Here is a 72,089-nt window from a genome sequence, read left to right on the forward strand (position 1 = left end):
AAGAATTATTTTGTTTATTTATGTATCGAAAAAGTAAACGATTAGTTATAAAATTGAAGACTTTAATACGTCTTTTAAGGCGGTAAGAATAAAATAGGAATAATGGAATTTTAAAACCGGACCGACTAACTGTTCTCCTCAACATTTTTTCCCCAAAGTAGGAACATTAACAACTGCTAAGATATGCAGGTGACCCAGTAGCATAAAGGAAGATATCTGAATGCCATCAAGCTGGTAGCCTATATATTCCAAATGACAGGATAATATACGATGCTAAAGCTGAAATTGTATTAAAAAATTATCACTCACTTACTGTATATTTTACAAGACCAAAATTGTCATCAAGGGGGTCACTTCAACCCTCCAATAAAGCAAAGCTTTTCGTCAATAGCATAGATCACGGAAAGTAAACAATAATTTAGAAGTGGTATAGTACTAGAAAAATCAATCAAAAACTTCGACTGTTCATCAGCTGCAGTTTTCAAATAGGGGACCAATAGGGAAAAGGGTAGCTATCAAACCCCATTTCGGAGCTAAGCCAATGAAAAGACAAGGGTTTGGACATAATCTTGGTTGGCATGAACAAGATTGAACATGAAAATTATGGGGGATGCAAAAGGACCACTATCTCCATAAGCTTTCCCCAACATCTGTTTCAGTAAAGATATAAAAAGATCTTGAAGTTCTACATGTGTTCTTAAAAGGGTGCATTGCTCCTAGTCATGAAAAATGAAGCTATCTTTGGCCCGCTTCTAACTTAAGCTAACCATATCAATCCCTAGTGGCTAAAAATTGAAGCAACCATACGTTTCTTTATGGAATTTTCTCTTACAACCATTCTGACTCCATCTGGGTTCAGCCATGCAATACTGATGTTTATATAAACTATAAAACTAAATCAAATCACAAACAGATTTCTTTTTCTGTTTTAGAAGTAAAATCCAAATGTGAGAGATTTAGCAGTTTGTAGCAAATCTTAAGTCTAAATCTTTTGATTACCATGGAATTTAACGTATTCCAGCTCATACCAGAAACAACATGATGTAAACAAGCAAGCAAATCATGGAAACTGACTTGTGAACCAGAAGGGATAAACTTAATTATAAAAGGGAGTAATGGGTTTTTGATTCGAGTTTTCATCTAAAGAGTGTGTGATAGGCCCCTCATCAATCATTCAACAAACACTTACAAGACACTTAAAATGCACTCCAATAAACAAGACATAATCAATCTGAAACATGTCGATTATGATAGATTAATAGTGGTAACATACATGATAGCCAGAACACACTTCCATATTGTGAAATATTACAATCTGCCATCTTACTACTATGTACAGAAACTACACTAACAACTATATTTGTCATTTGGCATTCCAAAATGCATATGATAAGTAGTAGTCTCAATAGCGTACTTAAATATATTCAGATTTATATAAACTGTATGCTTGTGCTTTTAATATGCTGGAGACTTCAGCATTATCATGGTCATTGCAAAGCATCATCCACAATAGTTAAATTTTATCTATCTTGATTTGATTAGAACGTTATAAAAATTCTTATGAGATACTAGTTTGACACAAAATCAAACCGTATTATCTCATCCCTATTTTTAGTATTGTATAAAAAAATTAAATTTTATTTAAAGGTCGGTGATCCTAAAAAGGTTAATGTTATAAGTGAAATTAATAAATTATCGTATATTCATATCATATTAATTTTAAAGTATTTTACGTTTAAGAATTTTATCACATCAAAATTTGACTCAACAGATATAATCTTTTATCATTAATCTTATTGATAAGTGGATTTAATTATTAATTATTAACTAAGTCATAAGTGTAATAAATAATAAATAAAAGTAAGTAAATTAAGTTTAAAATTAATCAATAAAAAATTTAAAAAAACTAAATTTGATTTTACCAATTTATCGAATTTTTATATTTTATAATCACTTAAACTAGTATCTATACTATTATTTAAGCTTTTGATTGGGTTGATATCATAAGTCAAGCGGACACCAACTCGGTTAAGGAAATTACAAAATATCCTTTCCTATTTAAAATAAATTATAATATTGAGAGTATTTTAGTATTTTTTTTGAAAAAATGATAATAAATAAATATGCATATTATGGGATTTTAACTCTTGCTAATTGCATTGGTAAAACTTTAAATTTACAATTTAGCCAAAGCTTTATACATATTTTATTACCTTCATCAATTTTATATCTACACTTTCATGCTTACTATATATAAAGATTCTTGGTGTAACCCATAACCAAGTCCCAACTCAGTTATTAATTTACCAACTTGCCATTATTTTAACAAGGTAATAAATATTAATTTAAAGATATTTTTTTATCTTTTTATATAGAATTTAGAAAAAAAAAATCATGCTTACAATAGGATTTGAGCCCAAAACACCAAACATACACTCCCCAACTTTGGCATTTCAACTAAAGTAACATTTAGTTTTTTCGTGAATTTTTAATAAATATATTACACAATTATTTTCACCCACATTGCGTATGCCATAATTTTATTGATAATGTCGTCGATTGAGTTAGTGTCACAAATTGACTTAATCCAACTCAAAAAATATGGCAATACTATGATAAAGAATTAGAGTGCATGTAAATATATAACTATTCAAACCAAACCAGCTTTTGAAATTGGCTTTTCAAGCCAAACCAAAAAGCTAACGATTTTAGCTTTTCAAAAGCCAGTTTGGATGATAAATTATAAATTTGCCCTTCATCTATATTAACTATAAAATATAAATATGATTTACATATCCAAACTGAATTTTACTAATAATTTAAATTATTTAGGCATAACGTCAAATTGAGCTCTCAATATTTACATGATTTGTCAATTCAAAAAAAATTAGCTAAATGTAGCCATTAAGCTTTTAAAAGAGTCAAATCTCTTTTTTTTAATAAAATGCTAACTAAATTATTAATTTTTACCGATGTTATTGTGGTAATCCATGTGTATTTCATGTTGGAATGACACTATTTGTCTTATATGCCACATCAACATATAATTTAAAAATTATAAAAATATTCAAAGAAATAAAAAATATAAAAATAAAAATTTCATAAATATTCAAAAATATTAACATGAAGTATACGTGAACTGCTATGCGAACTATCATGTTTAAAATTAATTTTTAGTTAATATTTTCATTAAAAGGATCAATAATTCAACTCTTTTTAAAAAGTAGGGTCAAATTTAACTATAAATAAAAAGGGTCAAATTGACCAAAGATATAAACGTTGAGGGTTAAATTCGGTATTATATTTTTAAAATTATAGTATTTATATTAAGAAATACCTTGGAATATATCTATTAAATAATAGAAAATCATAAGATCAATTTTCTAATATCTTAATGTTTGAGAATGTTGTTGGGAAAAGATAGGGACTTAGCACATTTTCTTTTCTTTCAACGAGGCATTCCTATGTAACGTTCACGCAAATTTCTACAAAAATAGATAAAATAATTAATGGGTTGCAAGAAATAATTTATAAGTTGGCCGACACATCGAAATTATTAAAACATTATTTCATCTAACTTATTAGCTTTTCTAGAAAAAATGATGACTTATATTAGCTATTCGTTCATCTAACTTAATTGCTTCTACACAAATTCAACAAAAGGAAATGATGATCTAATATCTATTCATTTCAAGCAATTGCTATTCATTCTATTTGTACAATCTGCACTATGAAAAATATTCTATAAATCCATCGTTATAACAAAATATTTATTAAAATAAAATAAATATTTTATTATCACACCATTTGTTGATGCAATGTACAATAGGGAGGAGAAAAAGGAGAGTATGATGGTGTTAAGGAGGTCAATTCACCTTAAGAGGTGGAGAGCTGGGAAGGACAAGAGGACAAGGAGAAGGTTAGGGAGGAGACTAAGGAGGATAGGTGCTTAAGGGTTGCTAAAAGGCTCTAAAGATCTCTTTCTCATTGTTTAGAAGGGTATTTATAGGAGAAGTCTTCTTGTCTACTAGTGTAACGTGGTAGACTGTTGCAGAGAAGTTGTCATCAGAGAGTATGTGAAGGATGTGCACAACGGGACCCATTCTATTATGGCATTATGAGATTGTTATGCTCCAGTGAGGTCCAAAGATCTTCAGGGGTGTGTTCACACTTGAGGAGTGTTCACACCTACAAAGTAGGTGCCTGTCAAGGATGCTTGGCGAGAGGTCCATGTCTTTCAAAAGGAAGTACATGGTTTAGGTCCCCTACTAAGATCGGAGGTCGGATAAAGAGCAAAGATTCGGGATGGCTAGCCTCCAAGTAGACCTAATCATAGGTCGGGTCACCCGGCCCGACTAAAAACTGGGAGGGTTTGGGCAAAAATATTGGCCAAAAAAATGGATTTGGGAAAAAAACCGAGACCCATTTTCTAAATGGGCTAGGCCACGAGTAAAATTTTTTTGCCCGAGCCCTGCCCGAATTTGCAAAAAAAAAAACTTGTTGCTCTTTGTTGTTGTTTTCATTTTTGCAATTGTTTATCACTGTTTTGGTGTCGTTTCGCTATTATATTACTACTATTTTATTTTTATTGTTTGGATATTGTATAACCCTTGTTTTATTGTTAATTTTGCTACTATTTTAGATGTATTTGCTTGCTAAGTTGCACCTATCTTAGTGTTAGTATAAATATTTTTTTAATTTATTTTCAATTTGTTGGGAATATTTATTTTAATGTTTTTAGTGTATTTGATTTATTATATTTTTTAAATTTGTTTTTATATAATAATATAAAAAAACTAATACAGGAGGGCCAGGCTCGGGCTTTAGCATTTTTATTTGGGCCAGACTTGGGTAAAATTTTAGGCCTATTTTTCGGGCCAGGCCTAGAAAACAGGCCTAAAATTCTATTGAGGCCTAACCCGAACCCAGCCCGACCCATGATCACCTTTACCTCTAAGGCATTCGGGTGGAAGGGATCGGGTAATGTAAACTCAAAGAGTTGATTACGGACGTCTCTTAGGTAGCTTGTCATGCTAACACGTGTCTAAGTCTGGAGGAGGTATAACAATAATAAAAACAAGAGAACTACAAAAATTACTGGTCGAGGCTTGGTCGTGGACAAGTGTAGTAGTAACTAATGGAAAATGAAATCTAATTGGGAAAAAACATTAGCATGAGGAAAATACATAATGACTTATTTGACTCTCCAACTTCAAAAATAAAAAATAGAATGGTTACAAATGAGAGGGTAGGCCTCTATTTATAGTTTAAATTACATTGACGGTCGAGTCTACCTACAAGATGAGAGTCCTAAGGGATACAATCTTATCCCTTAGGGTTACAAATATTCATCATGGTAACTCTAGTTTTACTGGAGTGTTTCACTAGGACACCAAAGCTTTAAGTAGATGGTCTTCTCCATGTGTTCCAAGAATTAGGCCAGTTCATGTGGTTAAATGAGCCCCATTTGATCAATTAACCTCCATAAGCGATTCTATGCTAATGAGCTTTGAACCATGTCTGTTACATTCTTCCTATCCATTCTCATAACTCCCTTATCATTTCCTTAGAATGACATTGATCTAACTCATCTCAAAACTATCTCAATGCCTCGGCCGATTCCCAACTAGTCTCTCTGCTAAGTAGTTTCTCCCTTCAAAACGTTTGCCTCGGCTTATGCCTCCACCACTGTCTAACTCAAATTGTATTTTCCCTTAGACATCTTGATCGTAAGAGCCACCGCTCTTACTTGCCCCATTGTGACTTGCCTTGGTCGGGATCCCTTTGATTCACACAAAAAGGCTTAGGTATGCACACATTGAACACTATGTTAACATTGATTATCATCAGTAACTCCGATTTTGTAAGCCCTTGACTTACCCACTTTAGAACTCTGAAAGGGACCCTATGTCTTTGTCAAGTCAATGGTAAGTCATAATGAAAAAGACTAGAAAAGTGTTTGAGATGTACCTCACTCATAACATTTATTCTGTTTAACTGCCCAGTTTGCATCACTATTTTTCTCATAAAGTTTAAAGCACAACGCACATCTCTCATAGGTGGTAACCTTATTGATAACTCGTCATGTTTCATATCAGTTTGTCACCCCTCTAGCATTTCCAAAGGGGGTCTCCTTAGCACTTCGACTTATCGAGCCAATATTCTCACCATAAGGAATATCCTCGGCTAGTTGAATTGTCAACAATATCTTGTTCCACCCCTCATGTATCAACTCACTGGTAGTACGCATTATTGTTTTCAAGTATCCAAAATACATATGTAATTGACAAAATAAACCAAAAGAGCATTAATCTTGTCAAGGAAATTCAAGCCAAGAAAAAATACATAATCATATAATGAATTACCTCAAAGTCTTCTTTTCCTTTGTTAGCTCAAAAGATCAACAAAATTGCAAAGAGGGGGTGAATTATCTTTTAAAAATTTTGTGAAAGCTAAAGAGAAAGGATAGAAAAGTGAACACAAGAATTTAGAGCAGTTCTAGCCCAATTTCCTAGTTCACTACCTTAGCTTTCCACAACTAAGGATTTTCCTAAATTCACTAATTTGATCAACCTTTGAGGATAAGGTTTAACCTTACAACTCCCTTAAGATTTCTACCAAAATCTTAAGACACAAACCCTCTTAAAGAGATATAAAGAAGAAAATAAAGAAATAATCCTTACAAGATTTGGGTGTTTGCAAATTAAGCTCAATTACAATGAAAAACACTTGAGCAAATAGAATAGAATTAAAGCTCGCAAGTGTATAAAAGAAAAGTATGGAAATATTTGGCACAAAGGTTGTTTGATTGATGATTTTGCTTGAATGTTCTTTCTTATTGTTGTAGGACCTTTAGAAGTCGGCATTTATACCTCTAATTCATTTCCAACCGTTGTGGTTGTTGGAAACATGAATAAAGCCATTGGGGATGAAAATATAAAATAATTAAATTCACCTACAACAAAAGGTATCGATACTTTTTCACGAGTGTCGATACTATTAGCATTTAATGCTTGATTTAGTGATCATTAAATTCTATAAATCCATCGTTATAACAAAATATTTATTAAAATAAAATAAATATTTTATTATCACACCATTTGTTGATGCAATGTACAATAGGGAGGAGAAAAGGAGAGTATGATGGTGTTAAGGAGGTCAATTCACCTTAAGAGGTGGAGAGCTGGGAAGGACAAGAGGACAAGGAGAAGGTTAGGGAGGAGACTAAGGAGGATAGGTGCTTAAGGGTTGCTAAAAGGCTCTAAAGATCTCTTTCTCATTGTTTAGAAGGGTATTTATAGGAGAAGTCTTCTTGTCTACTAGTGTAACGTGGTAGGCATTGCGAAGAAGTTGTCATCGAGAGTATGTGAAGGATGTGCACTGGGACCCATTCTATTATGGCATTATGAGATTGTTATGCTCCAGTGAGGTCCAAAGATCTTGAGGGTGTGTTCACACTGAGAGTGTTCACACCTACAAAGTAGGTGCCTGTCAAGGATGCTTGGCAGAGGTCCATGTCTTTCAAAAGGAAGTACATGGTTTAGGTCCCTACTAAGATCGGAGGTCGGATAAAGAGCAAAGATTCGGGATGGCTAGCCTCCAAGTAGACCTAATCATAGGTCGGGTCACCCGGCCCGACTAAAAACTGGGAGGGTTTGGGCAAAAATATTGGCCAAAAAAATGGATTTGGGAAAAAAACCGAGACCCATTTTCTAAATGGGCTAGGCCACGAGTAAAATTTTTTTGCCCGAGCCCTGCCCGAATTTGCAAAAAAAAAAACTTGTTGCTCTTTGTTGTTGTTTTCATTTTTGCAATTGTTTATCACTTGTTTTGGTGTCGTTTAGCTATTATATTACTACTATTTTATTTTTATTGTTTGGATATTGTATAACCCTTGTTTTATTGTTAATTTTGCTACTATTTTAGATGTATTTGCTTGCTAAGTTGCACCTATCTTAGTGTTAGTATAAATATTTTTTAATTTATTTTCAATTTGTTGGGAATATTTATTTTAATGTTTTTAGTGTATTTGATTTATTATATTTTTAAATTTGTTTTATATAATAATATAAAAAACTAATACAGAGGGCAGCTCAGCTTTAGCATTTTATTTGGGCAGGACTTGGGTAAAATTTTAGGCCTATTTTTGGGCAGCCTGAAACAGGCCTAAAATTCTATTGAGGCCTAACTTGAACCCAGCCACCCATGATCACCTTTACCTCTAAGGCATTGGTGGAAGGATCGGGTAATGTAAACTCAAAGAGTTGATTACGGACGTCTCTTAGGTAGCTTGTCATGCTAACACGTGTCTAAGTCCGGAGGAGGTATAACAATAATAAAACAAGAGAACTACAAAAATTACTGGTCGAGGCTTGGTGGTGGACAAGTGTAGTAGTAACTAATGGAAAATGAAATCTAATTGGGAAAAACATTAGCATGAGGAAAATACATAATGACTTATTTGACTCTCCAACTTCAAAAATAAAAAATAGAATGGTTACAAATGAGAGGGTAGGCCTCTATTTATAGTTTAAATTACATTGACGGTCGAGTCTACCTACAAGATGAGAGTCCTAAGGGATACAATCTTATCCCTTAGGGTTACAAATATTCATCATGGTAACTCTAGTTTTACTGGAGTGTTTCACTAGGACACCAAAGCTTTAAGTAGATGGTCTTCTCCATGTGTTCCAAGAATTAGGCGTTCATGTGGTTAAATGAGCCCCATTTGATCAATTAACCTCCATAAGCGATTCTATGCGCAATGAGCTTTGAACCATGCCCGTTACATTCTTCCTATCCATTCTCATAACTCCCTTATCATTTCCTTAGAATGACATTGATCTAACTCATCTCAAAACTATCTCAATGCCTCGTACCGATTCCCAACTAGTCTCTCTGCTAAGTAGTTTCTCCCTTCAAACGTTTGCCTCGACTTATGCCTCCACCATGTCTAACTCAAATTGTATTTTCCTTAGACATCTTGATCGTAAGAGCCTACCGCTCTTACTTGCCCCATTGTGACTTGCCTTGGTCGGGATCCCTTTGATTCACACAAAAGGCTTAGGTATGCACACATTGAACACTATGTTAACATTGATTATCATCAAGAACTCGATTTTGTAAGCCCTTGACTTACCCACTTTAGAACTCTGAAAGGGACCCTATGTCTTTGTCAAGTCAATGGTAAGTCATAATGAAAAGACTAGAAAAGTGTTTGAGATGTACCTCACTCATAACATTTATTCATTTAACGCCTTGATTTGCATCACTATTTTTCTCATAAAGTTTAAAGCACAACGCACATCTCTCATAGGTGGTAACCTTATTGATAACTCGTCATGTTTCATATCGTTTGTCACCCTCTAGCATTTCCAAAGGGGTCTCCTTAGCACTTCGACTTATCGAGCCAATATTCTCACCATAAGGAATATCCTCGGCTAGTTGAATTGTCAACAATATCTTGTTCCACCCTCATGTATCAACTCACCGGTAGTACGCATTATTGTTTTCAAGTATCCAAAATACATATGTAATTGACAAAATAAACCAAAAGAGCATTAATCTTGTCAAGGAAATTCAAGCCAAGAAAAATACATAATCATATAATGAATTACCTCAAAGTCTTCTTTTCCTTTGTTAGCTCAAAAGATCAACAAAATTGCAAAGAGGGGTGAATTATCTTTTAAAAATTTTGTGAAAGCTAAAGAGAAAGGATAGAAAAGTGAACACAAGAATTTAGAGCGTTCTAGCCCAATTTCCTAGTTCACTACCTTAGCTTTCCACAACTAAGGATTTTCCTAAATTCACTAATTTGATCAACCTTTGAGGATAAGGTTTAACCTTACAACTCCTTAAGATTTCTACCAAAATCTTAAGACACAAACCCTCTTAAAGAGATATAAAGAAGAAAATAAAGAAATAATCCTTACAAGATTTGGGTGTTTGCAAATTAAGCTCAATTACAATGAAAACACTTGAGCAAATAGAATAGAATTAAAGCTCGAAGTGTATAAAAGAAAAGTATGGAAATATTTGGCACAAAGGTTGTTTGATTGATGATTTTGCTTGAATGTTCTTTCTTATTGTTGTAGGACCTTTAGAAGCTGGCATTTATACCCTCTAATTCATTTCCAACCGTTGTGGTTGTTGGAAACATGAATAAAGCCATTGGGGATGAAAATATAAAATAATTAAATTCACCTACAACAAAAGGTATCGATACTTTTCTACAGTGTCGATACTATTAGCATTTAATGCTTGATTTAGTGATCATTAAAGTTAGTTTACAACGATACCAAATATAATTTATCGATATTTGGTAAAAGGTATCGATACTTTTTGTAATTGACTGAAAACATAATGTCAATTTAGTATCGATTTTAGAATGGGTATCGATATTTTAAAACTATCGATACTTGGCCAAAAAGCATCGATACTTTTTAGCCTGAACAACGACTTGTTTTAAAATAGTTTTAACTTGATTAAAATGTTTAACTCAATTGTAACCATTTTAACTTGATATTATCATTTTGCTAATTTTGTTCAACTTTAACTTTTATTCAAAACAATTTAATTTGTTATATCAAAATATATTATCAAAAATATAGGTATAACAATCTCCCCTTTTGATGTAATAAAACATTTTGCTAAATTTGTTTTGAATTTTAATTTGTTACTCCCTTTAAAGTTCAATTTGAATAAATAAATTAATTTTATGAAATATGGAAACAAGGATTTGAAAACAAAATTAATCACTTGATTTTGGAATTAAAAGATTAGTCATAGAAATAATCAACCAAATACCAATAATTTACCTCTCTCTCTTCTCCCCTTTTGTTATATCAAAAGTTAACAAATAAAGCTTAAGAGAGATGTTGTTAGTCCAAGAAAAGAAATTTAGTTCTCCTATCATGCTCATCTCAAATTCACCTTGCATTAGCTTGGAAAATTCTTGACTAAGAATATCATTAGTAGCTCCAAAATTATATCATCAACAAATATTTGAACTACTAATAAATCATTGTCTTTTCTTTTGATAAAAGTGTGGAACTCTAGTTTTCTTGGAGTGTTTCACTAGGACACCAAAGCTTTAAGTAGATGGTCTTCTCCATGTGTTCCAAGAATTAGGCCAGTTCATGTGGTTAAATGAGCCCCATTTGATCAATTAACCTCCATAAGCGATTCTATGCGCAATGAGCTTTGAACCGCGGCCCGTTACATTCTTCCCTATCCATTCTCATAACTCCCTTATCATTTCCTTAGAATGACATTGATCTAACTCATCTCAAAACTATCTCAATGCCTCGGCCGATTCCCAACTAGTCTCTCTGCTAAGTAGTTTCTCCCTTCAAAACGTTTGCCTCGGCTTATGCCTCCACCACTGTCTAACTCAAATTGTATTTTCCCTTAGACATCTTGATCGTAAGAGCCTACCGCTCTTACTTGCCCCATTGTGACTTGCCTTGGTCGGGATCCCTTTGATTCACACAAAAAGGCTTAGGTATGCACACATTGAACACTATGTTAACATTGATTATCATCAGTAACTCCGATTTTGTAAGCCCTTGACTTACCCACTTTAGAACTCTGAAAGGGACCCTATGTCTTTGTCAAGTCAATGGTAAGTCATAATGAAAAAGACTAGAAAAGTGTTTGAGATGTACCTCACTCATAACATTTATTACATTTAAGCGCCAGATTTGCATCACTATTTTTCTCATAAAGTTTAAAGCACAACGCACATCTCTCATAGGTGGTAACCTTATTGATAACTCGTCATGTTTCATATCAGTTTGTCACCCCTCTAGCATTTCCAAAGGGGGTCTCCTTAGCACTTCGACTTATCGAGCCAATATTCTCACCATAAGGAATATCCTCGGCTAGTTGAATTGTCAACAATATCTTGTTCCACCCCTCATGTATCAACTCACTGGTAGTACGCATTATTGTTTTCAAGTATCCAAAATACATATGTAATTGACAAAATAAACCAAAAGAGCATTAATCTTGTCAAGGAAATTCAAGCCAAGAAAAAATACATAATCATATAATGAATTACCTCAAAGTCTTCTTTTCCTTTGTTAGCTCAAAAGATCAACAAAATTGCAAAGAGGGGGTGAATTATCTTTTAAAAATTTTGTGAAAGCTAAAGAGAAAGGATAGAAAAGTGAACACAAGAATTTAGAGCAGTTCTAGCCCAATTTCCTAGTTCACTACCTTAGCTTTCCACAACTAAGGATTTTCCTAAATTCACTAATTTGATCAACCTTTGAGGATAAGGTTTAACCTTACAACTCCCTTAAGATTTCTACCAAAATCTTAAGACACAAACCCTCTTAAAGAGATATAAAGAAGAAAATAAAGAAATAATCCTTACAAGATTTGGGTGTTTGCAAATTAAGCTCAATTACAATGAAAAACACTTGAGCAAATAGAATAGAATTAAAGCTCGCAAGTGTATAAAAGAAAAGTATGGAAATATTTGGCACAAAGGTTGTTTGATTGATGATTTTGCTTGAATGTTCTTTCTTATTGTTGTAGGACCTTTAGAAGCTGGCATTTATACCCTCTAATTCATTTCCAACCGTTGTGGTTGTTGGAAACATGAATAAAGCCATTGGGGATGAAAATATAAAATAATTAAATTCACCTACAACAAAAGGTATCGATACTTTTTCTACGAGTGTCGATACTATTAGCATTTAATGCTTGATTTAGTGATCATTAAAGTTAGTTTACAACGATACCAAATATAATTTATCGATATTTGGTAAAAGGTATCGATACTTTTTTGTAATTGACTGAAAACATAATGTCAATTTAGTATCGATTTTAGAATGGGTATCGATATTTTAAAAACTATCGATACTTGGCCAAAAAGCATCGATACTTTTTAGCCTAGAGCAACGCTGACTTGTTTTAAAATAGTTTTAACTTGATTAAAAATGTTTAACTCAATTGTAACCATTTTAACTTGATATTATCATTTTGCTAATTTTGTTCAACTTTAACTTTTATTCAAAAACAATTTAATTTGTTATATCAAAATATATTATCAAATAAATATAGGTATAACAATCTCCCCTTTTGATGTAATAAAACATTTTGCTAAATTTGTTTTTGAATTTTAATTTGTTACTCCCTTTTAAAGTTCAATTTGAATAAATAAATTAATTTTTATGAAATATGGAAACAAGGATTTGAAAACAAAATTAATCACTTGATTTTGGAATTAAAAGATTAGTCATAGAAATAATCAACCAAATACCAATAATTTACCTCTCTTCTCTTCTCCCCTTTTTGTTATATCAAAAGTTAACAAATAAAGCTTAAGAGAGAGATGTTGTTAGTCCAAGAAAAGAAATTTAGTTCTCCTATCATGCTCATCTCAAATTCACCTTGCATTAGCTTGGAAAATTCTTGACTAAGAATATCATTAGTAGCTCCAAAATTATATCATCAACAAATATTTGAACTACTAATAAATCATTGTCTTTTCTTTTGATAAAAAGTGTGGTGTCAACCTTCCCTTTACAAAAACTTTTTTTAATAAGAAAATTTGATAATATTTCATACCAAGCTCTAGGAGCTTGTTTTAAACTATATAAGACTTTTGAAAGTTTGAAAATATGATTTTGAAATTTTGAATCTTCAAAATAGGGTGGTTGTTCAACATACACTTCTTCATTTATAAAACCATTTAAAAAATCTCTTTTAACATTTATTTGATATAATTTAAAATCATTAAAGCATACAAAAGCTGAAAGCATTCTAATGGCTTCCATCCTAGCTACGGGAGCATAAGTTTTATCCTAATTTATTCCTTATTCTTGAGTGTAACCTTGAGCAACAAGTCTAGCATTGTTCCTCACTATGTTACCATTCTCATCTAGCTTGTTCCTAAAAACTCATTTAGTACCCTATAGTAGACTTATCACAAGGTCTTTCAACTAGGGTTCATACTTTACTTCTCTCAAATTGATTTAACTCTTCTTGCATAGCCAATATTATATATTCATCATTTAATGATTCTTTGATATTTTAGGCTCAATGCATGAGACAAATGTAACATATTTACAAGTACTTCTAAGAGAAGATCCAGTAGTTACCTCTTTGGATGGATCTCCCAAAATCTTACCATCTTTCACATAGTTGAAATCTCTTAGGATGAGTTACATCCATCTCTTCTATTGTAAGCTCCTTTAGAGCATCTTGTGTTTGTTCTTGTATCTTCTCACTTGATGATTGATCCACTTTATCATTATTATTAAAAATTTATGCATCATTATCATCATCAATACAAGAATCCTTTCTAGGAGAAAGGTTAGAATCATAAAAAATAGCATGTATAGACTCATCTACTACTAAAGTTCTTTTGCTAAACACTCGAAAAGTTTTAGAATTTAAAGAATAACCAACAAAATTTATTTCATCACTTTTTCCATCAAATTTATCAAGATTTTCTTTTCCATTATTTAAAATAAAACACTTGCATCCAAAAGGATGAAAATAGCTAATGTTAGGCTTTTTTCTTTTTGAACAGTTCATATAGATTTTTCTTTAAAATAGGCCTAATTATCACTTTCTTAACAATATAGCAAGCGGTATTTGTAGCTTCCACCCAAAAATATTTTGGTAAATTATTTTTACAAAGCATAGTTTTAGTTATTTCTTCTAAAGTTCTATTTTTCCTCTTAACAAATCCATTTTGTTGAGGGGTTCTAAGTGTAGAAAAATTATAGCTAATTCCATTTGAGTTGTAAAAATTTTCAAAACCAAGATTTTGAAATTCAGTTTCATGGAAACTTCTAACACTAGTGATAGAGTAACCTTTTTCATTTTGATTTATTTTTTAAAATGTGATGATTTTTTCTAAAGCCTCATCTTTAGTACTAAAGAAAAGAACCCAAGTAAACTTAGAATAGTCATTAACAAGCACAAAAGCATATTGTTTTCCACCCAAACTAGTTGTTCTAATAGAACCAAATAAGTCTATGTGAATTAGTTGAAGAACTCTACTAGTTGATACATTATTAATAGGTTTAAAGGAAACTCTCATATGAAACCTCTCAAACCCGGCCTAGACATTATGGCCAAATCGTGAAATTCGCATGGGACACCTAAACTAGGAATCTACCTTATCGCCGGTTGAAAACCTCAAATGCACTCCATTTTAAATAAAATTGTGGTTACCTTTGTTATTTTTGAAAACGTTCATTAAATAGATCCAATTTCATTAAGTCAATTTAATAACATTAGCGTGATTTTAGGAAAACGTGTTGCTTGACATTGCTTTAGAAAAATCCTATTAGGTTTAGTTGCAGTGGAAAAATAATTAAAATCCAATTATCTATTAAGTTGAGTAACATGCTCAGTCACATTTCAAAATAGTCCTATAAATCAATTTAAAGTATGAAGTTATGCATGCATAAAAAATCCCCAAAACATAAATAAACCCAAACCACAGTTCGAATAATTTTCTTTTCGACTTTTCAATAGTCTTTTGTTTTTCCTTTTGAAATCAATTTTGATTCAAGAGTTTATCTATTTAATTCAAGTATTTTAGTTTACTTTCTTTTGCATTTGATTTAATTCTTTATTCCAATCAAGAGATTTACTACTTCGTTCCTCATTCGATGTTTAATCCACGATTATTAAAATCTCTTTTATTTTCTAAATCGATTGTGTTCTTCACATGATTCATTCAATCAAGATAGAGATTATGAATAATATGAGTGGCTAAATCCCTTAGGAGATATTAATGAGTGGATAGGGATGTGATTAATAGAGGATTTAGGGTTTCCCAAGAGAGGTTAGTTGGTATGAACTACGTGTGCTTAAACCATTAAGATTAACAACCCTAAGAAGTTATCATAGGCTAGGCAAGGTCGGGAGATAAGTCAAATCGAGTAAATCATAATTTATCCTAGTTGAGAAAGTGAGGTTGGGATATAAGTGAGTATCAACAGATCAATTAGTTAATTAAAAGAGCTAGTTTATATCTACGTTTTTGTTTGATTTTTATATGTTGTTAGTTGTTAATGACCTATATGTATTGTGTGTATTATGTGTGAGAAGTCTCGGATCCGTTAGAGCCCTCTAGCAAGTCAAAAGACAAGGCAAAGCTTGTTTAAGCTTTCAGCTAGCAAGTGGAATCGAGATCAGTGAGTGTTATACGTGATTCATAGTGTTAATCGGGAGCTTAGGATTAGCTTAAACTCCTATCCTAAGTTCCGAGAGTAAGACGAGTTGTGATATATGATGCTAATGCAACAAGCAATATGTGAAAATGCAATAACGTGACAGGCAATTTACTGATTTTTAATGCACATATGTGAGGTCTGATATATAATAGCTCAATGAGCACTATTGTGGCACTTATAGTACAATTAAATGTGTATCCAATAAGTATGTATTGTGTATGAGGTTGTGATACAAAACTGATAAATGTGAACAGAGGTTATGTGTATTAAAATAGTAAATAAATATGTGTAATTGTGGATATTTTGGCCTTGTAATCTCTAAAAACCATTAGATATAGTTGGCATGCTAAAGGACTGTGAGTACTTAACTTTTGTATTTTGTGATTTGGGCATTGAGGCCTTGGGACAGGCTGGAGAGATAAGGGAATGTCGAGCTAAACTTCATTCATCAGGACATGCTGGTGTGTTGGAGGGTGTTTAGCTTAATGCTACACTTTTGGGACAAGTTAGACTCTTTGAGTCATTGATTTGATGGAGATTCGTTTATCCAATATGTGGTGATTGAGTCCACTTATATGTTTCATAGTCCCAAGTTTCCAAATTATAATTATTTGAATTATATGTGAGTTATGTTATGTGTGAATCTATGTAGAAGAATATGTCAAACTTGTGAGATAATGAAGCATGAAAACGTTTTTTTTACTTGATGAAAATGAGGTTGTGAATGTGCCTTAGTATGCTCTTGTTTGACTTACGTTATTGTGTATGCTTAGTAGCACTTTTGAACATTCATTGAGCTTGAAAAATCTCACACTCTCTGTCTAAAACTTGCAACCTAGTAGTGCATCCAAGGAGTGGGTAAGTGTAGTGATCCATCCAAGGCATAACTCTTGAGTGGGTGTTTTTGTGGTTTTGAATACTTTGAATAAAGGCGATGTGGGTTATTATTTTGGGACTAGACTCATGGGCTATTGATGATGTTTTAGACTTTGATTGTGGATATTTTAATGTTTGAGAATGATATTAATTATGTGTGTTATGATTTCTTGATGAATATGTATTAAAGTGGCATATAAATTGGTTAAAAAGTGTTAATGGGCTTAAAACAGTATTCTAGAAATTTGAGCATGTTTAAAATGATCAAATGGTTCAAAATGGACATTTAGGATCCTTAGGAAACCTTGAGATGTTGATTTGATGTGTTGAGTAATGATCTCTTGGGGTAAAAGTATAGTTGCTAGCATGATTGTTACATAGTATGTCAAATTTTGTCATGATATTTTATGGTGTATGTGAGCATGTTATAATTTATGTTTGAAGGTAATATGAAATGTTTGAAGTGAGAAATAGCCTTAACTACACGAAATGGTATGTGTAGTATTGTTTAAACTTGAAAATTGCAGGTTTCAGGCTGAAATTGCATCCGACATCTTGACATGGGATCAACGTCGTCACTACCTTTGTCGAGTCGTCTCGACGAGGGGTCCCTTCAAGGGCTCATCTCGACGTGCTACATCGCATTGTCTCAACATGGCGCCTAGCTTGTCCAAGGCATGTTTTCTCAACTTTGCAATTTAGTCCTTAGATTTTTGTGATGTAATTGGAGTTCCAAACGTTTACAAAAATGCTTTAAAAATTCACCTACCAGATTCCTAGATGTTTAATTTCATAAATCTACCAATAATTTTTTAATTTGATTATTCTCAATATTTTTTCAATGTTTTGATTTAGTCCCTAAGATACTTATTTTTAAAATTAACTACGAATTGCTAATCGGGTTAAATTGATTCTTTACAAAATGTTTCTAAAAATATTTTAGAATTAAAATATACCTTTAAATCGATGTTACATGTGTGTTTGCCTAAATTGGACATGAAATGACATTTTTGCCTTTATGCCTCGTTTGAGTAAATGTTGTTAGAAAAAGCATACAACTAGGTATCAATTGTTTATTTCTATCTATATATGAGTTGAATGCATGCATGAGACTTTCACTGTTGATTGAAAAAGAAAACGAATAATTAATTACATGCGGAAATGTTGTGTGGAGTTTTGGGTCACTTTGGTGACTAATTTGACATTCTGAATTCGGGTCGGACCATCCTAATTGGGTTTGGGGGCCACGGGCTAACTAGACCATACCTCGCCAACTAGGATGAGTGGCGAGCACACATGTTGAGTGAGCAGGGTTTATGTGACATGCTCTATATTATGTATAACAAATATATTATTAATTATCTAACTTACCTAATTTTATATTGGTGGTACAAATTTTGTTACAAATTTGCTTTACATAAATCATAAAGACATTATTACGCAATGATAATAACATACTAATAATTAGTAGTATGCAATATGGTAATAATTATTACACAATCTCAACCAAACATTAACTCTTTTTGACAACCATTCCCCTCATTGTTTTAGGTAAAGTGAAGTTGTTCAAAGAAATTGATGAAATCGAAAGAAAGAAATAAAACATACAGAATGAATAGAAGCATTATTTACGATATTGATTAATCTAGGGAAAAAGTGATGAAAGTTTCGAGTACAGGTTGTCTATGCAAAAAAAAGTTGGAAATAAATCAAAATTTAAATAAATTTATTATTTAGTTATTGAAGTATATTAATAAAGGCAAACTGCCAATAAGAAGTAAGAAAATGGACAAATTTGGCATCATATTGTAGTGGCTTTTACCCAATATTGCATGTGGTGGGGAGAGAAGGTTCATGAATGAGAGAAAGAATACCCAATGTCTAATCCTTTAACAAACATCATTGCCTTCACTTTGTTTCTAAGAACCTTTTCTATTTCAAACTGATCTTGAAACCTTACCAGTTCTCAAAAATTATAAATAAATAAATGAAAAAGAAGCTGTGGTGTCCACCATGTTTTGGTCTCTTTGGTTTTTTTGGTGTTGTTTTGTCATTTTCAGACACCCTCACGAGTTGTCATGCAACTTAGCTCAAGGAAAAAAAGATAAGCAATCTTTGTTTGAAAGTGTTTGGAAAATTACATGTAACTATCAACCCTTTTTTCATAGACATACATATAATGAAAGTAACATTTTACAGTGTAGAAATACGAGTAGTAAAGCAAATTAAAGCATGCATGTCCAAAAACAACCATGAGATTGGATATCTATAACTAGAGGGAGATAGAACAGTATTCGAATACTATTCTCATCATGTCAAGCAATGGAATCGGTATTATTCTCTTGTTTCTCAACTTTGTTTCATCCATTTCTGGGTTGAACCATGAAGGTCTCTCTTTGCTTTCATGGCTTTCTACTTTCAATTCTTCTTCTGCTGCTGCTTTCTTCGCTTCATGGAATCCATCCCACTCAAATCCATGCACATGGGATTACATTAAATGTAATCATGGAGGCTTCGTTACTGAAATCACAATCTCCAACATCAATCTTCATACAACCTTTCCCACTCAGATCGTCTCTTTTCAGCATCTTACTGCTCTTGTTCTTTCACGTGGGAACCTCAGTGGGGAAATTCCACCTTCAATAGGGAACCTCTCATCATTGGTCACCTTGAACCTTAGTTTTAATGCTATCTCTGGAAATATTCCTGCTCAGATTGGGATGTTGTCTGATTTGCAGTCATTGTCTCTGAATACAAATTCCTTACACGGAGGGATTCCGAGGGAAATTGGAAACTGTTCAAAGCTTCAGCTGCTTGAACTGTTTGATAATCATCTTTCTGGGAAGATTCCAACAGAGATAGGGCAGTTGGTGGCACTGGAGATTTTCCGAGCTGGGGGGAACTCAGGTATTGAAGGTGAAATCCCGACGCAGATATCGAATTGCAAACGACTAGCTTTTCTTGGGCTTGCAGACACTGGTATTTCAGGGCAAATTCCAACAAGTTTAGGGGAGCTGAAGAATCTCAAAACTCTTTCAATCTATACAAGCAAACTTAATGGTCACATCCCACCAGAAATAGGTAATTCATCAGCCTTGGAGGATTTGTTCCTTTATGGAAACCAACTTTCTGGTGAGATTCCTGAAGAAGTGGGTTCATTGAAGAATCTGAAGAGGGTGTTACTGTGGCAAAACCAGCTGAGTGGGAGAATTCCAAACTCACTTGGGAACTGTTCAAGTTTGGTTATGATTGATATCTCATTGAATTATCTAAGTGGGGAGGTTCCTTCATCTCTTGCCAATTTAGTTGCATTGGAGGAGCTTCTTTTGTCTGGTAACAACCTTTCTGGTGAGATACCACCTTTTATTGGCAACTTTTCAAGCCTAAAGCAACTGGAGTTAGATAACAACAGATTCTCTGGTGAGATTCCAGCCACCATTGGACAACTGAAGGAGCTTTCACAGTTCTTTGCCTGGCAAAATCAGCTTCGTGGAAGCATACCAACTGAGCTAGCCAACTGTGAGAAACTTCAACATTTGGATATATCACACAATTTCATTACTGGTTCAGTTCCAAGTTCTCTGTTCAATTTGAAGAACTTGACCCAATTGTTGTTGTTATCAAACAGACTTTCTGGTGAAATCCCACAAACTCTGGGAAATTGCACTAGCTTGACCCGTTTAAGGATGGGATCAAATAACTTTAGTGGTCACATTCCATCAGCAATCGGGCATTTGCATAGTTTGAGCTATCTTGAATTATCAGAAAATCAGTTCACTGGAGAAATTCCTCCTGATATTGGCAACTGCACTCATTTAGAAATGGTAGATTTGCGTGCAAATAAGCTCCAAGGTACAATTCCAGCGTCTTTTGAATTCCTTGCTGATCTTAACATTCTGGACCTTTCAATGAACAGCATAACAGGCACCATCCCTCACAACTTAGGCAAGCTGACATCGTTAAACAAGATGGTAATCAGTGGAAACTCAATAACAGGTTTCATCCCTAAGTCACTGGGAAACTGTAAGGATTTACAATTGTTGGATATAAGCAGAAACAAGATTGCTGGTTCGATCCCGGAAGAGATCGGTCTTCTGCAAGGACTCGATATACTCTTGAACTTGAGTTGGAATGCTTTAACTGGACCTATGCCAGAAAGCTTTTCAAATCTCTCAAAACTGGCCAACTTAGACCTTTCTCACAACATGCTAACTGGGAGCCTTATGGTCTTAGGAGGCCTTGACAATCTTGTTTCATTGGATGTCTCATTCAATAACTTTTCAGGTGTCCTTCCTGATACTAAGTTCTTCCACAATCTCCCCAGCACTGCATTTTCTGGCAATCAAGAGCTCTGCATTAACCAAACCGAGTGCGGATCGAGTGGAAGTCCCCATTCGAAAAGATCAACCCGAAATCTTATCATGCGCACTCTTTTCAGTGTAACTGTAACCATTTTAGTAGTCATTGTTGCCGTGTATTTATTTATCAGAGTTCATGGAGCCAAACATGAAGATGATTTCTTGGACTGGCATTTTACCCCCTTCCAAAAGCTAAACTTCTCTGTGAATGACATATTGACGAGTCTGTCTGATTCAAACATCATTGGAAAGGGTTGTTCTGGTGTGGTTTATCGTGTTGAGACAACCACAAAGCAGGTGGTTGCAGTGAAGAAACTATGGCCAATCAAGAACGGTGAGTTTCCGGAGAGGGATTTGTTTTCTGCAGAAGTTCAGACCCTTGGATCCATAAGGCATAAAAATATAGTGAGGCTACTGGGATGTTGTGACAATGGAAAAACCAGACTACTCTTGTTTGATTACATCAGTAATGGGAGCTTAGCTGGATTGCTACATGAGAAGAACATGTTCTTGGACTGGGATGCAAGATATAAGATCATACTTGGAGCAGCTCAAGGTTTAGCTTATCTTCACCATGATTGTATTCCACCGATAGTTCATCGTGATATCAAATCCAACAACATCTTAGTTGGTCCACAGTTTGAAGCTTTCTTGGCAGACTTTGGTCTGGCAAAGCTGATTGATGTTTCAGAGAGTCCAAGAGCCTCCAACATTATTGCAGGTTCTTATGGATATATTGCTCCAGGTGAGTACAAATATTTCGGTCTGTTAAATTATATGAAATTTTTTCCCAACATCTGCCTTTTATGTTCTACACCTGTTTTTTCTTCAACAAGTTTTAAGATTTTTAGATACTTAGAGATATGCTCCCAGTTCCTTCCTATATATGTTGAATACAGTTACCAGACAGGACCACTTCATTACTTCAACGTAGCAGCTAGCTTATCCCTAACACTATTATGACAATTTGCAGAGTATGGATACAACATGAGGATCACAGAGAAAAGTGATGTATACAGCTTTGGTGTAGTTCTCCTTGAAGTTTTAACAGGCATGGAACCAACAGACAACAGTATTCCAGACGGCGTCCACATTATCACTTGGATCAACACTGAAGTTCGTGAAAAGAGGAAAGATTACACAACAATTCTTGACCAGATGCTCCTCATAAGATCAAGCACACAAATCCAAGAGATGCTTCAAGTGCTGGGGGTGGCTTTCTTATGTGTCAATCCGTGTCCCGAAGAACGACCCACCATGAAAGATGTAACAGCAATGTTGAAAGAGATCAGGAACGAGAATGATGATTCTGAGAAACCAAATCTTCTTTGTAAAAGAATAACAAACAACCCCGAAGCTACAGTTCAATGTTCTAGTTTCTCTAGATCATCTGAACCTCTCATTAGTTCACCTTCATAATTTATGTGCTTTAGTTTCGTTGGTATTTGCTTCTTAACAGCCATTTGTATAGCTCTGAATCCTGATAATTTGTAGCAAAAGTAAGCCTCAAGCTGCTACTTCATTAATCTGATATGAACTCCTTAGCATTGCCTTTTTTAGTTCTTTGATGCATATAAACGAATGAAACTGAAGGCCCTGATACGTCTCAGAAGACGACTATCGCGAGGCAGTGGCACGGTTGTCCTGTAGGAACAGAAGAGGAACAATGGAACTTTATAACCGGACTGACTAACTGTTCTCTTCATCATTTCCCCCCCCAAAGTAGGAACATTGACAACTACTAAGATATGCAGGTAACCCAGCGGCATAAAGCAAGATATCTGAATGCCATCAAGCTGGTTGCCTATATATTCCAAATGACATGATAATATAATCTACTAAAGCTGAAATTCTTTTAAAAAATTATCACTCATTTACCGTATATTTTACAAGACCAAAATTGTCATCAAGGGGTCGATTTTGTATTTGGGAGATGTAACTCGTGGAACAACAATTGTGTATATTATGTTTCTAACTAAGTTGGTGTTACGACAATTGTGTGTATTATGTTTCTAATTGAGTTGGTGTTATGAGTCAATTAAGCATCAACTCAATTAGATAATGACTAAAATATCATTGCTTAACAAATTGAATTGCATAATTTTGAAGGTGTTTTTTTGTATATTTATATTTTTATATAAAAAATAAAAAAATGTATACACGTAAATGGGATTTAAACTTGTGACACTATCCTTTTAACATTTCTATTTTACCATTTTAATTAAAATCTCATTTTTATATATTTTTATAAATATATTTATTGTACAAATCTATCTTTCACCAATTTATTAGTAGTAGTAGTATTCCTATCACATACATATGTGTGTGGACAAGGGCGAAACTAGACAAATTTTTTGGGGCAGAATTAAATTATGTATTTTTACGACAGTAAAAATATAATTTAACCATTTTAATAACTTATATATTTATAATTTTTAAAAGATTAAATCAAAATTTTAACATATTAGAAGGGCTCAGGCCCTGCCAGCCCCGTAGCTTCGTCTTTGCATGTGGACATGATGTATTTAAAATAGATGTATGCATTTAAATATAACATATAATAAACAATTAATTAATAATAAGATATACAAAATTTGTATTTACTTTTAAAAAAACACTGAAGTCTAATTCAAACTTGGGCTTGTATCGTAAGTATTTTTTTCCCATCGATAAGCAAGCAACCTTTAGAAAACAACTGGAAGTTCTTTCGTTGGGCTTCAAATGGGCAAAACCCAAGAATTCAGTCCCTGTTGTTAGTCTTCTTCCCTAAGCCATCATCTCTGATTTTTTTTTTTTAATAAACAAACTCTCTGAAATCTTGGATCTGAATTTCTATCCTGCCAGGCTTTCGGTGAGTTTACCCTTTCTTCCTCTGCTTTGATCTTGTTTTTCATGTAAATCAAAACCCCATTTTGTTTATCTGCCTAAAAATTCATTTCTTCTTTCTTAAGCTGCAAACGAGAAGTTCAACTCGATTATCAAGACCTTTCCTTTTTCACTAGTTTATGTTTTGGATTTGTTGAATTAAATCTCCAAATTCTTGATCTTTAGTCGATAATCTGTTGAATTGCCTGTTTGGGTATGCTTTGTTTAAATCTCGAAGCTTTTCAGCTGGATTTCTGTTATCATGAATAACTATCCATTTGGGTCAAATAGCCCTAAGTCCTTCAATGCCTATCCAAGGGGTGACTTTGATATTGAATTAGGTAATATCAAAAGAACCAGAAGGTCTAAAGTTTCATCGTTTTACCCTGTTAGAATGATCAAATCCTTGGCTAACAGGCTTCACTACTATTACAAGTTACACCCACTCCTTGTTTTCTTTGTTTCCTTGGCATTTGGGGTCACAATCCTCATAGGTCTATCTCTATATGAGCACCACTATAGGATGCTGAGAAATTATAGGAAACTTGATGAGGGGTTCAGTAATTACTATCCGTATGCCAAGCTTAAGAATCTTGTAATGGTTGCTGGGCATTCAGTTTATACAAGCAGTAGTTGTGAGAAAGTCGATATGGAGGATTCTTGGTTTTTGGAGCCGTATCAGAAGAATCCAGGCCAAGCTGCTACCTTTTTGACTCATATAAAGGAAGGGGTTGAAAGCACCGCACAAGATGGTGCGGCTTTGCTTCTGTTTAGTGGTGGAGAGACTCGGAAGGATGCCGGTCCTCGAAGTGAGGCGCAGAGTTATTGGACGGTTGCTGACTCGAAAGGATGGTTTGGTATGTTCACTTTATTCAGTCTTCCATGCTGTCCTTACATTCGTTATTTATACTTGAATGTTCCCATTGATTTGAATTATGAAATGTAAACTTGAACAATTTATAATGATTGCATTGCAGTGATTGTTTACCTAGTTTCTACGAATTTATTCGTGGTTCATACACACCAGTTAGTTTGACCTTTAAATCCAAATATGCAACCATTTGTAGCGCACTAGTGAGAACTTATTTCGAGTTTGCTTTTAATTATCCAAGTGTCGTTATTATATTCGATTGTTTTTTAGGGAAGGAAGAAAGTGTGAAGTGGAGGGCATTAACAGAGGAGCATGCAAGAGACAGCTTCGAAAATCTTCTCTTCAGCGTTTGTCGGTTTCGAGAGCTTACTGGGACATACCCACAAAACATAACTGTAAGCAAATCCTACTCGAACCATTCTGCATTTTGTTAATCTTTCTTACTTTTACTTCTCCCTCCCTCTCATCTTCCCTCATATCAGCATGTTTTGATAAGGTGAAAGATTAAACGGTCGAGTTCGTCTTTGATGCCACCATGGATTCCCAAACCAAATATATTGCTTGTGTTTTCTTATCTAGAGGTTTTTTGTGATATGTACTTGCTACTTTCAAGTTTCGGAAAGAAAATTAATCCTAATACTATTGCATTTGGATCAGGTTGTAAGTTATGATTTCAAGGAAGAGAGATTCGCAAACTTGCATCGCTCTGCAATCGGCTTTCCTGAGTCACAATTTTTTTACAGAGGCACCCCAGCTTCATCGACTGCAAAAGAAGCGGCTTTGAAAGGTGAGGCATTGGTGAGGACTCAGTTTCAGCATGATCCATATGGATGTATCGGATTGCTTAAGAAGAAAAAAGTAGGCCGTGATCCTTTCCATCGGTCGATCCCGTATCCCAATGGATGCCCCGAAATTGAAGGTCTGTTTAGATATTGCGGGACTGCTCCTTATCAAGGTTCACTCCCATGGGCATATCAAAACTAACCATAGCAAAAGACACTTGACCACATAATTTTGTTATATAAATTTTCAATAACCAAGTTAAAAATAGAGAAAGAAGATGAATTTAGACCTAGAATTACATATATCATTGTTGTGTTTGTGTTATTTTTTATATTATAGTCATGTTCGAAGTGTTATGCGTTTATATAAATTTCGGCATATTAATATTTCCTGTTATAACAGTTTTAGGAGTAATTATTTTATATATTCTTCCCACCTCATTATTCATGGTTCTTTTATAATTATTTAATGACATTTCAATAAATTTTTTCATGTCATTAACACAATTTTGATAATTTTTTTATCTCGAACCTTGAACCCCGACTCTTGAACTTGAACCTTGAACCCCGACTCTTGAACTTTGAACCTTGAACCGTGAAACGGAACCCAAAACTCGCACTTGAATCTCGAACTTTGAACCCTAAACCTCGAACTTGAACCTTAAACCTCAAACGTCAAACCTTAAACATCAAACCTTGAACCCTAAACTTTAGACCTCGAACTCCAACCGCAACGCTTGACCCTGAACCTTGACCTGAAACTTTGAATTGTGTACCTTGAACCCTAAACTTTGAATCTTGAATTTAAACCCAAACTCAAACCTTGAACTTAGGTTTAAGGTTTGGGGTTTAGTATTTAGGGTCGTGGTTTAAGGTTTTTGGTCTAGGGTTCGGGGTTTGAGGTTCTAAGTTTGAAGTTCAAGGTAAAAAAATTTATCAAAATTATGTGTCAATGGCATGAAAAAAATTGTTGAAATGTCATTAAATAATTTGAAAAATACCATGAATATGGTGGGGAAAGGGTCCATAAAATAATTTGTCTAGTTTTAGATTTTTTTTTAGGTTATAAATAATTAAATCAACAAATTTAATTAGAAGCAATTTATAATAGTTATGTATCCCTTCCTCCTATTTGAAACGTCTTTTCCATTTTACAAAAATGTTTTAATTTCAATTTTAGTTCTTTTATTATATTTAAATATGAAATTTAATCTTGTCTTATGTTTTATAATGATATTAGTTAGTCCAATTAGCTAATTTAATTAAATTTCTGATTAAAATGTTATACTGTTATATATAATTCGAATACATTTGTCTTATTTCTTTTTTGACATTATAAAGCAATGGTCAAATTTCAATTTTGGCTCCTATACTATGCTAAAAATTGGATTAAATTTATATACTTAATTTTTTACATGATTTAGTTCTACTTTTATAATGTTATTAATTAGTCTAAATGGTTAATATTATTAACTTCTTCAATTATAATGCTAATTTTTAAGAACACTATGCCAACAAAAATTTATTTTATCATGACGAGTTTAAATGCGTGATTTTAAGAAAAAATTTACATAAGTATTTTAAATAGAAATTTTTATTACAACACTACTAAGTGATTTTTTTTCAAATTTCAGGCTATTGAATTTAACTGAAGAATAATTTTAACGGTGGTAACAACTAAACTTGAATTTTTAATTTTAAAAAGTAAAAGAAATAAATTTCTAAAAATAAAATAAAAAGAATAGATTTCAAATGTATGAAATATATAAGGACTTAGATAATATTTTAACCTTTAAATTTTTACTTCATAATTTAATTTAAACAAATAATATAAACCAGACTAGATTGAATGACTAACCTAGCATTAATCTTCGTCCCATTGCATGTTGCATTAACTTGTGTAACAACCTTTCATCCATACGAAACCTTAAAAGAAAAGATGATAATAGAAAGCTTTTGTTCCATGTCTAGGGAACTTGCTTATTTAACAACATACAAATTTGGACAAGGAAGTAGGAACCAGCAAGTGGCTATTCATTTTAAGCGACAAAGAGGTAACCCCAAGTTGTATTTATTTTACATAAAGTTAAAACGAAATTTGGGAATAATTCTAGCCCGTGTTCCTCAGAATTGGACAACTTGAAGCTGCCTCCATAGCAGAGCTATCAATGGCAGCACCTTTCAGGAGACCACCAAGCAATTCTCCTCGCTCATAGAAGAACTCCACTCTCCCAATTTTCATACCTTCATCCACCTATTTCACAAAACATATAAGCAAATCGTCGTGTTATCTTCTATCGATGTAATTAAATTACCCGGTAGATGGCTACTCCGTAAAACTCCACCAAATCTCCAGTAGGTGCGTGACTTTTGAAAGGACCTTCATTGTAACCCCAGTGTCTAAACTTGAGGACAATCTCAGGAGGTCCGGTATAAACCTTAAGAACCTCAAAGGCAAAGCCTCTTGGGAACGTTGTTACGAATGCCTTATGAGATGATTCATCTGTTTCTTTTTCAGGATCGTAACATCTTAGTTCTTCAGGAAGGGACGTTTGTAATTGTGGGTTGTATCCTCCTCCCAGCTTCTTTATTTCCATCATCATCAAACCATCATTAATGTTTTTAATTCACAACAGCAATTGTGAAAATCAATGTTTCAGCTTCTGGTTTTTCATTTTTTCTTTTTTTTCCTTTTTAATACCATTTAAGCTAAATGTGTATTTGTTTACGTCAATTGTTTTGAAAACTTCGAGGGATGCCTTGTGGAAAATCTCCATTTCCCATGACTTTACAAGGTTCTGCACTTTCTCTTCCAATGATCCAGGAGGCCATACCTTCCATTAACAGATTGAAAGTTCATTAAAATTTACTCCAACATGAATATAAGATAAAACAAGTAAAGTATAGAGAGAGAGGGAAAACCTTAGTTCTTTCGTCTTCGAAGAGCTTGTTTACAATATCATAATTTGGAGGTCCTCCATATCTCCAACTGGTGTTGAGCTCACCTTCTCCATGCAAATAAGAACGATATTTGTCTCCTTCCATGCCTGACATTGCTTGCTTCTCTAAGTATTTGGTGGGGAAGGGGGGGGGGGGAGACAATAATTCTTCTGAATGAATGGTTTATAGTTAATTAGTAACTCAAAAGCATCAAGCCACCGTTCAATGCATGTGCAATTCACAATATGATAATAATCTCGTGTCTAGTTGATTAGTCGTCTTCAAACGTATTGATCAATGTTTTTGGTCAGAATACGCTATCAGTTGTATTTGATTCAGAATGCGCCTTTTTGTTGTTGAGGTAACTTCCCATTTTTCCCAAATAAAATGTTTGAAGATAGTTCAAGTGGTACCATACCAATTATTATTGGGATTTCAGCTAGCAATACAAACACCTCCTTCCCTCAACAACGAAAACAATATCTACCATAGGTGGCAGTTTGGCCGATTTCTTAGTAAATAACACTTCAAAAAATTTTAGAAAGAGTCCAAAGTATCCAATCATAATACATACACTTTCAAAAATGAAATGCGGGTAATTTATAAATTGTTCAGAGCATCTCATACATTACTTTGGATTAATTAATGGTGTAAAAGTCAGAAAATTTTTAAGGGTTAAAATTAAATTATATATTTTTATAATAATAAAAATATAATTTTACTATTGAAATAGTTTATATCTTTATAATTTTTACAAGATTAAATCAAATTTTATCATTTTTGAAAGACTAAAGTGTAATTTAACTATTATTAATTTAAAATTTAAATTTTATAAAAAATAATAAAAATTTTGGTATTTTAAAAGATGTGGCCAACTCCTGCATTCCCCACCGATGACATAAACAATATATTAATGTTAATGTTATTATTATATTAGGGAGTGATTTAAAAACGAAATGGTTAGCTCATGGCTGTTATCTGAGGCAACTGAATTTGGAGAAATTGGTGCTCCGTCACTACACCAAAACAGGCTTTTAGCGGCATCTTTTGTGGCGTTTGGACGTCAAACGCCGCTAAAAATCGCGCATTAGCGGCGCAAAAACTAAAACGAGGCTAAATATCAGGCATTAGCGGCGCTTATTTCGAAACGCCATAAAAGAACATCATTAGCGGCGTTTACCATAACGCGCTGCAAAATCTCAAGACCAAAACGCATCGTTTTGGTCTTGATGTATACTAGAATTAGTGGCGATTAATATAAAACGCCGCTAAAGCAAGTATTAGCGGCGCTTACGAAGAAGAGTCACAAGGTGTGTTAACCAAAACGCAGAGTTTGGTCTAGAGGTATAGACTTTGTGGCGCTTATAAGAAAAAGCCGCAAGATATCCTAACCAAAGCGCACCGTTTTGGTCTTGGTGTATGTTACAGTTAGTGGCGCTTAAGGAAAAACGCCGCTAAAGGATAATATTAGCGGCGTTTTTTGAGAAGCGCCGCAAAATATCTTAACCAAAACACAGAGTTTGATCTTGAGGTATACTAAAATTATTGGCGCAAAGCGAACACGCCGCTAAGGCACACTATTAGCGGCGCTTTGGGATAAGCGCCGCAAAATTTCTTAACCAAAACGCAGCGTTTCTGTCTTGATGTATACTATAATTAGTGGCGCATACTGGAAAACGCCGCTAACTCCAGTATTAGCGGCGCTTTTAATAAAACGCCGCAAAATATACTCACCAAAACGTAGAGTTTTGTCTTGAGGTGTGTTAGTATTAGTGGCACTTATGGGAGCATGCCGCTAAAGAATACTATTAGCGGCGCGTTCTTAGAAGCGCCGCAAAACATATTAACCAAAACGCAGCGTTTAGCTCTTGATGTATAGTAGAATTAGTGGCGTCCACGAGAAATCGCCTCTAAAGCATAGTATTAGCGGCGCTTTTTGAGAAGCGCCGGAAAATATCTTAACCAAAATGCAGAGTTTTGGTCTTAACCATGCATTATATAATGTAGGTTATTATATATTTAGTTTATCGTATTTAGTCTATGGTTTATGGTTTAAAGGCTGGGATTTAAGGTTTAGAGGTATGTGTTAAGAGTTTATGATTTTAAGGTTTATGGTTTACAGTTTAGATTAACTATTGTTTTCTAATTTATATATTAATTAATTTCTTATATAATTGTAAAAGAGATAATATTAATTTGGTTCTTTAAAATTGTGTGAAGATTTGTTTCTTCAAAATCGATATAAGCTATATCCAAAAGGATATCCCCATCTTATCGCATATCTCGGTTCAGTATTTTTAGTGCTCGGTTCAGTATAACATATATATGATTGTTAATTTAAGATTTTAGGTAGGTCATATTTAGGGCCGGTTTACTATTTTAAGGTTATTGTAATTGATCAGGAGTGTATATATATGATGTAAGAGCTGATCAGATTTAATGTTTAGGGGTCAGGAGCTGGGTTAAACGTTATGGGTTAGGAGTTAGGGATTTATGGTTTAGCCAGGGATTTAGCCGGGTCGAGTTAGGGTATTAGGTTTAGATCTTACATATGTAAATGGAATAACAAAGCTTGGTGAACACTTGTATGAATTTAGGGTTGGGGTTATGGGATTAGAGGTTAGAAGTTAACAGTTAGGGACTTAGGGTTTAGATCTTATTTAGTTTTATTAATTTATAATTTAAATATGTTATTATATTTTTTAACATAAATAAAAATTATTAACCAACCAAATTTGAAATAATTAATAAAACACCACATTAAAGCACAATAAAACAATAATTCTTAAAGAAATAGAAAAAAATCAATAAATAGAATAAAAACAGATTAATTAATTCTATTTAAAGTTACATATGTTAATGGAATAACAATGCTTGGTCGACACTTGTATGGATTTAGGGTTTGAGATTTAAGGTTTAGGGATTTTGGGGTGGATACTTGTATGGATTTAGGGTTTGGGATTTAAGGTTTAGGGCTTTTGGGGTCAGATCAGGGTTTTGGGTTTAGAGTAATTTATTTTTTTAAAATATATTTTAAAAATTTAATCTAAACCAATTGATGTATTTAATTAATATTAGTTAAAATAGAATTAATAAATAAGTTAAAAAAATTATTGATATATATATATATATATGGATGGATATATATATATAGGTATAATTAATTATTTTGGATATATATTGTAACAGCCCGATTTTGGGTCTAGTCGAAACAGTGGTTTCGGGACCACAAATCCGGCGAGGAAAAAAAATGTAATGGCCTGAATTTTCAAAGGTGTCGGAATGGTGATTCGAGATCACTAAATTCGACAAATGAGTAGAAAATATTATTAATTTAGTGAGTATAAGTTAAATGTGAAGTTAGGAAAAATTTTGAAATAGTGAATAGTGCACTAGAAATAAATATTAAAATAATTAGAATAAAAAACGAGGTATTGAGACCTCAGAGATTTTAAACCGAGCCATAAATATTTTTATAAATATTTATGGAGTGTTAAAAATTTATTATTAAAGTTTCGTCAAGAAATTTTAAAGTTCCGATAATTAATTGAATAAAAAGGACTAAATTGTAACAAATGCAAAATTATAGTAAATGATTAAATAGCTTAAATGATAAAAGGAAGAGGGCTTAAAAGGAAAATAGACCCAAGGTCTATTTGGGCTGGACGGCAAAGGCAGAAAATCAAGAGAATTAAGGGCAAAATTGGAATATTGCAAAGTTTACTTAATAAAGTTAGGACCAAAGTGGAATTATCTAGATTTCTCTTCATTTTTTTCTGCATTCTCATCAGCAAAAACACCATGGAAGGGTTTCTTCAAGCTGGTTCTTCATATTTTTACTGCAAGTAAGCTCAATTCTTGATCATTTCTTGAAATTTTTGTATTTTTATGACTTTTACAACTAGGCCCACTTGTTGAATTCATTAGTTTTTGATTTTATGAAAGAAGTTGAAAGTTGATATGAATATGTGCTGGAAGTATATGATGATTTAGCATGAAATTAGAGCTTTAAATTGTTCATATGCTGATTTTATTGAAAGAATTGAATAGAAAGTGAATGTTTGGGACCTAATAGTAAAAGAGTTTGAAGTTAGAGCTATATGTGGAAATTCTGAATTTCAATAGTTGTGAAATAACTTATAATGTCTAGGTAAAGTATTAATTGAGAGAATTAGATCAATTGAGTGGTTAATTGAGAAAGGACTGAATTGTATAAACTGTGAAATTTGGGGCAAAATAGAAATCAACATTTTGCACTAAAACAGTTTTGGACAGCAGCAGTAGTCTAACTTTGAAAAATCACCAAAAATTTTATAGATTGAATTAGAGGATGAATAGAATATGAAATTAAAGCTTATTGAGTCTAGTTTCTTATAAAAGAAACAGTGTAAGCAATGGAATTGTAAATCATGAGATATAATGGATTTTGTGAGACAAGGTCAGAATGAATTCGGGTTCCCCTGTTCTGACTTTGGAAAATCATTAAAAATTGTAAAAAAATGATTATGAGTTATAATTTATATGGTTAGAATCCTTAATGAGTCTATTTTCAGAATAAATAAACAGAAACATTATCCGAATTTTTTACAGTGAGACAATTAATTTTTAGTGAAGAGTGGTCGGAACTGTTAGACAGCAAAACAGGGGAAACTTTAAAGAATAAACTGTACTATTTTGCTAAACCAAAAATTCTGAAAATTTTATGGTAATAAGATATGTGAATCTAGTTTTGGGGAAAATTTACGGATCTTAATTTGGATTTCTGTAGCTCCGGATAAAAATAATTTAGTGACTCTGACTCGGATAAACAGTTTTGAATATACATGTGAGTGAATAGTGAAATTATAGTTAATGTTGTTTAAGTGTATTATACACATTAAGGACGTGGAATGGAGAGGAGGAGGAGGAAAATTGGGAAATGTATGAATGATTTGTGTATAATTGGTCATATGCTTGATTATAATTGATAAACGATAAAATAGAAATGATGCTTATATTTGTGCATTATTGGTTATGGTTTAAGCTCATGTGTGAAAATAAAGTTTCATGGTACGTGTGAATAGTATATATGGTATATGATTGGGCATGAAGTAATGTCATGAATGGTTTATGAATTAACATCTGTTGGTAAATGTGGCACATTAATAAATGTTGTGCTCATCCATGCTTATAATGCTTATGTTATATGTGTATTTGGCTAACATATTTGGTATACATGCTTAGGCTTTGGCCAAGTAATGGCTGAATTATGTCACGTTAAATTTATAAGTTATGCATTGAAATGTGATTATTGAATAGAAATTGAAATGGTTTGAATTGAATTATTGAATTAAACTGGAATATTGAAATTGGTGATTGATATGGATTTTATTGGAATTGAAACTGAGAAAGTGGAAATTGATATGTGAGACTGATACTGAACTGAATTACGGAATACTAATATTGTTATGTATGCTGCATTGAACTGTGAAAATACTGAAATAATGAATTACTGCAATACTGTGAAACTGATTGAAATAAGAAATTATAATTGATACTGAACTAAGATGGAAATTTATACTGGAAAGTGAATTAAATACGAAATTATGTGCCGACTCATCGTTATCACTAATTCGCACTTTGTGTGTCGAATCTTTATTCTTTATTCTTATTACCGATTCGGCACTTTGTGTGTCGAATCTTTATCTTTATCGTTATCATTATCGATTCGCACTTTGTGTGTCGAATCTTATCGTTATCATATTTACAGATTCAGCACTTTGTGTGTTGAATACTGTTACTGCTACCGTTACTGATTACTGTATACTGGTGTGTTTGGTTGGAATCCGTGTATCCGTCGAGTCCGAGTCAAGTTAATAGGGGCAAATGAAATAAAGTTACTGATAAAACTAAATCTGAATGATAAGACATATGTGAAAAGTGAAATTTGAAATAAAGAAATAAGAATGATAGTTATATATAATTAGTTGATAATATTAAAAGATTGAATTGTTTATTAGTAGTGATAATTGTAATGAAAAGTATGTGTGTGATTTAATGTCAGATAATGATAAATTTTATGAAATAGATTTTGATAATATAAAATGATGTAAAAATGAGAAGTGAAAATGAAATAATTTGAAATAGTGAAATAATATTTGAATTTAATTGAATACAAGTTATTGAAAAATATTTATGGATTTAGTGTATGAAGTGAGTATTTAAAGACTCTAACTCAAATTGATTATAAAAAACGAATTGACAATGGAAATTGATGATGGATAAATTATTAAAATGGAATGGGAAATTGAAATGAATGTGAAATAATTACTAAAAACTAATGTTGTAAGGTTTAGATATGAAATAGAAAAGTTATTGAATTGAGAATTTCATAAACGTGTTAATGAATGGTATAGTCAATAAACATTGAATTAAATGGTAATTACGTATTAGTGTTAAACTTAGTGGCATTGAATTGTACGTGAATTAAATGGAAAATTGTTAGTGATATGATTTAAATTGTGAGCATGAGAAATTGCAAATTGAATGAAATGGAAATGAAACATTGACTTGCATGAGTATGTATCGGGTCTCATAGGTCATATTTATTAAGATTATAATATTTTGAGGACATATTGTGAAAAGTTATAAAAGCATGTTAATAATTTTGAAGTTTTTAATTTAGATGAAATTTTATAACTCGGTTAAATACATTTACAAGTGTGTGTGTGTTCTGGTAATGCCTCGTACCCTATTCCGGTGTTGGATACGGGTAAGGGGTGTTACATATATATATATATATGACCAAATTATAAGAAATGAAATAAAAATACAAACAAAAAAGACAAGAAAACCTAAACTTTATAATTTTATATAATTCTTATAAATATTACTTAAAAAGTTTAGAATTAATTATTCAAAACGTTACCGTTTAGTTTAAGTAAAATAATTATTTTGTGGCATTTTAAAAAAAAGCCAGAACTCTGCATTGAAGATGAATAAAACGGCGCAGTTTTCATTTGGTTTAAGCAATAGCGGCGTTTGTACAAGAAACGCCACAAAAGTGACTTAAAATTTTGGTTGAACGACGCCGTTTCTGTCCATGATTTTTAACTTAGCATTTTCTCTATATTAACTAAATGGCGCCGTTTATGTTAATTTTTCGTGGCGTTTGTTTATGAAACGCCGGAAAAGTGACTTGATATATTGGCTAAACGTCGACGTCTAACTTAAGGAAATTAATTTTTGGTGGCGCTTTAAAGGAAAGCGCCAGAAATGTGCATTAAATCTGAACAGAACGGCGCCGTTTCGGATTAAAACCTTCATCCTTTGTGGCGCTTGTCAAGAGACGCCGTAAATACACAAGCTATAGTGGCGTTTTTTCAATAAACGCCGTGAAAGTGTCTTAAAATTTTTGCTAAACGACGTCGTCTCTGTACACGCTTTTATACTTAGCATTTTCTCTATATTAATTCAACGGCGCCGTTTCTGTTAAATTTTTTTGGCATTTTTACAACAACGCCGCAAAACTGACATAAAATTGCCTAAACAGCTTCGTTTAGCTTAAGCAAATTAATTTTTAGTGGCGTTTATTCAGAAAACGCCAGAAATGTGCATTACAACTTAATAAAACGGCGTCGTTTGTATTTTAACTTTAAATTTTAGTGGCGTTTTGCAAAAAACGCCGCAAATGTTTCTTAAAATTTCGGCGAAACGACGTTGTTTCTGTACTGTGTTTTCACTTATAATTTTCTCTATATCTCAGCAGGCAGAAAGACAACCAGAAACAGAATAGAGGATTGTTACGAAAGGGGTAAAAACGAAAGAGAAAAAAACGAAGGAAAGAAGGGAGAGCAGAACTCAAAAATCATCAGAAACGAAGCATAACGTACGAGTCAATCTTGAGAGGATACTATCAAAGCTGCAGAATTTGTGGTTAAAAGGTAAGCTTTTTTTTCTTTGGAAACAGTGTATCTTGATTTAGGGTTTTAGTTCAGTGTAATTTGGGAATTTGGGGTTTAGGATCCAAGTTCAATCACCAAGCTTGTACCAGTTTGTTTGGGAATTTGGGGAATTTTTGCGTGTCTAGGGTTTGGGAAGAAGTTCCGAGCTTGTGTGTTTGTTCGTGTTCCGAATTTGGGAGTTTGTTCTTCTAATTTTTGAAGGGCCCCCAAAAATATGGTTAGTGTTCTTATGTTTGTGTTTTGTTCCCCAGGAGTAACACTGCATTTGCCAAACTGTTAAAGAAAGGAGAACTGAAAATTGTGGATTAACCATTTGTTACTGCTCGTATTTAGGTAAGTTTGCTGAGTTGGTCCTTTTTCAACATTTGAATGGCTTGGAATTTTTGGTGCATTTGTTACTGCTCGTATTTATAGTACTGCTCTTCATTCGTTTTATTTTTCAAATTTAACAGAATGTTTTACTTCATTTTTTGGTCCCTTATATAAGTTATTCAATTACTTTATGGTGTCTAGTCAGAGCCTCAATAAATTACTAATTTTCATCAAAATTCCCTTCTGGTTCAGTGATGAGAACATATATATTTTTATACAAATTTAATTTCTTAAAACATTTTACGACCATCAATTACAAAGATGGAAATGAAGTTTTGATTGATACTAATATTTCCAACTTGAAAACCTACCACGTTGAGCAAAAACCCATCACTCCCAGCTTCCAAGAAACCCAGGCGTTATGTTTTTGAATTATTCATTGTTGACGAACTAAAATAATGGAAACATCAAATGAGATCTTTATCAAAGACTATGTGCTTACTTTTGAGGTCAAAACCGGACGGACTCAATGAATTCATAATTCATTTTACACGTAGCTGTTGCAAATTGAATCAAAAATATTATTGTTTAGTGTTTACTTTATCTTGACTTTTCCGTTTGATTTTGTTAGTAGGCCAAGGTATGTTTATATCTATATTGTTGACGTAATTAGAAGAATCCATCACTTAATTTTGTCCACATATGTAGAAATTTTAGGGTTTATTTGTTTCTCAAATCAATCAATCATTCAGTGCAAAACCAGGAGAAGCATTTTTCTTATTGTTTGAGTTGTTTCCATCTAATCATTAAAAAAATGGTTCCAATCATGTAGAAAAGGAACCAATATTTCTCAAAACTCTTTGCATTTCAAGTGAAATTAACTTATGTTGTGAAAGTAACTTGAATCGTTTTCGTTCTTTATCTTCAATTCCATCATTATTAGACGTTTTTAATTGGTTGTTTCTTGAGTACTGACCATGTTAACTCTAAAATTCGAACTTAGTTCAAATGTTTGAGAGAGAAGTATTTTTATTTTTATTTTTATTTTTCACGAATGTTTTAGTATATGGGTTAACAATAGTGGCAAAACTAGAGGGTTGGCAGGGGCTCCCGCCTCCCTAAAACGGATTTGTTTTCATATGGCTCCTTTAAAATTTTTTAAATTTTAAATTAGTTAAGGTAAAATTACATTTTAGCCCCCTAAAAATATAAAAAATTGATTTATTCTTTTAAAAAGTATAAAATATAGTCTATTAAAATGGTGAATTTGCATTTTTTTCTATCGTAAAAATTACAATTTAATTTCATCCCCTACAAAAATTTTCTGATTTACCGATTAACAAGAAAGTAATTCAATTGGTAATATTTAGACGCTTCCATTACTTAATTTTAGCAAAGAGAAAGGAATTTTTGATTATTTTGAAGATGCTTTATTTTTTACAAGAGTTATTACTCATCTTTCTAATTTCAAATTTAACTTTGCACTAACTATAGTAATACATACATAATAAATATTTTTTCGTCATGTTACTATACTAGTAACCAAATAAGGCATAAATGTATGATTTCCAGTTTTGTTGCATTGTTGATCTCCAGATATATGTATAGTTTATTTGGCAAATTTTTTTCTTTTAATGACGTTTATTTTGAACGAAAAATATATCTCGGTAAAAAAAATGGAATAAATTTTAGATGAAGAAGGTAACGGTTAGCTTTTGTTACAATACGTTTGTTGAATTAGTTGTTATAATAAAGAATAGAGCAAGATAGTAGTACAAAATAAACAAGAAAAGAGGATCAAAACACGATTGATTTGGAGGTGATTGTGCCGATGTTAATACAGCTTGTGGAATTAAGCAAGATCAATTTGGTTTTACAATGGTGAACTTTGACCGATTGATTCACACAGGACAACAACTAATAGATGAGCCGTATGTATTCTCATCTCAAGTCAAACAAGTTTTTTACTCAAAAGATCCAACTGATGAGGGTTGGTACGTTGTACTCCGTAACATCCCTAGAGACTTGTTTGACATGGGCAGTGGAAGTAGAGATAACATCAACGACAGATCAGAAACTTTGCCTTTCCAGAACAAAACTTAAACGATAATATCCCTAGTACTAGTGCACAATTTCAATGGGTTCGTCAGGATACAGATGAAGATATTTACGAATAATGATGTAGTAAGATTTTACGATTGTTTAATTATAAGTAATATCATAATTTAAATCTTGGTCTTATTATATATTTCAACTATTTTATATGTGTTGTTATTGTTGTAATTAGTTATTAAGTTTACTTGCATTTTATGTGTATTGCAGATAAAATGCCTAGAAGAAAAATTCTAAGGGGAAGCATTGTTCAAAATGATCCAAACTCGACAGAAACAAATAGTACTGAACAACATACAGCAATTGGATCTTCAAATGTTCCGATTACACCTGAGGATCCTACGGAAGTTCAAAGTAATTTTACATTTAATTTACATGCGTGTTGACTTATAATTGATTTATTTTTCAAATTCTTATATTATAATATACCATTTGTAGCTGAAAATGGTAGGACGCGCAGAGGTCGAGGACATACGCTACTTAGAGAGTTATACGAGTTAGATCCAGTCGAGCGTGTCAAAGTTGGACGAAACAGTTTTGGTCAGCCTGTTGGATCAGAAGCTCGACTTTTAGCAGGATACATGGGCATTTTAGCACGAAATGCGAATATGTTGCCTATCAACTACGAGTCATGGCGTCAAATGCCCGATAGCAACAAAAACCAAGCCATCGATAATATTAAGGTAACAAAATGTTAACGTCATCTGTAATGCTTGGGAAATAGTTTCATTTATATTTACTTTATTAACTTGTGTTTTTTGTAGGCGAGGTTTGCTTTAGAGGTCTCGGATGCTTATGTAAAGAAGGCATTGGGAAAAAGATGGAGAGACAATAAAAGTACTTTGAAGAAAAATTATTATAAGACAAAAACAACCCTCGATGAGAAATTGCAAAATGTCCCGCCGGGTATGTTGAGGTACCAATGGGAAGATGCGATTAGATTTTGGCATTCGAAGAAAGGCGAGGTATGACGTACTTCCAAACTATTGTAATTATTTTGGTTTATAGTATTTACTATTTACGTACTAAAAATTTCATAACGTGGGATTGTGAACAAGTTGGAAAAGCGAGAGGCGAAACAAAAATTCACTCACACAGCCGGGTCGAGAAGTTTTGCATGTGTAGCTGAAGCGGAGGTATTTTTAATTTTTTAATATTGTCAAATATGTATAACTTTCCATTAAATAATATTTTTGCTACTATATTGTAGGAATCGTCGTCCGGTCAAAAGTTGGGCGCTTCAACTTTTGAAATTACACATAGGAAGAAAGATGGATCTCCCATGACTCCTGAAGCTGGTGAAATAATGGTACGTTTACTTAATACGATTTGACTTGTTTTAGTTATCTATAGTGTTTATTTTCTAATGGTTTAATTCATTACTTGTAATGTGACTATTGTTATGTTGCATATGTATGTATATATATTGCGTTCCTAACTATGTGATTTATTTATTAGGAAAAACTAAAGGACAAAAAGGCGGAGTACGAAGCGATTGCTTCTAGTGATAGTTCTGTTCATCTTGAAGACATTGATAACCGGATTATTACTGAAGTTTTGGGTCCTGAAAGGTATGGTCGGGTTCGATTTCTAGGATATTTTGTTAACCCAACCCAATATTTTGGATCCAGCTCTCAGCAATACATGGCTTCGGGGAGTCAGGCTCAAGCTGAAGTTCAGAGGTTAAAAGACCAGATGGCTCAGATGCAAGCGACCACAGTTGAAGTTCAAAGGAAATATGAGGAACTCCAGTAACAACTTAAAGCAGAGGCAAGAATGAGGAAGCAAAGCAATGCAATGAGGGAAGCAATGCTGATGAGGGAAGCAGAGGTCGCAACGAGAGAAGCGAGCGAGCAAAAGTACTGACGAACTCCAAGAATTGCTTGGACTATGATGAAGATGTTTCAGTCGCAACTTCCGTCGTCATAGTGTATTGCATAAATATTTATATCATTTAACATTTAACATTTAACATTTTTGCAAAAATAATATGAATTCACTTTTATTTATTGATATTAATATTATTTTATTCGTTTAATTTGAAATATTATATAAATTTATTGCTTTTGGCAGGTTTAGATCTGGTTGTTTTTGATTTGTTGCTACAGGAGGGCTAAAAAAATGAAAAATTTAATATAAAAAAATCCTAAAAATAGTGGCGTTTTTGTATAAAAACGCCGCTAAAGACCATGTTCTTTAGCGACGTTTTTTATTAAGCGCCGCTAAAGACCATGTTCTTTAGCGACGTTTTTTTCTAAGCGCCGCTGAAGAACATGGTCTTTAGTGGCGTTTTTGTTTGTAAACGCTGCAAATGTTTGCGACGTTTTCGTTAGCGGCCTTCTTTGCGGCGCTTGTGGAAGTGCCGCAAATACCTTTAGTGGCATTAAAAAGCGCCGCTAAAGGCCTAAAAAAACGCCGCTAAAGACCTGTTTTAGTGTAGTGCGTGGTAGGTGAAAAGATTAAAACATATTTTAATTTACAGAATAATAGATTCAATATATAATGAAAAATAATCGACATAATTGTTCATTATTTAGAATAAAATAATATTTAATCTCTAAATTTAAAAAAAATTCTCTAACTTAATTCTTATATACCTTTAGGAGGAGGGATTGTATGAAATTGTAATTTCACGCCATCTCTATGCCTTTCTAATAGGAAAATAACAAATTAAATTTTTCCTCTTGATTTTTAGCCTTTTAACATAAGAAACAACATTTTTCTAAAAGAATATAAATAAAAACTATTACAAGTTTTAGAAAACAAATTTTTGGTAATTATTTGTATTTAAATAAATTTTAAATTTTAACTGCTTTTAAACGTTTTTAAACCACATATTTTAAATAATTCAATAACTTTTTATGAAAAAAGTCCAATATTTATTTGGGAAAACAGTTTAAGTAATAATTTTAAATCAAGTAAATATAGATTAACAAATTTTGATTTAGAAATTTTTATGTTTAGCACCTTAAAATCATTTATTAAAAAGTCACTACACCAAAACAGGTTTTTAGCGGCGTTTTTTTAGGCCTTTAGCGGCGCTAAAAAGCGCCGCTAAAAGTATTTGCGGCGCTTTTGAAAGCGCTGCAAAAAATGCCGCTGATGTTAATGCCACTAACGTTTGTGGCGTTTATAGAAATAAACGCCGCTAAAGGTCATGTTCTTTAGCGGCGCTTTTCCCGCAAACGCCGCTAAAGGCCATGTTCTTTAGCGGCGCTTTTTCCGCAAACGCCGCTAAAGGCCATGTTCTTTAGCAGCGCTTTTCCCGAAAACGCCGCTAAAGGCCATGTTCTTTAGCGGCGCTTTTCCCACAAACGCCGTTATTGTTTGGTGTCCTTTAGCTGCGCTTTTTTTAAAATCGCCACTAATTTTGAGATTTTTGTGAAATTTAATTTTTCATATTTTCAGCCATCCTGTAGCAACACAATCTAAACCAGCCAAAAGCAATAAATCTATATAATATTTCAAATTAAACGAATAAAATAATATTAATATCAATAAATAAAATATAATTCATATTATTTTTACAAAATGTTAAAAGTTAAAATAATAAAATATTTATACAATACACTATAACGGCGAATGTTGCGATTCTTTGAAATATCTTCATCATATTCAGATTTTCTTCTAGGCATTTTATCGCAATACACATAAAATAGTTGAAAAGTTAGTAACTAATTACAACAATAACAACACATATAAATTAGTTGAAATAAAACAGCACATATAAAATAGTTGAAAAGTTATGTATTATGTATGTTATTAATTATTGTATTTAATTTGTAAGTTATGGAATGATATATTTTACAATGATTAAGTTATGTAAATAATATGAGTTATTAAGTTATGCATATATATAAGTTATTAAGTTATGTAAGTTATTAGGTGAGTTATGATATAACACGTAAAACTTATTAAGTTATGTGAGTTGTTAATTATTGTATTTAATTTGTAAGTTATGAAATGATATATTTTAAAATTATTAAGTTATGTAAATTATGCGAGTTGTTAAGTTATTAAGTTATGTAAGTTATTATGTGAATTATATAAGTTATTAAGTTATATGGTATGACATATATATATGTATTATGTAAATTATGTGAGTTGTTAAGTTGTTCAGTTATGTAAGTTATTATGTGAATTATATAAGTTATTAAGTTATATGGTATGACATATATATATGTATTATGTAAATTATGTGAGTTGTTAAGTTGTTCAGTTATGTAAGTTATTATGTGAATTATATAAGTTATTAAGTTGGACATTTTTTTTAAGAAAACTAATTAGGGAAACATAGGAATAAATACCTTATATTTCCTCAATTTTGAAGCAAATCTTGGAAAAAAAAGACAGAAGTACATTACTACCGAAAAAACAGAAGAATAACAAAACAGAAGGCAACAGAAGTAAATTTGGCTAATAAACAGAAGACAAAAGTGAACAGCAACTACAGCCTAAATGAGAAAGCAGTATGCGCAAACAAGTTCATATGAACAAATATTAGAGCCATAGTCATTCGGGCCTACAAGGCAACAAGGCAACAAGCCATAGTCATTTGCAGACATGGCATGAATTATAGCGATTAAAAGACAATGCATGAATTATAGCAGAATGACAAATTGAAAGACAAGGCATTTGCAGACATGCAATATATCCCACAAAAATGGTGCAAATGATCTTGTAATGGAAAAAATATTTCAAAGTAATGGAAAAAATTGAAATATGAGACTAATATAATTGTTTCGTTGAGTTGTCAAATTATAATTTCTAATGAAAATAAAATCGAAATATTATTCTCATTTAATTGCGAAAGTCAAAATACGATTAAAATCGAAATATTATTCTCATTTAACGGTATTAACTATTTAAATTAGTTAATGATATTGTAAAATTAGATGATTAAATTGTAAAATTTCAAATTTAAACGACCAAATTAAAAAATGAAACCTGACCTAATAGAAATGAATAATAGATTGGTCCTTTTTTCTAAAATGGCAATAAGCATTGCAGATAGACTCACAATTGTATCCATACTACTTTAGGCAATTCAACAATCGCTAAGATCGCTTTATTATTAAGAATATTGATTGAACATAATACTCAATAGTTCTTGCAATATTGGGATTATATATGATGATAGCACATTCCATACCTTCTAGTCCTTAAAGTCGAATCTGAACACAAAATGGTAAGCGACCTCACCACTTGCTATGGACGAGGCAGGGGCATTTTAGGTGCTGAAAGAAAACGATAAATGAGACAATTGCATTATCAAGGTATAATGCTAAGTGAATTGTCTGTCGATTGTCTTGATATATACTTACGCACAATATGAGAACCAGATCCATTCACCACTATTTTGGCTCTTCCATCTTTAACTAAGAATGAAAGAGCAAATAAATTCTCGACACTGTGCAAATGAACTTCTATTCAAGATCAAACTTTCAAGTTTCACTTGTCTCTTTCTCCTTAAAATTTCAAACATCAACGCCATATTCTGTCAATGTCGGTTTTCTCTTCACACCAGTTTCATCAACTTTGTTGAGCGAACAATAACTCTTTGTCAACAATGGTTGTTAAAAGAGTAGATGACACAATGCAAATTATGAGTGCTAAGCTTATGGTACCAAACAAGATACATTCAACCACACAACACTAAACACTGCACATCAGGATACACGTTTTATTTACTTCCACAACATCTCTAACCATCAATTAATAGAAACCAAACAAGAAAGGGAAGTTTGAATATTCCCAAAAGATAGTGTGTGAATAACTCAAAAACACACCAACTCCATGAGATATGGCTATTACCAAGTAACTCAGTGCCAACTTATACACCTTCTTCCTGATCATGCGTTCACTTAAAAATTAGTGTATTCAGTTAAATTCAGCAAGATTGTAACGGAAGTTTATACTGAATCAATTTATTGTAGTTAAATGAAGAAAACAAATCAAACCAAACTCTCTGTAAGCCACAACAAATTGAATACGCTTACATTTCATTATTCAGGTTGTTAGACTTAAAAATAGTTAAGAGTTCTATAATATAATTCACCTAGTTACACAAAGAACAAATACTAGTTTTATTTCATAAATAAAAATAAAAATTTTAGATTAACAAAAGTCAAGTTGGTTAGGTTAGGCATGGCATGAACATATTTCAGTTTTTAATAACAAGAACTTTAAAGTGAACTGAATAGTTTTATCATAACTTGAAAAAAAAAAAAAAACTAAGACACCAAAAAACAAAATGAAACGAGCACAATGATTTTATTGAGGTTCTTCAACTATATTTCAACTCTGCTAATTTTTTTTTATAAATTGATTTATTTTTTGCTCAGTTTTTATAGAAAACGCCGCTATTGCTTACCTTTAGCGGCGCTTCTTATAAAGCGCCGCAAAATTTTTTCATTTTGAACAAAACGACGCCGTTTTGCTATTCTAAATTTTTTTTTTTTTTATAAATTGATTTATTTTTTATGCGTTTTATAGAAAACGCCGCTATTGTTACCTTTAGCGGCGCTTCTTATAAAGCGCCGCAATTTTTTTTCATTTTGAACAAAACGACGCCGTTTTGCTATTCTAAAATTTTTTTTATTTTTTTATAATTGTTTACAATTATATAAGAACATATTTAAAATATAAATTAAAAAAATAATTAATCTAAACTCAAAATCTTAACTCGACCCTGAATCCCTAAACCTTAAATCCTAACTCTTAACCCCTAACATCTAACCCTAAACCCTAAACCAAGAACCCTAAACCTTAAATCCCAACCCTTAAACCATAATCCCTAATTCATAATCCCTAAATCCATACTCCCTAAACCTTAAAATATGAACCCTAAACCGGCTTTAAATCTTAAATTAATCATATACCCTAAACTAAAAACCCTAAACAAATTTATTATTATCTCTTTTACAATTATATAAGAACATATTTAAAATATAAATTAAAAAATAATTAATCTAAACCCAAAACCCTAACTCGACCCCTGAATCCCTAACTTTTAATCCCTAAACCCCTAACCTTTTAACCCCTAAACCTTAAATCCCAACCCCTAATCCATAATCCCTAAACCCATACTCTCTAAACCTTAAAATATGAACTCCTAAACCGGCCTTAAATCTTAAATAAATCATATACCCTAAACCAAAAACCCTAAACAAATTTATTATTATCTCTTTTACAATTATTTTAAATAATAATATTTTGATTTTTCCATGTGTTTTATTTTAAATTATTTCTACGTGTCATTATTTTTTTCTGAAGATTTTAAATATTCAATTAGAAATAAATTGAATTTTATTTAATATCAATAAACCAATTAAGATAAAATATTTTTAGCGGCGCTTTTCCAAAAACGCCGCTAAATCCCCGAAATCTCAGAAAACGGCGTCGTTGGGCTTAGGTTTTTTTGCGGCGCTTTCCCAAAAACGCCGCTAAAGCCCTGAGCATTAGCAGCGCTTTCTTCAAAACGCCGCTAAATCCCCGAAAGCTTAGAAAACGGCGTCGTTGGGCTTAGGTTTTTTTGCGGCACTTTCCCAAAAACGCCGCTAAATCCCTGAGCATTAGCGGCGCTTTCTTATAAACGCCGCTAAATCCCCGAAAGCTCAGAAAACGGCGTCATTGGGCTTAGGTTTTTTTGCGGCGCTTTACGAAAAACGCCGCTAAAGCCCTGAGCATTAGCGGCGCTTACTTAAAAACGCCGCTAAATCCCCGAAAGCTCAGGAAACGACGTCGTTGGGATTAGTTTTTTTGTGGCGCTTTCTCAAAAACGCCGCTAATGCTTATTTTCAGCGGCGTTTTCCATAATGCGCCGCTAATGATCGATCTTTAGCAGCGTTTTTTGTCCAAACGCCGCTAAAAGCCTATTTTGGTGTAGTGAGTAAAAGAAAAGGTTTAGAAAATAATGGATCATTTGTAAAATTTTGGGAGTGACATTTCTTTATATGTAACCAAATAATTGTTTAAAAATAAATATAAAATGGTTTTGTGACATGTTTTTAGGTGGAATTTTTTTGTTTCAACATTGAATTTATGATCTCAAATTCCTGATTTAGGTGCAATGCATAAAAGAATAAAAGTAAAGCAAAAAAAATTACAAAAAAAAAGAGTAAATTGTATTGGCATTAAATGCACTTCCAAGCAAACAAAGTCAAATTGTTGTAGATAGTTATCATTAATTATTTTAAAAATTATTTATTTTAATTTCTTTATATTTTTGAATTTTTGTATTTTATTTTTAAATAAAATCATTAAATATTGGGATTACACTACAGTTCTTGGCATTTTATTTTTTCCTCTTTCTAATTTTTTTATTTTTATATAATTAATCATCGTGTATTATTTAAAATTATCCATTATATCAAAGTCTGAAGTGACTAATGGAGAGAAAAAGCGAAGATGAGTGTTTGATATTGGTGAGTGATATGTTGTGGGATGTAGTGATGAATGATATGACATATGCGGTGGCCCGTATATATTTATGCACCCGTAGATCATCATCGACAACAACAAAAAGTGGCGCATTTGAGAGTTTTGATAAGCAGTGTTGGAATGCTTCTATTTTGTTAAATTAGCCTTGATTAGACATACCGTCAATAATGTCAGCATCATTGTTGATTATGATTTTAATCTTATAAATTTCATCTCTTTCTTTCTCTTTTTTTTTTCTTCTATATCCAAATATTTCTTCTTATAAATATCGCATTGCAATAACTTTAACTTAAACTCTCTTTTTTTCGTTTTTGTAACTCATTTGAGACTAAATTTTCCACCATAAATTTTTTTTTTGCGTAAAAAAATAACAATAACTCACTAAATTTTACTACAACCATGTTAGATTTAAGTAAAGTTTAGTCCAACCATGTTTGATTTCAAAAAAACAAAAAAAAGATTGGGAATTGACCTGTGCATGACATTAGGGGTGTGCAAAATTCGGGTAAAACCGAAAAATTCGGTTAACCGACCGAATTCGGTTAATCGATCGGTTAACCGAATTTTTTCGGTCGGGGGTCGGTTAATTATTTTTTGATTTTTCGGTTAACGGTTAATTTAGTTTGAAACTGGTCGGTTAACCGAATTTTTTCGGTTTAACCGAAAAAATTAATAAATAAAATTATAATATATAAATAGGCCCACTATTCACCTAAACCCAATCCAAACCCAAGTATTCAACCCAACCCAATCATAAAAATTACAAATAATTTAATAAATAAAAATAAAATTCTAAAACTAAAACTAAAACTAAAGTCTAAAATTCTAAAAATAATTTAATTATGTAGTGATTCAATTCGGTTAATTCGGTTAATTCGGGTAATTCGGTTAATTCGGTTAATTCAGGTAATTCGGATAATTCAGTTAATTTTTAACCAAAAATAAAAAATATATAATTTTCGGTTAATTCGGTTAACCGACCGAATTAACCGAAAAAATTTCGGTTTGGTTAACGGTTAAAAATTCTGAAAGGTCGGTTAATTCGGTTAATGTTATTTCGGGTCGGTTAACCAGTCGGTTAACCGAATGAACACCCCTACATGACATAAATTATTTCACTGTGCAATTTTATCTGTTTATAAAAAATAATGACCCTTATCATTATATTTTATGGGTTTAAAAAAATATAAATTTTTAATTAGTCATGGTAACTTAATACTACAATTTTATGGGTCTATTAAAAAATCATGTTATTTTTATTGTGTAGTATATAAAATAAAATTTAATAAATTTGAGCCTAAATTTTATTGCACTTGAACCATGGTAACTTAATACAGTTTTATGAGGCTTTTTTATTCTAATAATACTAAAAAATTAGTTAAATATTAAAATGGTATTCTCATAACATTATTTATTAAAATAGGGTAAAATGAACCGTGTCGAGGGGTGGTGCCTGGAGGGATGACGGCACCACCCATTTTTCTCCACCAACAACCGCCCATCATTACGCCATAATTGAATTTTTTTTTTAAAAACATATTTCAATGGTGGAGGGTAGGCATACGGCGGCACCAGTATACGGGTTGAAAAAGAATTTGAGCACAATACAAGCCATATACGGGCTAAAAACAAAATAATTTTAAGGGGAGGGGGGCTTTTGTCAGGTAGCACCTAAGGGAGGAGGGCTTTTGTCATGCGACACCTAGGGGAGGAGGGCTATTGTCAAGCGGCACCACTGCTAGCAATCTGATCACTTGCGGCGGATATGATCGCATGATCACAGGGTGTTTCTGCTTCTCACCCTCGAAACAGTTGTCCATTTCCCCATTTTCATTTTCCCTTAAAGCATACATATAAGCCCTCGTCAGATGGTCCCCTTGTGTTGAAAAAAAAAAAAGTTCGGTAGTTTGGTTTTGTAGATTTTGTGTTGGAAAGAAAGGAAACAATAGGTATGTTGTGTTTTTTTAATATTATTTAATTGTTTGTTATTTACTTAACTAGTATAAAGAAATTTATTATATACTGAAATGGTATGGCTAAAAATATGTGATGTTTTCTAATTTTTATTTGTAATTATTATATATTTGTTTGTTTTTAGTTAGTTAATATTAACAATTCTTTTCTAATTTTCAAGGCTTTTTATGTAATTATAATTTATTTGAGATTTTTAACATTAGATTTTTACATTTTAATATTTTTTGTGTTAAAATTTATGGTTTAATGTTATTTGAATGATTTAGAGATTGCATGTTGAATTTTTGGTACATATAATAAAATAATAATTTTATTTTTGTAATGGCAATGTTCTTTTTGTGTGTGTGAATAAAACAGTTTAGTATTTTTTTGTATGTGTAGGAATTAAAAAAGTTTAAAAGTGATATTATTGTGATTTGCATGCTTTTGTATATATTATTGTGATATTTTTTATTATTATTGCGATTTGCCTGCTTTGTATTATATTTATGTGTTTTGTTAATGATTGAAAATGTTTGAACTTTAATTTTTTATGTTAAAATGTAATTTCATTATTTGTATATTGTTTATTTGTTCAGCGATGATTAAGTTTTTTTTTTGAAACCGTAGATATCCAAATGAGTTCTTTTATTAGGAAAAAAATCACATAACAAATATGATTAATGTGCTGATAATAAAATTATTATTTGTTAGTCACGAGTCCCCTTCTAAAGTTGCACGTCATTTTTAATTTAATTGGGATATATTAACTAATGCGATAATTTAATATGGTCAGGATCAATATCGCGTATTGAGGTCTTGTGCCAATTGTCCAGGCTACCGGTCGGATGAACGTCTTATGCCATACTTGGAGGCATCCGGATTCATATCAGCGACAATGATCCGCATGTTCGATTTGAGGTGCGACTTGATATCGGCTCTGGTCAAGCGGTGGCGCCCGAATACCCACACATTTCATTTGTCGTGTGGGGAGTGCACCATCACTCTGGAAGATGTTGCATTGCAACTCGGGCTCCTAATCGACAATAGTGTGGTCACAGGTGTAAGTACAATGTCTGAACCGACGACGCTTTGCTATTACTTACTAGGACGCTCGCTCGATGATGGTGGAGATAAATTTACAAGTTTGAGATTTTCATGGTTGAAGGGAAATTTCGAAACTTTACCAAGTACTGCCACTGAGCGAGAGATGATGTGCGTCGCTTGAGCATATATAATGCATCTAATAAGGGGTGTACTCATGCTAGATGCAAATAACAACAATGTCCACTTGATGTACTTACCTCTGTTATTTGATTTGATAGCTACTCGTTCGTACAGTTGGGGCTTAACAGTACTAGCAACATTATATCGTGAGCTCTGTCGGGCAACAAAGCATGGTACCGTGGACATAGGAAAGTGCCTGATATTGTTGCAGTCTTGGACGCTATACAGAATGCCATTTTTTGCATCAGTTAGTCACCAAACAAATGTCTTCTCACTTGTAAATAGGTGATAAAATTTAAGCATTACATCAAGAATTTTGTTTTTTTTATGAAAATTTGTTCTAACAAGTTTAAATTTTTTTCGTAGATGGAGTACTTCTCCAAGTATTGGGAAATCATATACACTTCCAAATTACCGACAGATGATTAAGACACATGCTGGGGAGGGGGTAATTTTTTCTAATATTCATGATATGTAATTACTTTATTTATGTTATTTGACTCGTGTTACTATAACAATGCTATTGATTATGCAGTTCGTCTAGATGCCATATTTCGACCCAGACATTGCAGTATTAACGCACTTGTGGTGCATTAATGCGCCCCTGCTAAATTTCTCAACAACCGAGTGGTACAGTGGGGATCGAGTTCTGCGATAGTTTGAGTGTAAAAAAGATATTCCAGATGTATAAGTCACGTATGTATAGTCCTCCATCAACTCAAGATTTAGGTATGCCACACTATGAGCGTTACAAGTGAATAAATCCATAAATAGATCCAGGATTTATTCTGCTTGGGTCCTGTCCAATGTACTGTCAATCTAGTCAGTCACATCTATGTCTCTATCTTCTGGGAGTCATCCGCTATAATGTCCAAGACAAGACATCTCCCCAATTGGACTTGATACACGACATATTAGTCTTTTAACCGGTTTGCTTATTTCTGATTAGACTAAGGACATGTTTAGGTTCGTCTACTAATACAAGTTGTCTTTTCATACTACAATCCGATCACGTAATATCGCTTAGTATTAGTTAAACATTTAGACAACCAATGAGCAATATTTGTTTTCATTTTGCTTTGCATGCAAAAACAATGTGAGGACAATTATACAAAGTATATTAATGTAATCAATGAATTTTTTTTATGAACCAATCTGTTGGAAAAAAAATTACAAGTTTATAAACGAATATACTACACTCAAGGCACCAGATCCAACACCTTCATCCTCTTCAACGAAGTCGGCATATAACTCTAATATGGCATTCCCACTAGAGCAATGGGATTCAATCACCAGCTCTAGATTGTTGCCCCTAGTGATCTTGAAAATTGAATATCTAGCGAAGGTCCAATATCGAAAGATACCTACATTTGAGGCTTGAAATTCTTTTTAGATCCTCACTTTGTATCTAATCCTTATTTGAAACTCTTTTAATGTAATGATCTAGTTAAATGTCAAATCTTTAGATTGTGCTGATACAAAAATAGACCCAATTTTAGTCCCACAAATTTGCCTGTTGTAATGATAACAACTTTTACTCGTCTACTCATCTGCAACCAAATAGCCTGTTCCACATGTTTAAAACTATGAAAATATTAAAAAATATAGTTCTCATCACCCAAAATGCTAAATATACACCTAATTTAACAAATTACCTTTGTTTCGACAACAACGTAAGAACGAAATTCAAGTTTTCACGACAATGCCAATTATCTTCAGATCAAGAATTTGCTTCAAAAGTCGATATGGAAAAACACGGGCCTGTATTGAGTTCTTTTTATAGAGCTCCATTGTGGGGGGAGAAAACACTCCCAAACAGTGGCATTTTTCAGGAATCTTGAAATTTTTATCCTGGGAATCACGGGTTGCAGTGGCCTAAAGGGTTGAAATGGCCAGAGAGAAAATGACCCCTGCAAGAGGTGTTTTCACCTCACATAACAGTGAAAACGCTTCCTACAGGAGGCATTTTCCAACCACATCTGACATGTCAATGGAAAATGCCTTCTCCAGGATGCGTTTTCACTACCATCTCAGATGAAAACACCTTCTACAGGTGTCATTTTCTCTAGCCATTTCACGCATTTTCCAAGCCACTTGTTTGCTTTTGAGCCTCTGCAACTCAGGATATCCTGGATAAAAAAATTTCCCTTTATACCCCGTCTTATCCCCTATATAAATGCTCCTTCCATCTCTTACTCATTCGCATCTCAACCTCTTTTAAATTGGTTTTTTTTTCTTTTTCTTGCATGTTGAATTTTTTGGGTTTAAAGATTTATTTCTCTATTGCTTTAAGGGAGACATAGTCATAAATTTAAATTATGTTTGGATTCACGGTGCTCGTTAACCTACAAATTTCAAATATCGTGTGAGTATAGTGCCATCACCTGAAAAACTAAGGTTGTTTTGCAAATCGAGGTCCAAGTTAGCGGTGATTATACCATCTCCGGTTGAAGTGTAACTAGGGCTTCAAGTTTACAAGGATTATGTTGTCAAAGGGTGGAGCATAATTGGAGCCTTAGTTGACAGTGCTTATGCGGGCACGACCCAAATGGAGCATGCTTTATAAAACCCAAACGGATATACGAAGAAGAAAAACAGAGGGACCTTTCAGTATAATCAAGTTATTCGTATTTTCCAAGTCCACCAAAGGTAGTGACCCTGTTAGTAAAACCTGTTACACCCTAATTATGTCACAGCTTTTAATAATGGGGTCACTGCTTTTGGTGGATATGGATAAAACAAAATACTTGATTATACTACAAAAGCCATTGTGTTTTTCATCATAATACTTCTATTTGGGTTTTATAAAACATCCCCCTTTAACAAGGAAAAATTGGTTGTCATGCCCGCATAACGACTATCAACTAGGGGCTCATTTATGCTCCATCCTTTGATAGCATAACCTTTGTAACCTTGAAGCCTTAGTTACATCAACTGGGACCTTGAGTTGCAACGCGATCCGGCTTCCCGGGTGATGGCTCCATACTCACATGACAGGTGAAATTTGTAGGTCACTCAGCTCCACGACACCACCATAAATTCAAACATTCCTTAAAACTTTAACCATGTCTATCTGAAACACGGATAAAAATAAAGCTACAAACTTCTAATTTCCAACCACAAGAAAAAAATATTTTTTAGCTTAGTGAAAACATGTCCTACAGTATGTGTTTTCCTTTCACTCTCCAAAAACAACATAGTTCAGTAAATTTTTAGAAAATTGGCATAGTTTCTCAAATCAATTTTTGTCAACATATTTGGTTAAATTAACCCTGAAATTCATTTAGACCTACCATATTGTTTTTATTTTTTAAAATATAATCAATTTATTTAAGATCGGTTGAGTCTTAACTTGATTGATATTGGCATTGTTGTTAATATAAGAATATGTAAGTTCGAACGCATTTATCCTTTTATTTAGAGATTAAGAGAGGTTATCATTAGTTCTAAGTATTGTATCAAAAATATTATTATTTAAGCTTAAATAAAAAATTATCCCCTAAAGTATATCCCTTTTTTTTCCAGATAAATACCAAAATCAATTTGTATACTCAAAACTAGAGGTGCCCATGGGTCGAGTTGGGTTCGAGTTGAGCCCAACCAAAATTTTAGGCCTGTTTGCTAAACCTAGGCCAAAAAATGGGCCTAAAATTTTGCCCAAGTCTGACCCGGATAAAAATACTAAAACCAGAGCTTGACTCACTTTGTATTAATTTTTTATATTATTTTAAAAATATAATACATCAAAAATACTAAAAATATTAAAATAAATGTTTCCCAATAAATTGAAAATAAATTAATATATATACTCAAATAACACTAAGATAGGTGCAACTTAACAAGCAAATGTCTTTCAAATAGTAACAAAATTAACAATAAAAAAGAGTTCTATAAAATCCAAACAATAACAGCAAAATAATGAAAAAAAACAAGAAAATAGCAACAAAGCAGTAAAAAATAGCAAGAAAATAGAAAAAAAAATAGTTTTTTCTTTTTTGCATATTTAGGCTGGGTTGGGCTGAGCTCAAGCAAAAAAAACCTAACACGAGACCCGACCTATTTTCTAAATGGGTTTTATATTTTTGTCTAAACTCATTTTTCAAGCTACCCAAACTCTCTCACTTTTCGAGCAGGTCTTCGTGCCGGGCCAACATGGCTACTCAAAATACTATGTTGATACCCATTTAACCCCAAACCTTAATGTGGTTTGTTAGAAAAATTTGCTATCAGAAGCTATCACGTGACCAACAGTATGTTTTAAATCTTTACACGAAATTAAAAAAAAAAAGATTTTTTTAATCAAACACTTCAACATATTTCTACCGAAGAAGAATGCAAGTTCTTACGTTAAACAAAAATGGATCAGGCTTAGCTATTGACATTCAAACTTCGACTGATTTTTTTTTTTTTTTACAGCAAGTAAAGTTTTCGGGTGAAATATCATTTGTGTTAGTAGGGGAATTTTCAAAAAGGACAATACGAAATTCATACAAGGAATTTCTGCCCCCAATTTGTCAAAAATAAAAGGAAGACGACCCCAATCCTTGGCTTAGCAACAAAAATAAAACCCATGCAATCCTTCAATTCTGCCATAAATCTTTTAATCAACGATGAATATTAATATAATACAAAAATTACAAACTTATGACAACCCCATTCTCCACAAGGAACTACAATTATATTAAAAAGATTAAAAGTCTTAAAGCATAAAAACTAATCAGTCCAATTAGAAGATAAAAATAGTTTATATATAGATTTCCAATTGCAATTATTATGTGTGAATTTTAAATAATTTAATTCTATTTTATGAATCCTAAAACAATCCATTTATGCGTTACATTACAAATTAAGTTTACAATAATTCTACTAATATGATATAGAAGTATCGATGATTATTAATTTATATGCTTATAAACCAAAATCTAAATACAAATCTCGATTTTCCGATAAGGATCGGTCAAATATTTTTTTCTTTATAAGATTCAGTCTTCATTTCTTTCACATCAAATATTTTCAGTTTTTTTCGATATTTGTTTCATGTAAAATAGGATGATCAATATAAAATTATTTTCTTATTTCCGTCAATTGTTTTATTAAATTTTTTCGGTAAGACACTTTTTAAACTGATAAACTCTATTCACTGTCAAATAAACAAAAGGGGAAGTTTTCAAAGTAGCAAAGAAGAAGCTCTCCTCACTGTCGAAGAAATAACCCATCTCCGGCACCTCTCCCTCTTCGATGGTGATAACTCAGGTAAGGATATCATCTTTTCTTCAACCTCTCTACTATAAAAGAATCATTTTTCACAGATCTGAGCCCCTTTCTACGTTTTTAAGCTTGTCTCTGCTTCTTGGTCTGCGTTTCTACTATTCTTCAGAGCTGTCGTGTTTTACCATTTTTCATTCTTTCGTTGCTCTGTCTCTCTGCTGTATAAAATAGCATGTTATGTTTTACTGCTCAAACTGATTGTTGTTCTTTGTTGCTGCTTTGTTTTACCATGTTACATACTGATTCTTGTTTCCTTAAAATTTTACATACTGCTTTGTTCTGTTTTACCATTGGGGGAAATAAACTTTGAAATCTTAAATCATCGAACTTTTTTTTATTAACTTTTGTTTTTGGTCGAAGATTTGATGTCTGACATTGGGTCAATGCACTTTAAAAGTCTAAACTTATCAACTATTTTGGTATTGTAATAGTATGAAATTTGAAGGCCAAAGGAAAAAGGGTTAATATACTGTTCAACTTTGGTTTAGTGATTGTTTTTATAAAATGAGACAAATTTTTATTTATTATAAAATGCCAAAAGACAATTTTTTTATTTTATTTTTTTGCAATGAAAATGTATTTGTGTTACTCTTTGTAGATGGACAGCAATAAAGATCATAATGCAATTGTTGGAGTCGTGGCTTCAGCTTAGTTATTTATGCTCTTTAGATTAAAAATTAGAATGCAAATCGCCTGTCACCATCGTATGAATTGAGAAAATTATGTTAATAATATTTTATATGGAGGTTACCAGCATTGTATTGATGTGATAAGGATGAAATCGATTGTTTTTTTAATTTGCGTGACATTATTACTAGGAAAAATTTATTACAGCCAACTTGATCAGTGAATGTTAACGAGCAAGTAAAGAAAGGTAGGATAATGTCAATTATATTTGTAACAAAAGTAGATAAGTAGAAGTAAAGGAAAAATTTTTACAAAGAAAGAGAGAATGGTGGATAAGAAGTGGACAAAGAAAGATTTTCTAAACTTTTTTCGATGCCCTTCTTAGGCTTCTTCCTTCCTCCTTTGTAGGAGAATTATTGAATTCTATTTAATTTTTCTATGAATCCCGCACAATTTTCTGATAAGGATAATGTCTCATCATTGACATGGTTGCTTTCACGTTGCTTTTCTTTTTTGTCTTGTCACATCATTAATTTGACATAGTTGCTTCCACGTTGCAATCTTTTTTGTTTGCATCTGGATGTCGTTCTCTTTAAGTTGCCCCCTTTTTGTCCATATTTGAATATTTGTTTTCTCAAGTTCCTTTCTTGGATGTTATATTTTCATGTGGCTTCCTTTTTTGACTTTATCCTTCTTGAATATTAACTAGATTCATTTCCTCTACTTCATCTAAATGTAATAAATCTATTGACAGTCTTGGTGAGTTCCAATTCTCCCACGTGTTCTTGATTTCTTCTATTATATGTGATGGAAAATCATTAATCTCCATGTCAACTATCATTTTTAATAGTTACACGGATTCTTTGTCTCTGTCTTCCTGGATGTTTTCCAGTTCCAGTATCGTATGCTAATATTCTTCTTCCATCAGTTCAAAATTTATAAGTTTTTTGTTGAAGTAAATATAGGGCTTTGGTCATTAAATCTATTCCTACTTGGATTTGATAATAATTGGGATTATTATAACACTTGTCAATATTTTCTGTCAAGTGTCTTTTTTCTTCTCTGGCTGTAGAAAGTTTAGGTCCTCCAATCATTTTTTGAAGAATCCAAATTTGATATGGCTGATAATTTTTTTCTTTCTCAGCTATACCAATCAGACTACTAATGTTAAGATGAAAATAATAATAAAAATTATCTTCATATATCATGCGTAATAATATAGATTTAATAAATGCAGGAAAATATTTTAATAAATAGAAAGAAAAATTTTGAATTGTTATTTCTTTAACAAAACCCTATTCAATACTATTTCTATCAAATGGTTCATGATCAAGTGTAAATTTTATAGTAGGAAAATTTTAATTTAAATCATTTGTAAAACATATACTTGTAAAAATATTCGAAAAAGCTTTTGAAATTGAGCTTGTTGTTTGCAAATAACTCCATTTATTTTTGTAAATATTTCAACGGGTAAAATATTTCTAACCTTATTATATAAACATAACTTTGAACATTTTATTTATAATAGGGCTATTTGTTCCTTTATTAATAAAATACTAAAATATATCAATAAAATTATTTATCTCCTTAATATTTAAATAACGATTTCTAATTCTTCCCACTCTCTATATAAAATAGATTTTAGTAATAAATCATGAGCTTCATTTTCTTTAATTGTTTTTCAACTAAAAATTATGAAAGTTTAGTAAGAGCTTTTCTGAAATTAGGTCTTTGTTCAGAAATATGAGTTTTCCATATTTCGTGCCTAGATTATAAAAATCTTTTATTTCCTGAATTTGTTGTTGTGTCAACAAATTTTCTGATAAACAAAACTTTTCTACTCCTTTTATTATTTCAACATAACTGGCTTGATATACTGAGTTTGGATCTTGAGATCAAGAGAATTGACTTACTGTTTTTGGTGTTAATGATAAATGAGTTCCAACTAGTTGTCTTACCATTGGATAAGGAATATAACATCCTTGATTAGGATAAAAAGATACTTGTGCAGGTATCGTCACAAATCCTTGATTAAGATTTGTTGTTTTCCCTTTGTTGGGTCTTTTATGGACAGTAGTCCATTCACCAACTTTTTCTAAAGGTTTTTTTTACCTGTATCTATATGGCCTGCTAAGATAATCAACAATAATATTGTTAATTCCTTTTACATATAAGACTTCAAAATTAAGAGTACATAATTCCTTGTACCACCTAATTCTTCTTGGTACCGTTTTCAAACTTTTATTAGTAAGGAAATGTTTAACTGCTTGATTATCAGCTTTTATAATAAATTTTCAGTGCTAAATATATGAGAAAGTTTTGTATTCCTTTCTTTATTGCTAATAATTCTTTTCATATATAACATAATTAATTTCATTTGGTTTAAAATTTCCCAAACTATATCCACATATTAATTCTTCATTATTTATTGTTTTAGCTTTTAAAATACAACCCCAATAATTTTGTGAGGCATCTGTTTCTAAAATTAATTTATCACATTGTTTAGGTAAATAAACTTTTGGAATATGATTTATTTCAGACTTTAGGTTTTTATAATTTCGAGTCTTTTTAGACCGGATAAAAGGTTTATTCGTTTTAGTTTTTCATATAACTTACCTATTTTTTCGGATAAGTTAGGAAAGAAATTTCTTCCATAATTAATAATTCCTAAAAATTGTTGAAGTCGCTTTTTATCTTTAATGTTTTTAGGAAATTCTTTTATTTTACTATAATATAATCTTGTAGTTTAAGACCATCTGCAGATAATTTTAATCCTAAAAATTTTATTTCTTTTTTTTCTAGTTCTATTTTCTTAGGACTTAGTATAATTCCATGTTTTATGAATTCTTGAGAAATGAATATTTAAGTGTTTTCTATGTTGTTCTAATGTATCCAAGATATTAAAATATCATCAATATAAATTATACAAAAAAATTATATTTATTAAATATAGAACCCATCCATCTTTGAAAAATTTAAGGTGCATTACATAATCCAAATGTCATTACTTTCCATTGATAATGTCCATTAGGTGCATTAAAAGCTGTTAAAGGCTTGGACTCTTCTGTTAACATGATTTGCCAGAATCTTGATTTACAGTCAAATTTATTAAAATATTTTTCTTGTTTAGCCTGATTAATTAAAACATCCTTTCTTAGAATAAAATAACCACCAAAAATAATATTTTGAATTAATCTTTTATAGTTAATAACCATTCTAGCTTTTCCTCTTTTTATTTCAGCATGATTTCTAACCATAAAAGCTGGACTAGAATGTGGACTATTAGTTGTTTCTATTAATTCTTTTTCTAACAATTCTTTAATTTGTATATCAAATTCACCTATATCTTGTTTAGTATAGATTATTGGTTTAACTCTAATAATTTTATTGAGATTTTCCAATTTAATTTCACAATATCTAGGGCTATTTTGCCATAATTTTAATGGTTCTTCACTAAAATTATTTTCTAATATTTTAAACAACCAATGACTTGTTTTAAATTGTTTAATTTGTTCTTTTCTTGGTGGTGTAAAATTTTATCACAAATAAATTTATGATTTTCTACTAATGGTATTTCTACGAAGTTTTTTCTACAAATAACATAATTAAATTTTTATCAATAGAAAATGAAAATGTTGGTATATAAAATTATTTCCTAATAATATATCTCCATTGGAAAGCATAATATTTTGGGTATCACAAATCTTACATTATTTATGTAGATTGGTACATTAGGTTCTCATTTTTCTAAAGGAATGACATTCTTTCTTGAACAACTAGTTGTAGCTCCAAGATCTAATAAAGCATGCAAAGAATATGTTTTATATTCTCTAAATTGAAATGTAATTTCAATATATGTATAATATTTCTGGATTGAAAATTTTAAAATGTAATTATATCACTTGTTCCAAGTTTCATTTGTTGGATAATTATTGAAGTTTGTATTTCTTTCATTCTAGTGTTTCGAGAATTCCTACTTAGTTCAGAGGAAAAATAGGAATATAAACTGCTTTTCATTCCTATTGGTGTTGAAGGTATATAACTTATACTTGTATTTTCTTATCTTCCTCTATTTGAGTATTTGAGGTAAAACTAAATTATCATTTGTATTTGTTATAGCATTATTTTTAAAATATAATTTATCCCAGACGACATATATTCTATAGTACTTACAGGTTTAGAAGTACTTGCACTACTTATCTTTTCTATCATCCAATATCTTGGTATTGATAAATCTCTTAAATATAATAATTTTGGTTATATTTCAAGAGTGAATTTATTAGATTCAAAGAGCTCAATAATTTTATTATTAATTTCTTCAATCTCTACTTTTGTTGTATTAGTATATTCATTAATAGAAGTCCAACTTATTGCTAGATCTTTTGCTAAATCATTAATTTTAGAATTTTTGTCCAATTCTTAGACATAAGCATTCTTCTATTAGAGGATCTGTAATAGATATAAAGTAATTTGGTTTAACTTTAAATCATATTACTCCTATATGTAAATTTGATTGAATTCTTCCAATAAGTGCTTTTATTGGATTTTCAAATCTTTTATCTAACAAAACCACTATTATTGGTATATCATGACATTTTTAAACAAAGCTCTTATTGTTATCATTATTATTCCTAAATGTATATATCTAACTTGAGGATATTTCTTTTAATTCTCTTAATTTTATCTTTAATAAATAAGGGATTTCATTAATCCTCCTCTAGTATCTTTAACTCTTGTATTACCACTTATTTTTCAATATGTCTTTGACACCATATCTTATATTTTGATATTTTATAAATTTCTTCTTTATAAATATGATTTTTATTTATTTTTCTATCATTTCATCTAAAAGCATTTTTCTTCTCTTATTATATTTTCTAATTTTATATCTCGTTGTTCATTTTAGGAATTTCTTCTAATTGATTATTAGAACTATTTCCTATATTAAACATAAATATATATATATATATATATATTCTTCTTCATCTTTATCAAAATCTTTTTCGATATTAATTAGTATAGTATTTCCTCAGATTTATTTTCTCTTCTCGTACATATTTCTAAATCTTGTTCTTCAAGCGTTTTAATCATTTTTCTTGCATTTTTTCCTTTATTAGGACAATTTGGTGCTATATGATATTCTTCATCACATATAAAACACTTACATATTTATTTTTAGGTTTTTAGAAGTTTTCTTCTAACAAATATTTTCTTTTTATTATAACCAATATTTTTCTATTTCGTGGTTTCTATTTTTCTTTTATGTTTTTTATAAGTATTAGGACGATCGGTTTATATCCAAATTCTCATTCATTTTTAAAATTTTTGTACAATGCTTATTACTTAATTTATTTTTAACTTGTTTAGAAGCTTTACTTTGTAAACAATATAAAGTTATTCTTTATTTTGCAAAATTAATTCTATTTCCTATAGAATCTATACTTTCCTGTTCTACACCAACTATTTTACTATGCCTTTCTAAATAAGAATCGTACTTTTTATACAAATCTCAACTCATGGTGGTGGTAATTTATGAAAATATTGATTTTCCAAAATTCTATATTTTCCTTTTTTAGTTTTGATATTCATGAAGAAATTTTTAGAAAATTCTTCTAAATATCTAATGTCATATAATTTAATTTTGACAATATATAACTAGACCGACAATCTGATCTTTTTTATTAGTATAGCCACAAAATTTTGTTTTTAGAATAAAAATTAATCCTTTTAAAAGACTTTTGAGAGTTCTAATATGGTTGATTAGTGCCATTTTTGTTCTTTACATTTTTCAGATTATTCTCATCTTCTTAGAAATTATAGAACATCTCCTTGAAATGTTCCAACAAAATAGTTTAAAATTTTTCTTTTGACCACATATAGTTATTATTAACAACAATAGTCATAGATTGTGCCCAATCATCTATGGTTTTTTCATAGTCTGCTATAGGAATATTAGTTAGATCTAAATATATTCCTCCTTAAGCAACATTTCTTTTATTTAAATCATCTATCCTATGTGGTATAGGTTGAGTAGAGGATTCTCCTAAATTTTCAAATTTTATTTTATTTGTAGCAATATTCTCGGTTTGATTACCAAAAATTCTAGTTGTATTTTTAACTTTTCATAATATTTATTAAAAGATCTTAGATTATCATTTTTTGAAGATTTGGTTCTATTTTTCTTTTTCCATGAGGATATGTTTGATTAGTATCCATAGGTTCGACATTTCTATATTTTCTTCCTCATTTGTTGAAGTACTTTCTTCATCAAAATTATAGCTAGTAACATTTATGTCTTCTAAATTGATAGAATTATTAGAACTACTACATCTATAATATCATAATTTAACATATAATGATAATTAAATAATGTAAATAAATCTTTATGTTTTTCATAAAGTTGTTCTATTAGTTTTAGATATTCTACTCTTTCATTTTGATCGATGTCTTAGTAAATTTATTCTTCTAATGTTCTATAAGTTGTTTATAGTATTGAAAATCATATTTTTGTTGATGAGTATATTTTCTTTTATTAGTAGGAGATGATTCTTCCGAGGAAGTATATTATTCTTTAGACAAAGTTAATATTATATTATTATATCTATAATATAAAGGTCCTAAATCTATTTCTTGTTCTATATTTTTATTAATAAGAACTTGTTCTAATTTATTATTAGCATGAAATAAGATTTTTTTAGATTCGTTGTTCAAATCTAATTCTATAACCTCTCCTAAATTATTTACTTGTTCTATTTTATTTGCTCATATTATTTTTGTTCACATTATCATATTTATTATTTCATTATGCATATTAACACCATACTTCAAAAGGAAAATTTTTCTAAATGAGGCAATATTTAACGTTTGAAAATTCGAGAAAACGTGCCCTAATGTGCTGGGTTTCGATTTTTCTCGTTCAACCAAATAGCTAAGTATCCTTTTAAAAAAATTTTCAAAATAAGGCAATGTTTTGCGTTTGGAAAATAGAGAAAACGTGCCCTAATGTGTTGGGTTTCGATTTTTCTCGTTCAACCAAATAGCCAAATATCCTTTCAAAAATTTCAAAATAAGGCAATGTTTTACGTTTGAAAATTCGAGGAACGTGCCCTAATGTGCTGGGTTTCGATTTCTCATTTAACCAAATAGCCAAATATCCTCTTGAATTCTAATCCATGTCATCTGAGTTTTTTAAGGACCGTATTTTAAATTTCTTTAAAGTTTCCAATCTTCGACACTAAGACATTAACTAATCAACTTGGTACCAATTTTTGAGCGTTACGAGGGTGCTAATCCTTCCTCGTACGTAACCGACTCCCGAACCTATTTTTTTGAATTTCGTAGATCAAAATCGTTGTTTTAATAAAATCAAACCGTTTATTAAAAACAACCACTTTTCGAGGTGATCCAATCACACCTCATTAAAAAGGATTGGTGGCGACTCCCGTTTCATTTTTCAAAACCCAAGTTGACCCCGTTTTCATAAAAAAAAAACAGTGTCAACAGCTTGGCGACTCCTAAATTATTTACTTGTTGTTCTATTATATATATATATATATATATATATATATATTATGTTGACACCATTTTTTGGATGAAAACGGGGTCGACTTGGGTTTTGGAAAATGAAAATGAAAAAACATGAGTCGCCACCAATCATTTTTGATAAGGTGTGATTGGGTCACCTTGCAAAAGTGGTTGTTTTTAATAAATAATTTAATTTTATTAAAACAACGAGTTTGGTCCACGAAATTGAAAAAACGGTTCGGAGTCGATTACGTTTAGGAAGGATTAGCACCCTCGATACACCCAAAATTGGTACCTAGTTGATTACTTAATGTCTTAGTGTCGAAAACTGAAAACTTTAAAGAGATTTAAAATACGATCCTAAAAAAACACTTAAATGACATGGATAAAGATTCAAGAGGATATTTGGCTATTTGGTTAAACGAGAAATTGAAACCCAGCACATTAGGGCACGTTCCTCGAATTTCCAAACTCTAAATATTGCCTTGTTTTGAAATTTTTAAAAGGATATTTGGCTATTTGGTTGAACGAGAAAAATCGAAACACAGCACATTAGGGCACGTTTTCTCGTATTTCCAAATGCTAAATATTGCCTCATTTAGAAAAATTTTCCTTTTTGAAGTATAGTGTTAATATGCATAATGAAATAATAAATATGATAATGTGAACAAAAATAATATGAGCAAAAATGAATAAATAAAAAAATAATGTATATACCATAACAAATAAATAAATAAATAAATAAATAAACTAAAACATAAAAAAGGACATATAAATAAATACATAAATGAACATAAAAACAATAAAAGAAAATAGATGAAAATTATAAAATATGAACATGTGTATGTACATTTAAGGGAAATATATATGTGGATTATAAAAAGTAAGATAAAATATAATATATATATATATATATATAAATATGCATATTTTAATATATAAAAATATATATATGAATAAGTATACACATATTTGTAATAAGCCCAATTTACCCGGGCCTACATGCATAAACCAAGTAAATAAATAAATAAAGTCCAGTTTTTTTACAAAGCCCAACAAGCAGCCCAACTACATCTAAAACCCAAAATGGCCCAAACATTAACCCAAACTTAGCCTAAAAAACTACAGCAGAAACCCTAGGCAGAAAAACCACCACCGCCAGAATCGCCAGAATCGCCGCCTTTTTGCGCGCCTCCGTCAGAGCACCCACCCACAAGACGTCACGCATTTAACCTCAAACAACAAATGACCAACGACTACAGTAAAATAACGAAAAAGAGGGGATTTTCTATTTTTTATTTTTTTATTTTCATTGTTATTTTCGGCTATTTAAAAGCCGATTAAAATATGTAAATGGGGGGATTTTTTGAGTGTAAAGGATAGAGACGAAAATAGAGGAGAAATACAGAGAAAATACAGATCGAGCTTGTTTTTTTACAAAGGTTTTTACTTTGCAGTGCCCATTCTTCCTATTTACATATATATGTTTTTTTTATTTTCATTTTACTTCATTTAACATATAAAGAAAGGGGAAGGACTTACCTTAGTCATCGGAGTCGTTGAGTCGATGCCACCTCCGTCGCAATCGAGGTAGGGGCGTAGGCGGAGGCCAAGGTACGGCCTTGACTGAGAGCGGCGGCAGAGAAAACAAAGAAAACCCTAGTTAGGGTTAGTTTGAGTTTTAAAAAAGAAAGCAGAAAGTGATTTTTTTTTTTAGGAAATTTTTAATTTTATAACAAATTTGAAACGACGCCGTTTTAGGGGGAGGATTCGCGCGTCGACCCGACCTGGTTCCAGGATCCGCGCGTTTTCCTTTAAATGGTCCATTTGCGCATTCGGCCCCTCAATTTTTAAAATTGTTTTCAAATCAAGTTTTTGTTTCTTTTAATTTGACCCCGCATGTTTCTGCCGTTGTTCAATTCAGCCCATATCACTGCACACCGTTTTGGAGAGGCGGATTATTTCCGATTTGGCCCTCCATGTAACTCGCGTGTCGCGATTTGACCCATTATTTTGCCTTTTATTGATTTCTAGTTTTTTTGGTCCTTTTTTTTACGATTTGTTGTTTTTTTAAATTTATTTTCTCCCATTATTTATTATTATTGTTATATTATTTATTATCATCATTATTATTTTATTATTTTCATATTTGTAAATACGCGCAGTTTTTATATAATGTACACATGTGCATTTTTGTAATATACGTTTTTTTTCATATGTTTTATTTCAATTTTATTTCCTAACTTCTATATATATACTGTTTATTTTTTTCCCTTTAAAAACCCTTTTTGCCTTTGTAAATGTGTATATACGTATATTTATTTATATATATTTTTTTCCACATGTATATTATCCTTCATTTTTTCAAACGTATACATATATATATTCATACACTATTTAAAATTATTGTAAATATATTCTCCACATTTTGTATATTATATGTACATATTTTTAAGCTTTTGTAAATACGCATATACTTCTTCCTAACTTCTATATATTTTGTATTTTATATATACACATATTCATTTTATAGCATACACACTTTTCACATACTTTTATATCTGCCTTCTTATTTTATTCCCATAGCTTTTACATTCATATATGTACATATGCATACTTTTTTTTTCACGATGTTCAAATACATACATGCATTTGTTTTATTAGTTTTTTATTATTGTGTTCCATTCCATTTTTTATATGTATCTTTGTATATGTGTGTTAAATATATGTGTACACATATTTGCAAATTTACTTGTATATTGTACTTATATATATATTTGTAAATATTTATTCATATTGGTCTTAAATTAAAGTCTTGTTTCATACTCTACATTAACTTTAACATACTTTTCGGGAAATATATTTTGGTTTAGTCAAAACATTAAAATCATCATATTTTATAAATTTTCAAAGTATTTGGCGTTCATGATTCTTGAGAAATACCGTGTCCTAACTTACTGGATTGCGATTATTCTTCGATGAATTTAGAACGCTAAGTATTCATTTCGCATTAAATTCACAAATTTTAAATAAAAGCTTATTCTTGGGAGTTCAAAAATGTTAGGTCCTAACTTACTGGTCCTGATATTTTGACTTCTCGAAATAAGAATTTTCAAAAGCAAAAGGCAATATTCGGGTATTTTGAAGATTTAAAAATATTGTGCCCTAACTCACTGGGTGTGGTGTGGTGTTTTATTTCTTTGAAATAAGAATGTCTTACTATTTTGATTCATTCACGAGATAAGAAGTTGTCTTTTAAAATCTTTTCAAGTTTTCGACACCAAGACATTATATAATCAATTTGGTACCGATTTTGGGCGTTTCGAGGGTGCTAACCTTTCCTCGTGCGTAACTGACTCCCGAACCTGTTTTCTCAAATTTCGCAGACCAAAATTGTTTTTAAGGTGAGCCGATCACACCCCAATCAAGGATCGGTGGCGACTACAATTTTTATTTTTAAAGTCGACAACTAAAATTTTTGTTTTTCAAAAGACAATTTCGACAATATTCGTGGAAGAAAAGTATATAGATATACATATGTATAGATATGTTTATAAAAATATATTTATGTATGTATTAAATAAGTTAGAAAAAAATGTATATACATGTATATAATGTCATTGATGTGAACATTTCCCAACATCTCTTCATACATCGCATTCACCTTATTTTCAATCATGATTGGGTAGTGAATTTTCTGCAGTAGATGAGTCACCCAACTTGACAATACCCATGTTGATGAGTTTTTCAACTAGCTTTTTGAAGGTGATGCAATTCTCTATTGAGTGCCCCGTAATTCCTGCATGGTAGTCACATTGTGTGTTCGTATCATACCACTTTTGATACGGAGGTTGTGGGGGTTTTGAATAGGAATGGGAAACAACGTGCGCATCGAATAAATTTTGATACAGCTCTTTATATGACATCGAAATTAGTGTGAACTGGAGCTTCTCAGTACCTAGTTTCACTCCAGGTTCTTGTCTCAATGAGCCTTGTTGACTAGCAACTCCTTTACTTGGATAACTTACAGTAACTGTTCTTGAGTAACCTATGTTATTCACATCATCTTCTTTTCTTCTTGAGACTGACTTTTTGTTACTCTCTCCACCATCTATTCTTCCACTTCTGATGGCATTTTCAATCATTTCGCCATTCATGATTATGTCCGAAAAACTCTTTGACGCACTTCCTAACATATGCGTGATGAAAGGGGGTTTCAGTGTGTTGATAAAGAGCATTGTTATTTCTTTCTCCAGAAGTGGTGGTTGAACCTGAACCGCGATTTCTCTCCATCTCTGCGCATACTGTCTGAAGCTTTCATTCGATTTCTTTTCCATGTTTTGTAAGGTGATTCTATCAGGAACCATATATGTCACATGATTGTATTACCTCATGAATACTTGTGCTAGGTCCCTCAATGAACCAATCTTGGTACGGCTCAATTGATTGTACCATTTGGACGCTACCCCTACCAAACTGTCTTGGAAACAGTGTATTAGCAGCTAATCATTGTTAATGTAGCCAGTCATCCTTCTGCAGTACATGGTGATATGGGCTTTGGGACAACTTGTCCCGTTATACTTCTCAAACTCCGGCATTTGGGAGGGATGACCAAATCGGGTACCAAGCTCAAATCTTTAGCGTCCATTTCTTGATGGCAATCAGCATTTTCCATAGCTTTAAACTTCTCCTCTAGCCATTTACATCGGCCTTCTAATTGTTTTGGCAGATCCACTTTTGTTTTCTCCATTTCTGCTACGCCATCGAGATCAAGAACTACGGGATTGGTAGGATTCTCTCCGGAGTTAGGACCTATTCCGATTTGAAAGCTCATTAGCATCTGAAACTGCTGGGGCCTGATTGTAACGGAAGATTTGTGTGGGTACATCTCAGCTTGAGTATGCACATGCGGAGGGGTAAAGCCTGGAGAGTAAAGGTGTTCATCATTATTTCCCTCTTCAGTATTAACTACGGGGTCATTTCCCTTGTCGTTTCCTCCTCTCAACAGTTGTATTAACTGTGCTATTATGGGCCTATTATGGGACTCTCGCATCTTTTCTGTCATATCTTGCTGAATTCTTTCCAGCCGCTCTTGTATCTGATCTTGCATATCTTTTTGAAGCTGTTCAAGTTTTTCTAATCTTTGATCCATGTTCTTTGATTTCGCTCGAGTTCCGTAGGGGTGTTGGTTTTCCAGGTTAACTAAAATAATTTTATTCAATTAAAGTCTTTTGATGCACATAATGTTATGTAATGCAAATGCATGAATGCAAAAAGAGACGTTAATTCTTGGTTCAATTCTTATTAGAACAACTTTACTAGAAAATAAATTTCTTTACATAAAGCAGATATATATACAGCCTTGCCCTCATAGGCGGAAACATTCGATCCTCTTCATTCGCGTGTTAAGATAAATCTCACGAACTCTTCAAAAGGACGTCTCTTCTATCTCCCTTTTGCTTAATTCGGGCCACGACTCGTTAATCACTCATCCTCGTGACGCTCGTTGGCTTCTCTTTAAGAAAGTTCAGCGACTCTCAAATAATTTGTCATCTTGAATTCTCGGGCAACGGAGCAATGGTCGTGTAGTCCTCCATTAAACTATCATCATTTTCTTATCACGTTTTCTTGGACCATATTCAGACAACCATATTATTATCCACTTTATCAAGAAACCCATTTCCTTATGACAAGTTCTCTATTTAACAACCGAACGTGAATCAACCTCTCTTTTTATAATGCAATACAATCATAAAAAAAAGAAAACAGGTTAGTACAAAGCAAAAGCAAGCAAGAATAAATAGAACACCTATTCGGGTGAATACTAGAGGTTTGGAGTGGTTCTACCTAGGGTGGGCTCCTAAGGTTCACTACATGAGGTTTGGCTCTAAAGTAAGGGTACTCGAACCAGCAGATTCCTCGATCCTCACCCATTATAGGCTCATATAGACCGAGTTTGGTTCAGGGAAATACATTTTCCTATAGCTGCACGGAGATGAAAATTTCACGAAGACATAAGTACGGATTGTCAACAGCTTGGCGACTCCACTAGGGACCCAAAATAAGTGAGTCGAGCCACGAGTTGATTACCTTTTATCTTCTTGTTGAAAATTGAAAACTTGATTTAAATATACGATCCTTTCGTTGCATTTCATTCGTTTTTCACATTTTTCATCGTTGTAATTGCTGTGTTGGTTTAAACTTCGGTATCTTTCTGCATATTGCATTGCATGACCTTTGGTCACACCCTTTTAAGTGGGAGAGAGAAGCTACTCCTTCGTGAGGTTTTCACCTCTGTGCAGGATAGTGGATCGCTTTCGGGATACATCCCTACCTATGTCTTCGTGAGATTTTCATCTGTGTAGTCATAGGGAAATGTATTCCCCAAAACTAAACTCGGTCTATATAAGCCTATAATGGGTGAAGATCGAGGAATCTGCTGGTTCGGGTACCCTTACTTTAGAGCCAAACCTCATGTAGTGAACCTTAGGAGCCCACCCTAAGTAGAACCACTTCGAACCTCTAGTATTCACCCGAATAGGTGTTCTATTTATTCTTGCTTGCTTTTGCTTTGTACTAACCTGTTTTCTTTTTCTTTTTTATGATTCTATTGCATTATAAAAAGAGGTGTTATTCACATTCGGTTGTTAAATAGAGAGCTTGTCATAAGGAAATGAGTTTCTTAATAAAGTGGATAATAATACGGTTGTCCGAATATGGTCCAAAAAACGTGATAAGAAAATGTTGATAGTTTAATGGAGGACCACACGACCATTGCTCCGTTGCCCGAGAATTCAAGATGACAAATTATTTGAGAGTCGCTGAACTTTCTTAAAGAGAAGCCAACGAGCGTCACGAGGATGAGTGATTAACGAGTCGTGGCCCGAATTCAACAAAAAGGAGATAGAAGAGACGTCCTTTTGAAGAGTTCGTGAGATTTATCTTAACACACGAATGAAGAGGATCGACTGTCTCCGCCTATGAGGGCAAGGCTGTATATATATCCGCTTTATGTAAAAAAAATTTGTTTTCTAGTAAAGTTGTTCTAATAAGAATTGAACCAAGAATCAACGTCTCTTTTTGCATTCATGCATTTGCATTACATAACATCATGTGCATCAAAAGACTTTAATTGAATAAAATTATTTTAGTTAACCTGGAAAACTAACACCCCTACGGAACTCGAGCGAAATCAAAGAATATAGATCAAAGATTAGAAAAACTTGAACAACTCCAAAAAGATATGCAAGATCAGATACAAGAGCGGCTGGAAAGAATTCAGTAAGATATGACAGAAACGATGCGAGAGTCCCAGAATGACATTATAGCACAGTTAACACAGCTGTTGAGAGGAGGAAACGACAAGGGAAATGACCCCGTAGTTAATACTGAAGAGGGAAATAATGATGAACACCTTTACCCTCCAGGCTTTACCCCTCCACATGTGCATACTCAAGCTGAGATGTACCCACACAAATCTTCCGTTACAATCAGACCCCAACAGTCTCAAATGCCAATGAACTTTCAAATCGGAGTAGGTCCTAACCCCGGAAAGAATCCTACCAATCCCGTAGTTCCTGATCTTGATGGCGTAACAGAAATGGAAAAAGCAAAAGTGGATCTGCCAAAACAATTAGAAGACCGGTGTAAATGGCTAGAGGAGAAGTTTAAAGCTATGGAAAATGCTGATTGCCATCAAGGAATGGACGCTAAAGATTTGAGCTTGGTACCCGATTTGGTCCTCCCTTCCAAATTTAAAATGCCGGAGTTTGAGAAGTATAACG

At 32.1% G+C, this 72,089-nt stretch overlaps 5 protein-coding genes and 1 long non-coding RNA gene across 6 annotated transcripts; 4 read left to right on the plus strand and 2 right to left on the minus strand.

Moving 5' to 3' along the window:
- Window positions 1-19,295: 19,295 nt before the first annotated feature.
- Window positions 19,296-22,998, plus strand: LOC105797065 (LRR receptor-like serine/threonine-protein kinase RGI2). The gene is made up of 2 exons (XM_012626997.2): window positions 19,296-22,184; window positions 22,413-22,998. Exons 1-2 carry the CDS (start codon window positions 19,394-19,396, stop codon window positions 22,856-22,858), a joined length of 3,237 nt encoding a protein of 1,078 aa, XP_012482451.1. The 5' UTR covers window positions 19,296-19,393; the 3' UTR covers window positions 22,859-22,998.
- Window positions 22,999-24,152: 1,154 nt separating this feature from the next.
- Window positions 24,153-26,382, plus strand: LOC105797067 (uncharacterized protein C57A10.07). Its single transcript, XM_012626998.2, has 3 exons — window positions 24,153-25,161; window positions 25,446-25,570; window positions 25,833-26,382. The coding sequence occupies exons 1-3, from the start codon at window positions 24,567-24,569 to the stop codon at window positions 26,157-26,159; spliced, it is 1,047 nt and encodes a 348-aa protein (XP_012482452.1). The 5' UTR covers window positions 24,153-24,566; the 3' UTR covers window positions 26,160-26,382.
- Window positions 26,383-27,841: 1,459 nt separating this feature from the next.
- LOC105797068 (pathogen-related protein) lies at window positions 27,842-29,026 on the minus strand. The gene is made up of 3 exons (XM_052628990.1): window positions 28,880-29,026; window positions 28,273-28,791; window positions 27,842-28,211 (listed from the first exon to the last, which is right to left on the minus strand). The coding sequence occupies exons 2-3, from the start codon at window positions 28,558-28,560 to the stop codon at window positions 28,068-28,070; spliced, it is 432 nt and encodes a 143-aa protein (XP_052484950.1). The 5' UTR covers window positions 28,561-28,791; window positions 28,880-29,026; the 3' UTR covers window positions 27,842-28,067.
- LOC128039899 (pathogen-related protein-like) lies at window positions 28,606-29,011 on the minus strand. Its single transcript, XM_052628824.1, has 2 exons — window positions 28,880-29,011; window positions 28,606-28,791 (listed from the first exon to the last, which is right to left on the minus strand). Exons 1-2 carry the CDS (start codon window positions 29,009-29,011, stop codon window positions 28,606-28,608), a joined length of 318 nt encoding a protein of 105 aa, XP_052484784.1.
- Window positions 29,027-32,663: 3,637 nt separating the features above from the next.
- LOC128039900 (uncharacterized) lies at window positions 32,664-50,887 on the plus strand. Its single transcript, XM_052628825.1, has 7 exons — window positions 32,664-32,742; window positions 36,642-36,819; window positions 37,092-37,173; window positions 39,475-39,618; window positions 39,703-39,947; window positions 40,029-40,224; window positions 50,496-50,887. Exons 4-7 carry the CDS (start codon window positions 39,480-39,482, stop codon window positions 50,885-50,887), a joined length of 972 nt encoding a protein of 323 aa, XP_052484785.1. The 5' UTR covers window positions 32,664-32,742; window positions 36,642-36,819; window positions 37,092-37,173; window positions 39,475-39,479.
- Window positions 50,888-55,939: 5,052 nt separating this feature from the next.
- On the plus strand, window positions 55,940-57,005 carry LOC105797070 (uncharacterized). The gene is made up of 2 exons (XR_001134618.2): window positions 55,940-56,139; window positions 56,753-57,005. It is a non-coding gene; the product is annotated as an uncharacterized LOC105797070 (long non-coding RNA).
- Window positions 57,006-72,089: the final 15,084 nt, after the last annotated feature.

This window comes from Gossypium raimondii, chromosome 3 (assembly GCF_025698545.1).
Source record: "Gossypium raimondii isolate GPD5lz chromosome 3, ASM2569854v1, whole genome shotgun sequence".
In the NCBI taxonomy this organism is placed as follows: domain Eukaryota; kingdom Viridiplantae; phylum Streptophyta; class Magnoliopsida; order Malvales; family Malvaceae; genus Gossypium; species Gossypium raimondii.

Coding starts and splice junctions, on each gene's coding strand:
- LOC105797065 (XM_012626997.2), top strand. CDS start 19,394: ATGTCAAGCAATGGAATCGGTATTATTCTCTTGTTTCTCAACTTTGTT. Junction 22,185..22,412: donor TTATGGATATATTGCTCCAG/GTGAGTACAAAT, acceptor GACAATTTGCAG/AGTATGGATACAACATGAGG.
- LOC105797067 (XM_012626998.2), top strand. CDS start 24,567: ATGAATAACTATCCATTTGGGTCAAATAGCCCTAAGTCCTTCAATGCC. Junction 25,162..25,445: donor TGACTCGAAAGGATGGTTTG/GTATGTTCACTT, acceptor ATTGTTTTTTAG/GGAAGGAAGAAAGTGTGAAG. Junction 25,571..25,832: donor CATACCCACAAAACATAACT/GTAAGCAAATCC, acceptor CATTTGGATCAG/GTTGTAAGTTATGATTTCAA.
- LOC105797068 (XM_052628990.1), bottom strand. CDS start 28,560: ATGATGATGGAAATAAAGAAGCTGGGAGGAGGATACAACCCACAATTA. Junction 28,212..28,272: donor ACGGAGTAGCCATCTACCGG/GTAATTTAATTA, acceptor TTTGTGAAATAG/GTGGATGAAGGTATGAAAAT.
- LOC128039899 (XM_052628824.1), bottom strand. CDS start 29,011: ATGTCAGGCATGGAAGGAGACAAATATCGTTCTTATTTGCATGGAGAA. Junction 28,792..28,879: donor TCGAAGACGAAAGAACTAAG/GTTTTCCCTCTC, acceptor TGTTAATGGAAG/GTATGGCCTCCTGGATCATT.
- LOC128039900 (XM_052628825.1), top strand. CDS start 39,480: ATGCCTAGAAGAAAAATTCTAAGGGGAAGCATTGTTCAAAATGATCCA. Junction 39,619..39,702: donor GGATCCTACGGAAGTTCAAA/GTAATTTTACAT, acceptor TACCATTTGTAG/CTGAAAATGGTAGGACGCGC. Junction 40,225..50,495: donor ATTTTGGCATTCGAAGAAAG/GCGAGGTATGAC, acceptor CCAATTGTCCAG/GCTACCGGTCGGATGAACGT.